General features: G+C 41.7%; 1 protein-coding gene across 4 annotated transcripts; it reads left to right on the forward strand.

The window, feature by feature from the left end:
* The first annotated feature begins 8,121 nt into the window (after positions 1-8,121).
* On the forward strand, positions 8,122-57,775 carry GATB (glutamyl-tRNA amidotransferase subunit B). Of its 4 annotated transcripts, XM_051790598.1 has the most exons (13): positions 8,124-8,295; positions 10,213-10,363; positions 23,570-23,683; positions 26,696-26,894; positions 27,870-27,992; positions 30,950-31,063; positions 32,085-32,169; positions 32,533-32,577; positions 34,512-34,701; positions 48,840-48,973; positions 49,371-49,449; positions 54,890-55,024; positions 57,319-57,775. In XM_051790598.1, the coding sequence occupies exons 1-13, from the start codon at positions 8,147-8,149 to the stop codon at positions 57,469-57,471; spliced, it is 1,671 nt and encodes a 556-aa protein (XP_051646558.1). In that variant the 5' UTR covers positions 8,124-8,146; the 3' UTR covers positions 57,472-57,775. The 4 variants fall into 4 exon arrangements, with proteins under 4 accessions (XP_051646561.1, XP_051646559.1, XP_051646560.1 ...); XM_051790599.1 differs by lacking the exon at positions 32,533-32,577 and having other exon boundaries at positions 8,123-8,295; XM_051790600.1 differs by lacking the exon at positions 30,950-31,063 and having other exon boundaries at positions 8,123-8,295.
* Positions 57,776-66,785: the final 9,010 nt, after the last annotated feature.

Raw genomic sequence — 66,785 nt, forward strand, 5'->3', positions numbered from 1 at the left:
AAAATTAACTTGTCAAAAGTAATTACTCCAAACATGATCCAACTGGAAATGTTTTATATCAACCACAGCTTAAAAGAGTATTTAAGCTATTCCCCGGCCTTTAAAAGATATATTCCCAATATGCTGCCTATTTACTATGCTACTACCATGCATTTGCAAACCTTTCAAGCCTTCTGGTACAAAGAGACAATAAAGCCATTTTGTTCAGTTCTGAAGAGGTTAGCAGATACGCTGAATATATTTTTAATACAAATTTTCTCATTCTTTCCTCTCCTTATGTTAGAGTAAAATCATCCTGGACATGTACGTTTGCTTTTTGTGTGTAACAGTAAAAATGGATTTAGAATGAAAAAACTAGAGATTGGGAGACATTTAGTGATTGGGAAAGACCAAGTAAACATAATCACAAGCAAGACACACAAGTAAGTGTTGTGTTTTTTCCAATTAATGTCTAATTCCAATTTCAAAAATTGTAAGAAAACAACAGACATGCTTTTGGGAAGAGGACTCCAAGAGGAATTTAAAATCTCTCCCTCTCAGGACCGAAAAGAAACAGCAAGCTTTGCATAACTCATCTAGCAGTAATAAAATGCTTCCTGAACTAGACAGTTCCTATCTAGTAGCATGAGAGAGCAGATCATAATTGGAAAAACAGAATATCTTGATACACAGACATATTTCTTTCATCCACACGTAAGGCAGCTGCTTATCTATTCAAAGTAATGTGCCACTGAATTTCCATCTCAGTAATACAGGAAGCAGTAAACCCAAGCATGCTGTTGAGGCCGGGTACATCGCATAACCTTCCAATGCACAGTCACTACTGCACACCTGGCCTAGCAGAAAAGTTCTTCTGAAGAATTGTCCAGTGACTTGACAGAGTATCACTTTTCATCATAAGGGTACTATCCTGATGAGAAAAGCTTCCTATATAATCACTTCTGCATTGCCATAGCCTACACAGTAGCAGAAAAAGACAGAAGAGAAATCAAAAGTATTGTTAGAACAAAAGCCAGCAATGCATTCTCATGCCATTACCACTACTTAGGCCAGTATAGTGAGAAAGAAAATACTAGTAGAGTAGAGAGAAAACTGTGCTACCATACTACAAATGTTAACATTTAGAGAGGAAAGAGAAGAAGGGCATATGGCAAAGCTAGAAGGGCTGGTCTCTCAAGTCCCTTAGGCAAAGCTGTTACTGCAGTTATCTAACATATGCTACCTCCATTGAGTTTGTTTTAGCAATGACTCGGAGAATTAACCCAAACTCTTACTGAAGCCCCACAGAGTTTTGTTTGAACAAGGCCTGTAGAAGCAGACCCCTGACACAGTCTAAGCATACTGTGTTGTGCTGGCTTGTACTGAACTGAATTCCCCGCACATGCTGCTATACTGGACAAGGCAAGGAGGAAATATAAACTTCAAAGTTCATCCAATTTATTAAAACTAATGAGCCATTACCCCAATATGTGCAAAGCACACAACAACTCTTACATTCTGGCTTCAGACTGCAATTTACTAATCACTTACTGGAGCTAAAGTACTTCACTCCCAAAGCAGTTACTGACTGATTGGTTAATAAAAGTTTCTACAGGAAAATTTCACTTCCATAATGGAAGAATTTCATCTAATCTGAGATGATGTAATCAGTTACTGAAGCACTTCAGTCCCAAAGCAGTTACTGATCGACCAGTTAATAAAAGTTTCTATAGAGAGAATTTCTCTTCCACAATGGAAAAATTTAATCTCATCTTATCTAAGATGATGTTAAAAAAAAAAAAAAAAACCAACAACAAACCCAAACAAAAACTACCACACAAAACAAACAAAAAAACCCCCTCCATAAAACCAAAAAAAGCCCATCAAACCCAACTTTCCCTCACCCTGCAAAAGAAAACACCAAAAAACCCCAACAAACAAAACCCCAGCACTTACTTTCCTTACCTTTAAAATAATAGTAAAAGAGGTATTCTACTACCAACGTATTTTATACACTGGCATATAGCTTTAAAATGTCTGTTATCCACAAAACTGGACAATTATTCATACTTTTTCCAAAGAATAAATTGGAAGACAAAACCTCTCTGATATAATTTGTACAAAATACAATTCCAAGACTCTTCAATGGGTCCCTATCCCAGGTCACAGTTTAAAGAAAAATTAAAATACTTTGGTTAGTTATCAGCCTATTTCATATAGGCTGCAATCTCTGCTGGGCAGAAGTTCACACCAGTAAGCATGAACTGGTGGCACCACAAAAAAACCCAAGGACAGAATAAATGACACAAGATGAAATATTTGATTCAACATTGTCAGCAGTCCTTTCCATTAAACACTAGGATACACAAGTAACAAAACAGGAAATACGTTTGTTCTGCTTCTGTGTTTTCTACCCAAAGGCACTCATTTCTCCAGGTTGTCACAGCCTGTCTCCATTTACAAGCTCTCAGTTAAAGGCTCTGACTAACACGCTATCTTCACCAGGTCCATGGAGAAATCATAATCAAGATTCAAAAGCCATGAGTCAGTCTGCGGGATAGAAAAGAAAAAACACACCAAACCAGCCAAACAAACAAAACCCCACAAAAAAGAAAAAACCAACTCAAAACACAAACAAACAGCACTGTGAGATGGATGATTAATTTCAAGGGCACTGCCACTGTCAGGAAGAAGCAATGTTTACATTTTTTATTTTACTATAAGAAAAGTTAATAAACACATAGGTATGGCATAAATACATTACAGAGGGGGAAAAACGCAAACAAACACCACAAACATTCTTGTCACTTCTTATCAAAAAGCAGAACGTAACTCAGATTTTGCTTCAAATGCCACAGGCACTGTGGGAAGATGAGGACAGCAGTGCAGCCATAGAAGTAAAAAAAGAAAAATTTACGCACCGGAGTAAAGACATTGTATCCAGCAGGATAAGGGTTTCAACGTGTGTTCAAGTCCACCTGGCTTACACATAACAGGTGTATATAATTGAAAGCAAGGAATATACAAAAAATTTTGAAAATAACTACCTGCTTATAAATCAATCCTAAACAAGTAAAACAGAAGTCTGTGTTGTTGCATAGGAAGAAGGCAAGACAGGGCTCACTTCAGGATCTGCAGCCTTATTCAAAGCTTTTGAACATTTACCTGTAGTATTTTCCTTCATTTGCATTTCTGCTGTGCTTTTAGTGCAGTAATAAATCACAAAGTTCCATCTGGTCAACAGTTTTAGTTCATATCCTCATTGCTTCAGAGAATTAAAAATAATCCTTAGTGTTAAGAACAATAAAGGCAGCCCCTAGAAGCACTGTGCTAAGCCTGAGGAAGAAAATTTTTTTAAAATAAAACCTCTTCAAATTGGCTTCAACCTACAAGTACTCTCACATTCTAAAGAAATCCCTCTGAAAAGGAGTACCTTGACAGGATTTAATATTTGAGACTATCTTTAGATTGGTTTTGCTTAAAAAATTAATTTTAGACTAAACTAATGTCACTATTATAACCAGCTTACTTCAAGCATTATGTTGCTTGACAACTCTTTCAACCTATTCCTTCACTTTATTCATGACAGAGAAGTCAATAATAATTGAAGGTTTTGTTGATTATTAATACCCTCTCTTAGTCAGGGAAAACACTTTGATGTGTATTCCCAATTTGACTGTTCAGCTAAAATTTTCCTTCTTTAACAAATTTAGCATAGATCTTTGTGTCTGTTTTTTCCTAGGTTGGGCTGTCAGCTGGAATCTTATAAATGAGTATATGAAAGCTCTTGTTCGAGTATAAGTTATGTGAAACTATGCTGCTGAAATGTTAGGTCCAGGACATATTTATATATATAAAGTTATAAGATAGCCTGCAACAAAAGTTATGACTCTTAATTTAGGAAGTAGCAGGCCTCAGGCATAACGCAGCTCTTTGAAAATTTCAGTTGAAAATTGTAAACAGAAGAAACAGAAAACACAAAAATGCAACACAAAAAGTAATGAAACACAGGAATAAATTAGTCTCGCTTCTAGGTGCTTTTTCCTCTGTCCTTCCACATTCTTTACTATACAGAGGAAAACGAAAAACAAAGACTGCAAAGACATTTTAAAGGCTTTTTGCAGATGCCAACACAATTAGAGAGAATGCACTAGTACATTTTAGATCAGCTGAAATATTATCAATCGCTTTCTTATGCATAATCATCACAGACAGTACACGCATGTGATTCATCCAATAAACTTACTGGACTCAAATTTAGATGCTTTAGCCTAGCCTCTGCTGTTTCCAAATGCAGTTTCCACTGCCTGAAAAATATAGTATGAAAAAACCCCACTATAACATATTCCTTATAGACCAAATAATATCCAAACAGAAACCTGATATGATTCCTGAATTACAACTCAAGCACTTAGAAAACACTGTGTATTAAAACAGGCCCAAATCACAAGGAGAGATCACCCTAGAGGTAAATCATGCTGATTTCCAACCCAAAGAAATTAATCCCTAAGCAGCTAGAAACCATACCAAAGGTAGCATAGTCTCGTAACACAGACTTTCTAATAACTCAATCAAGATGCAATAACAATATGGCAGCGATATACCTGGAAGTCCTCTTATGCCTATAATAGTGGAAAAATTAAGAGTTTAATTTATCACACAATAGGATTAGGGTAGTACTCACCATTAGACAAGCTAAGTGGTACAGAACTTCCTCAAGCACTGCCTCTGGAGAATGAATTGTAAGGTACCCCAGCTACAACAAGCCCACTAACCACATTGCTTCCAAGGAGCTACTCTGCACCTAAGTGGTAGTTTTCAAGATGGCTAGCACCTGATTCAAATCACAGGTGTAGTCAATGCTCACTGCACCACTCCCAGGCAAGACAAACTAGGTGAAAAGAAGTACAGAAAGGCTGTAATAAACGAGTTCCTCGTGGCTGAACCAGAGATACAGGTTCTCTTCAACAACACAGCCTCTGAGGAATAGTGAATTCACCTTCTACAGTAGCATCAGTACCAGTATGTAACTTTCATTTTCTTTACTGTTTATAGGAATTGCTTTTGCATACATATTTCTTGTGGTGTTTTTTTTTCTAGCTAAGTCTGGCCCTTATTTTCAACTCATGAGCAATAACACTTTTACTAAATAAAATAAAATAAAATGGCACTACTTCTCAAGTAGGAAATCGATGCCATTTTGTACATTAACACATTTCGATAAAAGACCCCTTGAACCATGAGGCCCTTGACATTACCCAGTCTATCACTGCACATATGCATGCACATATGCATGCACATGTAGTCAGCAGATCATAGAAGGTAGCTCTATTAGCTCCCTAAATACTCTTTCCTGTAGTCAGTAGAAATACCCTTTTCCAATCTGCAAGATCAGGTACATTTTTTTGTACATTTTGTACATCTGCCATCCCCCATTATTAATAGTTAAACAAGTTGAATCAATGCAGGCTGAAAATCATTGCCCTCACTAGTTGAAAGTGGCAGGGAAAAAAAAGAAAATTTCTCTCTTTACACCTGTAGCTAAAAAAAGGCTTTCAAGGCATAGAGGTGATCTTAGGGGCCTAAAAGTTTGAAAACATCCCTTACCATACTTTGCTTCCAAATTTAACAATGCTCCTCATTACTTTTTCCTGTAGGCCAATGTCTGATTATTTGGTACACTATGGATCTACTCTTCCAAAGTCCTACCCTCCACTTCAAAATCTTAACAGAGGTTCCTGCCTGTTCCTTATTTCACATGCTGAAATAAGACACTGCAGGCAGACTGTGAGGTATCTTGCAAACACTCCAATCTGAATATCCCATTCCCTGTTATACTAAAAAGAGATCTCACAGTCCACAAAAGGACCAAGTATGCGTGCTAAGTATGCCTTGCAAGAAAGCAGAGTCTAAAGCTCAGACCCTGTAAACTAAAACTCAGAGGGATCTTCTTTCAAATAAATGGGAGAGACTGCATCTTTATGGATTAAATGACATACTGTTGGGTTTTTGTTCTCTAGAAAATTCCAATTTCCTCTCAGACATTGGTTAAATTCTTACAGCAATAGGAAATTCCAACTCAGAGCAAACTCTCCCCTGGATCTACCCTCTCTAAGACATAAGTCTACATAGTAATGAACTATCATTGCACAAATCTTTATGCAGTGCTATTTTCCTATTCCAAGCCACAGCATGATCTATAAACACACTGCAAAGTCGAAGCTGCTGCCCAGGGTATATAAGGAACAAATATGTAGCCTTTTCTACCTCAAAGTAAACTGCTGGGAAAGGCAATTATGCCCTTCTTGCCTGTGATTGGCCAGCTTCCTGTGTATGGATGTGTGAGCTTTCATTTATTACCTCCTGGGTTACCGGCAGAAGGCTGCAAAGGAAAAGGGTTTTCTAACGGGATCTTTTTTTTTTCTGGAAAAGGAATTAAAATAGTGATGAGACAATTTAAATCACAAACAGTGGCACTTCCCAATCTTCCTCTCTATCTAAGACAAAAACTAATACAGCTAAAAGTTCCAGAGGAATAGTCTGGGGTGGATTTCAACCCCTCTCTGTTGTCTACTCCCTTCTAAATAATATGTGCAAAGGGCAGAAGTCTGTGCAATCAAGGCAGAGTAAGACTTTAAGTAACATGATTTTAATATTCATAAGGTTTTAACTTCTTAGACACCACTTATGAAATCTTCTATTACATCATAATAACAGTCTTAAAAGAAAGTCACATAATCTGAAACCTACCATTTTTACACCAGTAAAAATACTTTAGAGCTATATTCAGAACCTGTTTCCATAGCTGGGTCAAAATGACCTGCCAGTCCCTAAAAAGTATCAAAAACCAATGAAACCCAGAGTTTGTGGAGGACAGTTGCAAAGAGAGTAAATTTGTTGCAGAAATAACAATAATACACTAAAGCTTTAGCCTAAAATGCATTTTTCATCACAATACCTTGCATAGGCCCTCACTAAGTCATATCGGAATTATCAAAAACTCTTACCTATTTCATTGGCCTGAAGACTGCTACACAGGCTTTATATTAAGTTAGCTCATATGTAAAGAAGTTTATAGCAGGAGAGAAGGAAAAGGGTTACTCCAGTTCTTTCAGACACCACCGCATGTCCCAGATGACCTGATCTCTCCCTTTCTTCTTTACTGGAAAGGAATTCTTTCTTGGTCACACTTTGTTGTACAAGGGAGGGATATTCCCCAAGAAAAGGAACGTGACAAACTAATTAAAACAAGGTTATATTGTACAAACAACTATAGATCAGTGTCTGCTGAAGGTATCTCTCAACTGGTTCTTTCTATAAAGAACTTCCAGTTAATTTAACTTGTTTACAATATAAATATATTGGAAAATTGAACATCAATTATAAAACATTTTCTTATTTGGATAAATTAAATTCTACATGATTTTGAACCATTGAGCACGTTGTATTTGAGCTTGGGAAGACAAGAGGGTGTAGGGGTTGCAAAATACTGTCAAGTGCTTCTGTGCACCACTGTCCTCTGCTGGAGGAAATCAGCCTCACTCACGTGTTTGTGACTGACCAGCTCCTGTTGGCAGTAGACGACATAGAGCAAAGATGACATAAGCAACAGCTTATGTTCATTCCCATTTAAGTTCCACAGGCCCGAGTCTTAAGATGGAAGGTCATTAATTTTATTGTCTGTGACACGTAGCTGTGTAAACATTTAAGGTGTTTGCATCTGCCCTGGACAGCGTTCTCTATTGCCGTGGACCTGCAGAGACTGGACCTTGCAGTTCACAAGAAGATCCAAGACTTCAACGGTATGGTACCTTATCATTCGATGCCCAAGGATTGCAAACTACCACCTATAGAACAGCGGCTGGTTTTGTACCAGCGTGAACCCAGAGGAAAACCACACACAGGCATCTGTGAGGACCTGAGCCGCCTAAGACATTTCAAACAACAGTTACAAGAGAGTCACGAACGCACTGCTGCCTCCAGCCTCAGCATTCCCGGGACAGGCGTTCCCAGACGAGGCACACAACCCGCATTCCCAGTTATCTTTGGCGGCGCCAGGGCGAGCGGCCTGATGGGAGTTGTAGTCCGCCCTCTCCGCTCCGCGCCGCCATCCCGGACTGCATTTCCCAGGGGGCGCTGCGGGAGCCTCTGTGCCGTCAGCAGGGCTATGGCGGCGCGGGCTTGCGGCGGGGCCTGGCGCCGGGGCTGGCAGCGCGGCAGGGGGGTGCCCGGGCCCGCTCTGAGTCCTCTTCCCCGCGGGCAGCGGGCTGTCGCCTGTAATGCGAGAGTCGGGGCGGTGCCGGCGGGGAAGAGCGGGTACGGTGCCGGGAGAGGGGCGGGTGGAGGTGGATCCCCCCTAGGGCATCCCGCCGTCCGGGTGGAGCCGCAGGGTGGGGGCACGGGAGCGGCGGTGACAGGGACAGGTCCCGGGCTAGGTCCTCTTCTGAGCGGAGTAGTGCGTGTACAGCTTTCAGGTGGCTGGCAGAACCTTGTGAATGCGTGTTTGTGTCGCACCCCTCCCCAGAGCCCACACGGTGGTTGCCGCGGCAGCGGGGCAGCGATAAGAGCCCGCGGCTCGGCGTGTGCGGAGTGTGAGCAGCGAGGGCTGCACCAGCGCTCCCGAGCGTGGTTTCGGGGGTCGTGCTGGTCCAGAGGAGGCTGTCTCTCCCAGTGGAGGGTTGTGAGACTTTGGGCAGCGTGCGTTTCATTCCTGGTGCAACTGAAAGTTACGGCATGAACAAGTTCTGCTGTTCTTTGGTGAGCCAGAGGTTTTTCTCTGCACAGCTGATCAGCTCATGAAAGTTGCGCAGACACCGGCATAAACGTACTGCTGATTGTTTAGAGACACACAGAAACATAATCCTGGAACAAACATGGCAGGAAGCTCCACGCTTCTTATCAGCGTTGTTAGTAGGACTCGAGGGCTGACTGCGGCACCTGCCTTTTCCTCTGAGTGTAAGCCAAGACACTGAGTAAGCGAAGCCTGGTGTAATTTTTAATGTCAAGATATGATGGAGATGCATTTCTAAAGAATGCTTGAAACAATGAAATGAATTTGTCTCCAAAATTTGAAAAAACCCTACATTTTTCTCTAGACCTTGAAGCATTTCTATAGATACTTGAGAACACCAAAGAAAATACTGTGTTTTGGTGAAAGAAAATATATTAGCTCCTTTAGGCACCTGAACCTTAATCTTTTATGATAATATTATTATACTTAAAGCAGTGATATAAGTGACACCTGCATCACTGGTTTGGTGTTTGTAGGCATGTCCTCTGCTGTTGAAGGGCAGATGGAGAACTAAAATCCTGGCAATGTATTATGTTCACCTTTGGAAGGAACACTGTACTTGATGTATTTGTTTGATGTTTTTTCTTAGCTTGCTTATCTCCTGTAGCTATCTGGGTACTCGTGCTGCTGAAGTATTCTGCCATAGAAATGTGATTTCATCACTGAAATATTATTTGTGCCACTTCATTTGTACAAGGCCAGATAATTACTTAGAAAAACTGTCAAGCAATTCATACTGTAAAGGTGACCTTTTCCTCTTGTCCATATAAAGGTTATGGATGTGAGAATTGCAATTACTTTTTAGATAATATGGAGAAGCTTTATTCTGTGGAATACGCTCAGAGAATAGTAGCTCTCTAGTTGAAATGATGATTTCTCTATTACCAGATTACTAATGTTTATGCTAATATACTGCTAACGCTGCTCTGGAGAGCCACCTTTCCCAGCATGCAAGTGACTAGCTGGCAAAGAATACATAATTTATTATGCCACCTGTCTGTTGGAGATTTATCAAACTACCTGAGAAGTAATTCATATTTATGATGATTTTGTGATTTTCATGAGGCACCAAATTAGGGTTCATCCAGCATGCAAGTGTGCCTCATTAATTTCTCTAAGATTTCTCATGTAAGGAAAAATTAAAAGTTTCAAACCATTACATTTCCTTTTTTTATTACATTCTTTTTTGCATATGATGAAGACACTTTGCCATATAGTCCTCCCCCTGTGTTGTCAAGTAGTCTCATTTCTGCAGTATTGCAGCACAACTTTTTCCATTACACTGTAGATGTATTTGCAACATAATTTACAATATTTTTACAATTACATTTTAATTTTTGTTAATAAATGAGGAGTTTTTAATTCTTGTATTTCTAGGTGTTTGTGGGTTTTAATGTCATCTATATTTAAACTGTTTTTCCCTCCTCTTCTTTCCTTTTCAGTCTTGCTCCATGGGTACCAGTCGTGGGTCTGGAAATTCATGCACAGATCAGTTCCAACTCAAAACTTTTCTCTGGTTCCCAAGTCCAGTTTGCAGCACCTCCTAACTCTTTGGTGTCTTTCTTTGATGCTTCTTTACCAGGAACTTTACCAGTAAGTTAAGCTACAGTTTAATTTATGTCAGGATTAATGTCAGACAACTTTGCGTATGTTTCTAATATTTTATTCTTCCCAAGATTTGACTATGGAGCTGCTCTCACCTAGTTGCCTAATTTCTGGTTGTTTGATAACCTAAGATGCCTAGTACAGTTTCTTTTCAATTTCCTCCCTCCCTGGTTATTGCCACAGATACTTGATATCCTCTGCAAGGGAAAAAAACTTAGGAGTGTCTTCAACATGCTGAATGAATCGCAGTATTTCTCTGAGGCCAGAGGGGGTGTATTTGGTTAGTATGCCACACAGGAAATTCCTTAAATATGAGAGATGCTTAAAGCCCTATGAGAGAAGAATATCTTAGATTTCTGAGTGGCCATTTGATGTTACTTTGCCATATGTTTGTTTATGTAGCTGTCATTCGCCGTTTGGAATGTCTCACTATGGAGGTACTTTGCCTCCTAAGTAGAAAGTCTCTGACTTAGGAAAGTGTAAACCATTGCTATTTCCAGAGCAAAGCAATTATTAAAAAAAAAAGTAATCTCTGTGAGACATTGTGGAATAATAGGTCAGAATAGCTAGCTAGCACTTAGCAATGAGGTTTATTAGTGCAAACATAATAAGTGTTTGAATTCACAGCTTAATTATAACCGTGATGGCTATGACAGTACTGCTCTAGAATTCTCTGAGAATTTAACAAGTTTAATAAAAAATTAATGGTTAAAAAATTATAACATAAGCTCTTGCTATACAGTGAAAATAAATATTGAATAGACTTACTATTGCCACATGCAACAAGCATACAGAGACTATAATGGGGTCTAATTATTTAATGCAGAAGCATTTCACTGAGTATATGCATTAGAGTGGAGGTTTGAATTCCAGTTGCAGATATGTATTTTTTTAATCCAGTGAAAGCTTTTCATCACCATAAAACAGCCTTAAATAATATTCTGAAACTGAGGGTTAACTTATGGCTGAATTTCTAGGGTCTCAGTATATGACATGTGATCCCTAAAAAGGCAAATGATTTGATATTTTCATTCTGTATTTGCAAAGGTATTGAAAACTAAGGAAGTGAAGTTTAGATGTCGATAAAATTTAGGCTTCAGTCTGGTCACAGTGGCAATTCAGGGCTGAGTTTCAGGCCTAACTATATGGAAATTCTGGAAACTTTGCAGAGATAATGTGAATCTTATGCAATCATTTGGTTTTAAAAGAATCTAGTTAGACTTAAAGACAGAAAATGAGTTCCTTTCATTTGGGGCAGAGCTAGGTTAGGTAGTCACAAAATATAAAAGAGTTCAAGATTGTGGTTTTAGACCATCTACTTAACCTTCTGTTAATGCACAGAAATCCTCTTAAATTGTCTAATGCTTATCTTTAGTCGAGTAGAAAAGCTGTTCTTGAGTGAACAAAAATTAGTGTTTATGAAGAGTTTAATTTTTCTGTATGTTACTATTAAGGGTGGTGTGTATGTGTGTGTCTTTTTCCTTTATTAAAGTGCTTTAAAATGAGGCTTGTTATGACCTTTGCAAGAAACCCCCAGTACATGGGGGCTTCGGTAGAGAACATAACTACACCTGAAAAGCAAAAAGCCAGGACAGTTAGGTTAATTTAAAAGTAGTGATACTGCGTTAAGTTCTACCAACTGCTTTTATCTATACAAAGAGAAGAAATATTTTTATTAGTGTAGTATTAGTGAACATAGAGTTGAAAGTGAACGTTACAAAATACACGTTCCTGCATGTTGGAATGTGATGCAAAATCCAGTCACTAGTCATAGCTTTATTTTCCCATTGTACTTGCACTGGTCAGAGACCAGTGTTTGTTCTGGGATCAGTTGGGCTTGTTTTCCATGTGTAAATTTTTATATGGCAGTAGTATCTAAAGAAGAATTGGATTTTGAGAAATTTCGAGAGATGGAATTTTTGAAAATTCGAAGTATTTGTAAAAAAAAAGGCAAACAAACAAAAATTGTTTTAACAAATGTTACTAGGTTACTGCCTAGCAAGACTACTTAGAAGGTAAATATTTGGCCTTTCCTTTGAACTCTGTTTTGTTGAGAAATGGAAAAAATAGGAGGGAAGTTTTTATACAGTAATTGTGCTGTCCCTAGCAGAGAATAATTGCTGTTTTGAACTGAGAACTGTAGGGACAGTTTTCATTGTCACAGGGATTAAATTTACTGTGTGACCGCAAGATGGTTTTGATAGACAGTTGTGCTAGTATTTGCCACTTCTCCATGGGACCAGAAATGATGGTGCTATTAGCACAGGGAGCTTTTCTGGTTGCCATACATTACTGGGTCACTAATGAGTGTAGGTGTGAGCCTTTGCTGTGCTCTACTCAGGAGGGGTGAAATTAGAAGAATGTATTTAGCTCTTCTCCATCTTTCCTCTTCATATCTTCTTCCTGTAATGTTAATACAGCTTATTTTATGCTCCTGTGCAAGTAGGCCTTAGGAGGACCATCGCAGTGTTAGTGTCATGAGCATTTCACTGTGCTGTGCTCATAAAGTGCCTCTGAGATACAACTGTAAGCAAGAAGAGCTATGCAGGTGCACTCCTATTTGGCATGAGACAGAAAATAATTATTATAGAATCACAGAATCATGGAAAGAACCATGACTGAGTGGAAAGAACCTTAAAGATCATCTAATTCCAGCTCCCTTGCCATGGACAGGGATACCTTTCACTAGACCAGGTTGCTCAAAGCCCTATCCAACGTGGCCTTGAACAATTCCAGGGATGGGGCATCCACAGCTGCTCTGGGCAGCCTGTGTCAGTGCCTCAACACCACCCTCACAGTAAAGAATTTCTTCCCAACATCTAATCTAAACCTGCCCTCTATCAGTTTAAAGCCATGCTCTATCATTACAGGCCCTTGTAAAAAGTCCCTCTCCAGCTCTCTTGTAGGCCCCCTTTAGGTACTGGAAGGCTACTGTGAGGTCTCGCTGGAGCCTTCTCTTCTCCAGGCTGAACACCCCCAACTCTCTCAGCCTGTCTTCATAGGAGAGCTGCTCCAGCCCTCTGGTCACCTTGAGTGTGACTACCCAGCCAATTCCTTTTACATTGAGTGGTCCATCTGCTGAATCCATGTTTTTCAAGTTTAGAGACAAGATGTCATGTGAGACAGTGTCAGATGCTTTGCGCAAGTCCAGGTAGATGGTGCCAGTTTCTCTTTCCTTATCCACCAGTGCTGTAACCCTTTTGTAGAAGGCCACCAAATTTATCAGGCACAGTTTGTCCTTAGTGAAGTCTTGTTGTCTGTCACCAATCACCTCATTATTTTCCATGTGCCTTAGCATCATTTCCGTTGGCTCCATGATCTTTGGGCACTAAAGTGAGACTGACCAACTGAAACTGACTGATGTGGCACATCTTTGATTAAAAAAGTAGATTTGGAAGTAGTGAGACTGAATGGCAAATCCCATGCTACTGAGCACACTTTTTGTGCCCTGTGATGATGAAGCCCCTCACCACCAGACCAGACAGCATCTTACTCAAATTACTATAAGGACTACATCAGACTACAAACATTACATTTCATGTAATGAAATGTGCAAAGGCCTAGTTTTTTACCTTGTGAATGGACTCAGCAGTGATCTCAGCTTGGTGTCTTCAGAGGAAGTATTATGCTATATGTGGTAGCAAGTAGTGCATCACACCTGCAGACTGAACTAAAATTCTTCTGTGGATCCATGAAGATGGTTGCACTCCCAGTCTGATTCAGCCTTTTTGAAAATTCTAAGGGTCTTTATAAAGGTTTTTAAAACTAAGATTAGGCTCACAGAAAGGGAATCCATGGTTATCTATTGTCATGATTGAGGTAGCTGACTAAAGGTTAATTGTAGCTCAGGCACAGAAATAAGGTAGTAGATCTAGTAGCTGAAGGCTGAAACCTTTTTGTCTGTGCTTAGTCTTTGTTGCATGTTTTACTTATGTCTCTTGCATGACAGGAGTGAAAGCATGATCCTATTGTAGGCAGTCCTTTGTAGGCAAGTGTACAAAGAAATAATCTAGGATTTACATAACCAAGGTTTAAATTAATAAGATTTGAATGAATATTAGCCCTACAGTCTTAAGTATTTTGAATTTTTTAATACCTTCTCATGCATTTGAATTTCATTTTCTTCACAGTGTGAACAGCATCTGTCTTATCCTTTTTTGCGAGTTTTCAGGAACACCCGGTAATGAACAATCTCTTTTTTTAATGAAGAAAAGATAAATACCCTCTGACCTTGGAAGAAACAGAGTAAGATCTGTGTTAAACACTCCTGTAGAGTATCATGAGATACATGGCTTTATCTGAATATATAACTTTTTCCTGTTCCACTGGACATCAAGGGCTTGACAACTCGCTCATTGCTGCTCTCTTGTACTCAGATTTTCATATCCTCTTGTTTTTAACTCGTTTAATTTCCCCTCTGTAAACAGTATAGAGGGACGCATTTTGGTCCTGCTTTGTCTTCTCTCACTTGTATAATGACAGTCAGGCAACTGGATATGCCTTTTCATGGAAGAGAGTGGTGCTAGAGCAGCTTGATATCAGCCCATGTTCCTTCTGGCAGTGCACCACTGGCAACCTAAACTCCAAACTCGGGCTTCTCCGAAGGTGAGGAATGTCAGCGCAGTAGCTGAGAGCACGCGCGTTTTGCTGTTGCCTTCCACACCTTGCGATGCTGTACTGCTGAGATGGCTGCCCAGGGATGGGACAGGGCTAGTACCCAGTTTGGGATTGTAAAGGGTGTTTCCTATAATGACACGGCATCCATCTGTTCTTGTCAGTGGCAGATACCCAGCATTTTTCCAGATGTTTTGGGTGACAGATTATCAGACTTTAAAAACATGTACAATTCATCACAATATATGGGATTTATCTGATGCATTTGCTTTCAAAAGCACTCAGAGGTTTGTGTGAGATTTTGGTGGATCTGTCAGCTATTCATATGGGAACAGAAACAGCATTTTAGACCAGAATCTATACTTTACAGCTTGAAACTAGATTTTTTGATATCCTGTGCCTGTTAAATCTGGAGGTTGCAGCAACTACTTTACCAACATGTGCTTGCAGTTTTGTTTTGACATTCCTGCTGGCATGCATGTGAATTTACTCCCTTCTTATACTACTTTGTTTTGAAAAAAACTTTGCTTCTTAGTGTGACTTTTGATTACAGTTTAAATTGTATGCCTTTTTGATGGGGAACTGCCCAGTCTTCTGATTGTTGTATGCATGTTGGTTTAGCTTCCGCTATATAAATTTTCTTCTATTCTTTGAAACCACGTGATGTCTGGCTTGTTGCTCTCCTCTAAAAATAAGTTAGTGGCACTGCCTGAAGAGAAAAGTGAATTCATACTTTTTTTAAACCATTTACTTATGTCTAGGTTCATTTAAACTGTTTGTCGTTTATTTCAATAAAACTGCAGTAACTGTATTTAGGGAAAAGGAGATATTTTCTTAGAAATTGATGGTACCTTTCTGTTGCAGTCTTTTCTTTACTGATAATATTTGGGTTTGCGATGCATTGTGACTCTTAATCAGCGTTTTGTTGTTCACACAGTTCCAGCTTGCTGGACTTGCAGTTTCAGAAAGCCTCTGTAAAGGAAATCCCACATAATTTAGAAAAAAAACTAGGGAAGTGAAATAGGCTTTCAAGTCGTTGCTCCCTGAGGATGCCTTTGCACTTCATAGATCCTGAAATTTCTGAGTTCATGATAGATTAAAGCCTACCTACCTGATTTCAAGCTATTAATCAGTTCAAAGCTGTTGTGCTGGTCAGAAGAGGTCTTTGAAAGATGAGGCAGGCTGGCTTCAGGTGCCTTTCAGGACTGCGTTATGGTGTGGGTTGTTCCTCATTCTATTTCTTTGCCTTTCATAGAATCATTCACAACCCTGGGTTTACCTGTGGAACTCACCTCCTTCACTGCCCTTGAGAAGTGGTTTCCTCAGTCACTGCAGTTGCTTAGCTCAACTTTATTTCATGCTTAACTGTAGGCCATTTTTCCTGGAGATGTCTCTGCTCTTGTGCTTTGAAGTATTTGATAACAGTTGTTGCTCTTCTCTCAAGCTTTGAAAGAGTCCCCTGTAATGTTTTCTCTTGCTTTTTGCTGTGTCTCATGTATTTGTGTGTATTTCTGAGACTCATTCTGTGTGTTTTAATCTTTACATCAAGGTTTACAATTCATATAGTCCTTTGTCTCCTTAGCACCTTGGTAACTGTTGAGCTCTCTCTCAGTTTCTTATTCTTGTGGGCTCTCCTGTTCACCCTTAACAGGTCCCTCTGGCTGATGTAAATTTGCCAGTTAAAATGGCATTGAACTGATAAAACATCTTGCTGTCACTTATTTCAGTAGATCCTTCAGTGCTGTTATCTATATATTTTCTCTTACCTTGTTTTGTAGGGGTTTTTTATTGCTTTACCTTTTGCTTCACGTAGGTTTTTTTCTACTTCGTAGTGGGGAGCAGGAGTTTGCAGTATCTTGTTTTCTTCCTTTCACACAGTTCTGTTACTGCAGTTATTGTGCCATCTTTGATACTTTTGGACAGCACAACCGTTACATGACAACTGGACATATTGGTGTCCCCTCCTTCTGAATTCAGTTGGAACTTGCTGCTGAAATGCACACCAGCTTTTTGCAGTAGCTTTTCTCGCTGGGCTGGGAATTTCTCAAAGTTGGACCTGTGAGGGGATTTATTGGTACAAATTTCTGTTGCTTCTGTTATGAGTCACTATACGTGCTCTGGCTTCCTTAAATGTTTGATTTTATTTAATTTTTTCACAGTATGTAGACAGTCTAGTTCCAGGTGACCCCCTTTCAGGAAATCCAAGGTGGTATATTGTGTGTATGTGTACGTAAGCAGTGCTCTCTTAATCAAAAGTTTCATGATTCCACCAATTTCTTAGCGTCTTAACTTTGCAGACTAACATCTTGCTGCTTCATTCTTCTTCTTAACAATTTTTTTTCAAGATTTTTTTCATTGAAAGGTATTTAAGGAAGTGTTGTCCAACAATAATAACAGATAATGGTAGACTGGGTCTTTGTTCTCTTCATGATTAACTGTCTTGAGTATAATGTTGCATAGCTGTCATGTTTATGTATTTTCTTTAAAACTTATCTTGGTGCAACTAGGCTGTAATTGGTTCCTGGGGTAAAATTAACTTCTTCATGTTCTCTCTGATTATCAGTCACCTTGCCACCTTAAACATGACTGTATTTGATTTTGAGAGGATTGTGTAAACTTCTGCAAGTGGTGTTTATTAGTTACATGTGTGGATTTTGCCACTTGGACCATCATTTTCTATACAGAAACACTAATTTTGCAATTTTACTGCCAAGTTCAGCCAAATTTGCCTCCAAAAAGATTTAGGCTTGTAGATGTTTTTTGTGAATGTATTAGCAAGCATATGAAGAGGAAACTATTGATTGAATCTCCCCACTGATGTCAGCTTTATTTGGCCTGCTGCTCTTCAGATATTTATGACACATGATACTCATTTTGGGATGTTTGATGAAATGACAAGAAGATGGGGAAATCATGGAGGAGAGAGTTTTGGGGTCACTGCTTATGTAAAACAAACTAGGGATGTTATTCAGAGGAGATTATTCTCTGTTGATTCTGCTGTTCCAGAACAACTTTTTTAGTTTGCTTTCTTAATAGCTCTTTGCAAGACTTGTCACATATTGTTTTCCTGAATCAGTGAATTCTTGTATCAACGTGTGAAAGACCACTTCTGGTTTACTCCCATTTGTATGTTGTGCTCACTTAAGAGAGCTAAGTCAGCCTGCAGGGAAAGGTGGCTACCTTTCTGAGGAACAAATAAGCATATTTCAGGAGACAGCAGTTGGAGAAAAAAAGGAACGAGGGAGTCGGAGGAAAGGCTGGGAGTTCAGCATGTATCTAGTGTGAGCTCACAGATACACAAAGATTGCAAGAAGGAGCAGTGGGCAGATACCCAAAACTTAGAAATAATAGAAAATGACAGTCAATGTGTATCAAAGGTCAGAATTTGTTACAACTGGAAAACCAGAGAGCTGACTTCCACCAAGACTACAAGCAAAGGCTCTGCAAGGATAAACAGGGCAGGGCAGGGGTTGGTTTATAACCTGTTCGGTCCTAAATGCTCTGAATTGTCTCCATTTAAGAAGTTAAACATTATCTCTGTTATGTTGAAGAGGGCAGATGTTGTTCTTGTTTAAAAACCTTTTTTGGCCTTCTTTTGTGGAGCTCAGTGTAGGAAAAAAAAGGTCTGAGAAGGTTCACTTCAGGGCTCCTGTTGACTTTGTATTTGATCACATTCTGTAACTTAGGGTTTAGCCATTGCTCAGTCCACTTCCTCCAGCAGCAGTGAAATGTTTTCACTGGATCTTCCTGTATTTAACTTGTCCTGGATCAGATAGCATTAGTAAAGGTTTAAATTTCAGCTGGCATAAAAGAAGGAGTATCCTTATGGCAGGTCAAAAAAACCCATGTGGCAGATGCAGAAGACTGCTGTCAAAAGGGAGGGCTTGGATGTTCAAGAGATACTGGACTTCTTTATGGTAACATCATATAAGCACAATTTTTGGTTCTGGATATCATGAACCATTGTATCACCATTGCATTGTCCTGTCTTCCCTGTGGGTTGTCCTGCTTGGAACTGGTCCTGAATGGTAGAACTTTGTTTTTAGCTGCTGCTGCTGGGATCTGACATACAAAGATCAGTGTTTTGGGGCAATGCCACTGGATTGGCTGCTTTCCTATGACCCCAGAGAACAGATTTATTCTATTGAGACCATTGAGCACTTTGCCCACACAGTGGTCTGAATGGATTTTTCCTCTTGTGTTTCTTTTAGCAACTCCCTGTGGGTTAACAAACCCGTAAGTGTGTCATTATTTAAATAGCTTTGTATCTGGTATTACCTTCCTGTTTTTCTTGCTCCCGGGGGTCAACATTTCTTCCTACTGCTGCTGAATTTTTCTGGTCATCACTGACACTAGAAGGTGCTTTCTCCAGTTCTAAGCCTCGTGATGCAAGCTTTCAGGCTAGCTCTTCAGCTTTGAGAAAGTGTGCCCTCTTATTCTTTTGAGTACACATGAAGTAATGTGTTTGGGACCTGGGTACTTCTTAATGTCAGAACTGCCTGGTTTTAAGATATAACTTGAATCAATGCGTGCTGCATCACCACAAACCAACTTTGCCATCAGAGAAGGTCAGCAATAATAATAATAATGTTTGTATAAAAGGTAAAGTTAAAAAATGCATTAAATTCCCCTCCCCCCATCTTCTTTGCTCTTTCAGATTCTCGGTTGCCATTTTGTTCTCTTAAGTTGAAATCTCTTTCTGCTAAGATCTCAATTTGAAGCGTTTGGTGCTTTGTCCTCTACTGTCTTGCCTTTTTCCTTTGGGGTAAGAACATAGTGTTCATATTGGGACAGGAAACATGCTGTAAAGTAGATGATGGACTGACATGCAGAAGACCCTAAACTGAAGTTGGCCTTTTTAAATTCCACCTGCAGTTTGAGATCTCAGGTTTTGGAACGTGAGTTCTTTGCAGACCTTACAATGACAAGATTTAGTTGACTTGGTTTTTTAACTTTTCACTGTATTCTTAGAGGGATGGAGTCTCATTGTAACCTATTGAAATAAATGGCTCATTTGGGAAATGGTCAGGTCTTCATTTATATTATGTACATTCTGTACATGCATACCTACAAGGCAGTCAGTCCCTTCTCTGTGTGTGGGAGGATGCCAAGGCAGAATGCTGCAGTGAAGTACTCATCTACAGTGTCAGACTGAACAGCCACGATTACATTTGGACTAAGTACATATAAGAGTAGCTTATTTTCAAGTTTAACTTATGATTGCACTTCAAAGAACCATGTATTGCAGCAAACTGGTACTTTTAACACAGCAAGAATAGTAAGACTGAATATATCCATTAGTGGAAGCAAATAAAAATCAGAGTGATATGAAATGGGAGTACTGGGAAATACGATTAGATATATCTGATGAGGTTTCTAAAGATTACTGCCTGGTCTACAGAGAGCTGTCTGAGTACAGTGCACTACCTCCTCCTTTCAGCTGTTACTTTGAATGAAAAGGAGCTAAGATTAAGTGTTTTTTTAGGAAAACAGTTCTGTAGTTAATCTGATTAATGCTGATTTTTTTCATGATTGTAAATAGGACTGAAGGTCTTAAGATAGTCAGTTAATATTAAATCTACTTTATTAAAATGTGTGACCTAGAATCAAAACCTTTAAAAATTTCTGGGGAATTACTTTGATTTTACTGGTTTTAGTACAAGCAGTACTTCATTCTGTAATACAGGCTACCTGAGTGCAAACATTATTGCAAAAATAATTTTTTTTGGTAGAAGGTAACAAAAATAAACTTCTTCCAGGAGATACATCTAGATGTTTCTTCTTTTTTTTCTCCCAGTTATATATTCTATATAATACTCATTAGCAAAAGAAGAAGATGCATACTTACCCTCTTTAAAATATAAAAATGGTAATTTACTAAATATAGAAATGTATATCTTCACCTAAAAGGGTGCCATCTTTCTTTAATGTATTAATATAAGGAGTAAACCTGTTGTTAAAGAATGAGCTGTTTAGCCCTCAGTTACCATGGTGCTCTAGCAGAATAGGGTAGCTACAAGGGAAACGGTGCTGTTGTTGTGATGCCATTGGTAAGGTTTTTCATGAGTTTCCAATACAATTTACATTGCTTTTTGTGATAGCTCTCTAGGATTTTTTTAAATATTAGGAGGCATGCTTCCATTTTAGAGGACCAGAAATACTGAAGAAGCCTTTATAGACTCTTGTGTTTTGTCCATAGCTGTGGCAGGAAGTACACAGCCTGCTTTCAAGGCCAACACTTTGCTAACATACCAGCCATGCAGCTTGTCAGTTCAAGCCAGTAATTTAAATCTTTGGTGCTAGTCAAAGCTGTCAACTTAATAACAGCCTACTGCATAAACAAGCTGGGGGACTTATTCTAGGTCATTAGTATGGGAAATTTCACATACTGAATTGATGTTTATCACTGCAGATTATTTGAAAAGCCAGGCTTGTTTGAAGGAAAAGTAGTAGTTTGCTTAAACAATTCTGCTTTGTTCTCACAGCCTTGATCACTGGGATGGGTAGTAGTAGTCACTTCAGAAATGAAGCAGTATTAAACAGATAAGTTTTCATTTTTGAGGAAGTAGATAGTCATCTCATTGGGGTTTTTTCCCTTTTAAAGTGACACAGGACAGAGGAAAAAGATTGGCATGGTAGACATTTCAGTATGCCATAGTGGGAAAGATCTGCTTTGCAATGCCTTCTATCACCACAGAGGTTGATAAAGGAGTAGCATAGAAGTTGAATGAGTAGTGGTGCATATACAGTGATTTGGCTATTATGGAACCTTAATGGGTTTCCAGTGACCAGTTTTTAAGGGACTGACTGGCATGGTCCTCACTAATTTGTAAAGCTGAGCAGGACTGTGCCATAGGCTTTAGTAGGAGGAAATTTGCCTGTGTATTTAGAACTATGGTGATATTTTAAACGATGATCACTTTGACTAGCACGATTACAGAATTCCTTAAACAATAAAAAAAAATATCTTTACTGTCTGGAAGCATTTAATTGTTGACAAGAGGAGTGCTTACTATATAATGAGCTGCAGCTATGCTACTAAAATAAATTAATGTTTCGTAGTCACCAGTTTTGCTTTAGATTACAAGTCAGGACTAATTGTGTTCATTTTTTCATGGATCAGTATTTCAAAGGAGATTGTTCTTTTTTTCTCGTTTAGAATTTGCTTTATGTATCTTTTAAATTTTTTAATAAATAAAATATGCCTGAACAGATGATGTATTCTGGTTAGCCATATATAGCTACACTAAAGATCTGAAAGTTCCCTTGTTAAATGTCTTAAATATTTAATTTCTTTTCTGTATAAGCAATTTTTTAAGTTTCTGTTACAGTAGCAGTTTCCCATATTCTCTCTTATTATTTCGATTTTTTAAATACTAAATGAGTAAAGCAAAGAGAGTAATTTTCCAGCTGAAGATGTGGGATCATGGGAAATGTACAGCTGCTTAATATGTTTTCAGAATTCAGGTTGAAGAATTTAAAAAAGTAAATACTGTCAGAAACGTGGAATAAAACATTATTTATTTTATGTTCTGGTCAATGCAGATGAAGTCATGTACATTCTTTTGCATAATGTACCCCTTTAATGGTCCTGCTGGAAGTAGACTTCTTGGCAGCTGTACAGTGCAGTACAGGATGGATAAAGTTCTGTTCCTGTTTCAAAATGCTGGAAGTGTGAGCATGTCAGAGTTGTACTAAAACAAATTCAGTCTTTTTTTCCTTTTCAGTTTCATCTATTTGATGTTAGTTAAACAAGCTGTTAAATTAATGTGAGCACATCTGAAAACAATGTAACTTGTCAGTACTTTTTGGAGTGAAATTTTCTTTCTCATCTGGATCCTGACCCTGCTGAGGAGGTACAAGGATGTAGTGCTGACAGTGATGGGTCCCTGGTGAGAAACCACATTTAACTCCTTTATTTCTTCATGAAGGCCTTTGTGGGTCTTCAGATCACGTGGCATTCTGCAAGAACCTTAATCCCATGGATTACCTGGGTACTGGAAACATGTATATTTGCCATGGAATCAATTGATGTCTTTTGGATTCTGTTTAGCAAAGCATGTAAGTGTGCTTCATTTCATCCTAGTCAAGCAAAGTATTAAAATCTATGGTATATGTAGATACTCATGAATTCACTGTAGTTCTGTGGTTACGGTTTTTCTGAAGTGTTTTACTGAAATGGCACTGCAGTCCCTAGTGCAAATCCCTTGTGTTTCCAATTCCCAGTATGAGCTGACAGCTAGTTACAAGTCAGTTATCATTGACTGTGATTTGTCTCTTGTACCCTCAAAGATTCAAAAGCACTGGAACATTTGCAAAAGTAGCAAGCCAGAACAGTGTACATCTCCTTATGTAGTATGACAAAATGACTGAACAGCTTGTTTTTTCATCTTAAAGCTTTGCAGATTTATAGCTACCACAACTTTAATGATGAGTAAGAACTACCCACACAAGGAAAGAGATCTAATGGTGACTGAAGGCAAGCAAAATTGAATATGTGCTCCTTATAAGGCAGTGTGTGGGAGACACATTTGTTACATACTGAATATCTGAGCAAATCCATGTGTCATCTTTCCTTAGGTTCTCAACAGGAGATGTGTAGAAGCAGCAGTGATGACAGGCCTGGCACTCAAGTGCAGCATAAACAAGAAGTCCTTGTTTGACAGAAAACACTACTTCTATGCAGATCTGCCTGTAAGTATGCATATAGCTGGTCCCTCTGCAGCTGTAGGAAAGGACAAGTCTGGAGCATGGATGGCAGTGGGGCATGAGTGAAGAGATGCTTTTTCTGTTTTCAGTCAGTGCTCTGCTCACTCCAGATGCTGTGCCCTGATGAAATAGGCAGCTGTACCCTGCTGCTCACTGATTGAATATGATTGCTCTGATTGCTGACTCCTTGCTTAGCTGCACAATTCCAGTAGCTTAATGTAATTGAATTGGGAGCTGGAGCTGCTTTGTCCCTTAAGTTGTCCGTTCCTGGTGGTTAGTACTAATTGTCTGTTAGGGTAAAAGCACTCTGATAATAGTCCTTCATTTAAAGTGAATGTATAACAAACACAGGTTCAGTGGGATAAACATAGTAGTCCCTTTTTTGCCCAGGCTTAGGGACCTAAAAATATTTAATTTCCCTTCAAAACTTCCTCAGCCATGGTTCCAATAAATGAAAAAAACCAAACCAAAACAAAAACAACTGAGAAATTAAGTCTTTGCAATATGTTTTATTGGTAGCTTTCGTATTGGGTAGAAGATGTCACTGGAAGTCAAATGTGTTTTGCTGCACTTATATGGATGTATTGAAATATTGATATCATTTAAGAACCTGACTTTGGTCATTGCAACAGGATCCAGCAGTGTTTGAGCCTTTTTTTCTATTTTAATGAAATTAAACCTTTCCAATTTTAAACTTTTTTTATCTGTCAGCTTATTTGTACTGAATGTTCAGTTTATCACTCTGTCAAAGGGAGGACACTAGTTTTGCTTTCTCTGTTTTTGGGGTGAAGATCTGATGATTGCAGTAAAAAAAACAAAACTGGTTTTATTTTATCTGAGAAAAACCAGGCATGTTAGCTGATTCTCTCTTTAGGTGAGGTGTCTTAGACATCCAAAGAAGCAGAGTGGGAGATTTCTCAGGTCCCAAATTAATGTGTAGGGATGCTGTATTATTAACCAAATTACGTTCTTTCCCACTCTTGTTCAGACATTTGAAATATTTTGAAGTTACACAAAACGTTTCCAAATACAATTTCTCCCCACCTTTGAAGGACAATTACATTATAGTTGTCCAGTGGAGACCTGGATCTAAGATGAGATTTCTGTTCTGTTCTCTTCTACATTGGAAACTTGTGGCTTGTAGTTCTGATTTGGTTTCTTGAGATAAGTTTGCTAATATTTGTGAGCTCTTTGTTGGGGGCTCTGTAGTGATCTCCTCGGACTGTGAAATGCAAACTTAGCAGTTTGAATTGCTAGTACTTTTTTTTTAGCTTGTAGAACTATCTTAATGCCCATTTCAAGACCTGAAGGAGAAAAAAGTGAATAGCAGGAAATAAACATGACTTTCAAAATTCCTCTACACATCATAAGGAAACACCAAAACCATAACAGATTTGTTTGCAGGCTACCTTTAGTGCCTGTGCTGTTAAACTGAAAACAATCTCTTTTATTCTTGTGATGTCTTCTATCAGTCTGCTGCATAGAAACTATAAGGGATGAATGCTCTCACAGGTAAGAATCCGCATCCATGTGCTTAAGAGGAGAACACTGAGGTGGAAGAAGGTGTGAGCACCAAGTGGGCTGCCATTGTCTGCAGACATGAGTTACAGGATCCTCTGGTCATATAAGCATGGAAATTTGGTCGGGGAGATGCTGACACATTTTATTGTCTTGAAACATATAATTCTGGCTTTCTGCTGGCTGACTTCTGTAGTTTAAGAACTGACAATAAACTGCCAGACCTGTGTTTCATAGTGAACAGTCTAGTCAGGAACCTTTTAATAAGATGCAGAGTTTAAGCTAACGAGCTGTATAGAACAAATAAATCCAGCTCTTAGGGTCATTTGACAATGGGATTATTGTTACTCCTGAAAATGAGGCTTTTGATGGGAAATGGGATTCATGTTATTTGTTGTCACTCACTATTTCAAGCTTTAAAAAATCATTTTAATGAGAAGAGCTGTGTGATTAGCACAGGCTGCATAGAGTCAGTTATTTTATCTTTCTTATAGTCATTATGACCAGAAGGTCATGCACTTTGTTGCATATATAAATTCAGCTGTTCACAGGGCCAGACAATTGTTCTCCATTCCAATGCCCTGTCACTATCTCTGCATTTCAGACTAAGTTTGTCATCCCTGCAAAATATGCAGATGCTCCTCCCGGTTCATTTGCGTCTGGCAGACGTTTTTTTAATTCTCACCACTAGTGCCATGAGCAGGTGAGGAGAAGTGATGGGGACCCCACCTCAGCTGTCAGTGATTCACTCCTGTATTTTTACATTGTTGCAGTTATACCAATACCTTGTCACTGGCAGCCCCTTTTCTGGCCAGCAGCTTCCCCTTGGAGTGGAGTCCCAGGCATGAGCGGGCATTTGTCAGCTGTGTGCCCTATGTGGGGTCGCAGTACCTGTCTTTTAAATTGCTACATTAATGACATTGAGTTTTCTCATTTTCTTGATTTCCATGGCCCCACCCCTTCCCTCTAATGATGCAGTTCAGAACAAACAGAGACGGATATTCAGCCTGTTGGGAGGATGAGTGATAGTCCCAGCTTGGGGGTGGAAGTAGAGTAACTGGCTTCAAACAAGATTTAACATGGTCACGGAACCACAGGCATGGAAGAACCTCTCCAGTCCATTTCCTGCCCCAGGGCAGTATCTGAGAAGTTTGTAATCCTTGGCAAGAGATTGTGCAGTTGATTATTTATTATTTCATCGTTAGTATGGTGTGTATGCTTACCTGAATTGAGGAGTGCTCTTATTTTTTCAGACTTACAGCTTTTTACAGTTATGTTGAATTCTAGACCCATCTTCTAGCTTGCTTCCTTTCCATCTAAGGAAAATAACTTCTGAATTTATGTGTGCATGTGTTCTGTCCTATGGAAGATGTTGCATTTTCAGCTTTGTTCTTAGTCAATAATATTTGCACTTGGCCATGACACTGCTTTGTGAAAACTGAATGTTTCATTTGAATATAAAGCTAATATTGTTGACAGGCTGGCTATCAAATCACTCAGCAAAGAGTTCCTATTGCGGTGAATGGAAGTCTGTCGTACAGTCTCTGCATAGACAGCAAGATGAGCCAGATGGTGACAAAAACTGTGAGGATTAAACAAATTCAGTTGGAGCAAGACAGTGGAAAAAGTCTCCATGATGACACAAGGAGCCAGACTCTTGTGGACTTGAACAGGGCTGGTAGGCTTGGATTATTTTCCTTTTTTTTCCTCCTTTTGTTGTAAGATGAGTCTTTAAAGGTAAATGGGTGACAGGAAACAGGCAAAAAATAAAAACAGCCTTATGTCTCTCTCTTTTCAAGTAAAAATTCACCAAAATGGCTGTTACATTAGAAGCAGATGAATACTTGATTTTTTTAATGGCCAGTGGACCTTTCCCATTGCTGTTGGTTGATGGCAACTGGCAATAGCAAGTTGGAAATCTCTTGGCTCCAGTTTGCTCAAAACTATATGTGTCGCTCACACAGAGCCACTCAGCTATTTAAGCTCTTGCACTGTATGTCTTGTTTAAAAAAAAGAGTAAAATATCACAGACCTAGGGAATCAAGTTTGTATATAGAAGGAGCAGCTGTGGGAATTTGTCATTGAATGAGTCAGACATTTCTTTTAATTATTAGCTTTGAAAAAAATGTAAATTTTCTCTTTTAACTCGGAAATTGTAAATGAAGAGATCCAAATTAGCACACAACATGGGCAGCAGCCTGACTAGCCTGGCTAACTGAGACACAGTGCTCGGTGTCCACTGAAGTTAAGGGCTGTGCCTGCTCGTATTCTTTAAAGCTAGGTTCTGAAGCTAAAATTTAGACTACATCTGTTTACAGTTCTGTCATTTCCAAAATTAGTTTAAGATAAATAAATCTGAATCTGGAATTCGATTGGCTTTAAATGTTCTTCTAGAGAAAGAAGAGGAATGGGTCCTTCTGATCTGCATGTGATCAAAGGATGGAGGATTGTCTATGGTTTGTTACTTTAAAAAAAAGGAGGAAAAGTTTTTATAGTAGTCTGCAGCTATGCCCATAGTGACAGTTACTAAATAATACATGGGGGTATATGGTTGTTTGGTTGTTTTGAAAAAAGCCCAAGTTCTCTCCCGTGTTTATCCAGTTGCCAAGATCAAAAGCTGTTGTTGAAAATCTCCTGTCTCTTTCCCCGATAGGAGTTGGTCTCATGGAAGTTGTCATGGAGCCTGATATGTGCTGTGGGGAGGAAGCAGCTGCAGCAGTCAGAGAGCTTCAGCTCATTCTTCAAACACTTGGGAGCAGCCAGGCAGTCATGGCAGGTACTGAAGGGGGAAGGGCATGTTTCTTTGTCACCAGTAATTCTCTGCATTTGCAGGAGTTTTGCAGGTTCTGGTTATTTTGCTCTGTGGTTGTTTATAGTGCATAGCCTTTTGTAGCTGTTGTTTTTACAGTCCTCAGAGTCTGTCCTAGTGTCTGCCATGCTTCAGGTCTCCTTATAGGCCTGCCTTTGTCTGCAGAGCTTTGCCGTGCTAGATGTTATATTTCCTCACACAGTAATTTTACAGAATAAACCTAGGCAGGAAGAAATGTCCCCAGGGTTCTTGTGGTGCTCCTCCCTGTCTGTCTCCATCTTGATTGCCACAGCACTGCAGCATAGAAGATCCATAGTAGGGATTAATTGTAGAGTATGGAAGTTAAGGGACAAAGTAGTGGGACCATGGATCATCTTCTAAGTTGTCTTTTAGATCTCAGCTAGTCATAAAATCAGCGTAGAAAATAAACTTGGGCTGCTATTGTGGATGGGATGGAGTAAATGACAGCATGACACAGACATGGTGCTGGGGTTAATTTTAGACAAGATTACCTATCTTTCTGAGACCTGCTTCCTCTTGTAGGAACCCCTGTTTCTGGCACCGGCTCTTTCTGAAACTTTAAGACCCCAATTCTGCTTTTGCAGAAGCATAGCCTGTGTTCAGCCTCCTAACTGGTGATTCTGCCTCATGTGTTTCTATTAATTGGAAAATTCAGGTCATGCCATTTTTCCTCAGTCCTAATGTTACCAAAATTTACAACCAGCCCATGGTTACAGCTGGCATACAGCAGGCTTCTGCTCGAGAGTCCAAAAGTATGGTTTTAGGCATTCATCCCCTCCACACATACACATAATTATCAGCCGCTTATTAGTGTTCACAGTGTAAGCTATATTTTTGCCTGTGACAGTTGGCCTCACTGTCTGGCAACAAATTCAGTCCATTATACAAGTGGATGTCTCCTAGAGAACTGAGTCAGAGTGGCCCATGTATCACCCAATAAATGGGATCCAGTAAATGTTGGCTAGTGATGCAAATTTAATTTAGTGTAGGCGGAAATAATAATTGCTAGACATTATCTATTTCTCTGAATCTTTTCTCACAGTAGTGTCTCTCATATCAAATGAGGCATGGTTGTCAATATTAAGCAGACAGTTTGCAATGCTTCTTCAAGGGCCTTTGTGGGCATAAATATGTACCATGATTTATAACTATTGAATTTGGCCCTGAGATTGCCATTGGAAATTGCATGATGATACCTTTTATCACAGAGAGATTTCTGACTTTATAGGAGTATTGGAAATATTTTTCTTCCAGGATAGATGGCTTTAAAAGTATTTGGATTTTTTTTCAAGGTGAAGGTTTTAGGGTCTTTCTGCTGTGGTTTTCCCTCATTGTAATTACTTTTTTTTCAAATAAAGGCTTTACATCCTCATAATTTACCTTCATTCTACTTGCATGTACAGGGAAGACAAGTGCCCAGTTTTATCAGGTTTTATTTCATTAAAAACAAGCAGATGAAAAGATTATTTCATTGCAAAGTGAAAGGAAAATAAGCTGGGCTTAAAGGAAAAAAAAGATTTTTTTTTTAAGGACATTTGCAGCTTTTCTCTCCTTTTGCTTATGCCTGATTAACGTTATTGTCTACAATACATCCGATATACAATCAGATATATTGTCTGCGTACATCCAAGTAGAAACAGGTTGTGTCTCAAAATAAAACAAGGGCAGGACAAGACTGTTCCTCTTTTGGAACAAGTACCTGTTTCACCCCAAAAAGGGAGCACATGCACAACACTTCTCTTGAGAGAGATGTTGGGTCATTCCAACACCTTTGTTCTTCATTTGCATGTCTGGCAAGACTCTATGAAGACAGAGGAAATTAGTGTGCCATCCTCCAGCCTGCTCTTACAAATTGTACCCAGGCCTCTCTAGTCAATTTAAATCTATTGACTGGAATGGATTCTGAAGCCGTAGCTGTCTTCACAGGTTTAACTGAGCTATTTTGCACTCTCATTAATAATGCTACATAGTAGGTGTTTGTTTCTTTTCATCTGTATTTGAAATAAAAAAATAAATTAAAAAAAAACACAGGAAAAGGCTACAGGTGTGTAATGTGGGAAAAATAATGTTTCTTAACATTCCAGAATGTAATACAACCTCCAGTGTTTGTTTATTCACAGCAGTTGATAACTGTGGCAAGCCTTTTCTTCTCAGAAGGGATGTTGTTAGAGGGGCAATACTTAGAAAGATAAAATTACAAGTTAGTTGTGGTTGAGTTACTAAAGATCTCTAAGGACATTAGTCCATTTTGGACTAAAACTGCAGGATGCTTTTATATAAAACTTTTTATTCAGTTTCAGCTTTTGGCAGCCAGGGGCATTCTGGGGGGTAAGATTGCAGTTTCTTGAAGGAGAAGGAGAAAATTACCAAAAAATCCACTGCTTCTCACATTTTGTCCTTGAGCTGTAAATTTCCAAGAACACCTTAGTAAATCTGTTCAACATAACCTTAAGTTCTTGTGTACCATGCCAGGATAGTATATATCCATCAAATTGTAATTCTAAAAGGTATTTTTGTGCTGCTTTGAGAGGAATGGAAGCTCACAATCCGCCACTTTGCTTGTTTAATTCTGCCCTTTATTTAAGAGCTGTGATTCAGAAGCTCTTTTCACTGTATGGCTTAGAGGATCTGTGCTGCACTGCACCATGCAGTTTTCTGAGAGGATTTGTGAACCGTGATTTTTAAAAAAAATTTAAAAAAGCACAAGCATTATTCTCAGAAATATTTTGAATTATTCAAGGCAATGCCTTGAAGTAGAATCAGAAGCAGAAAGCTATGATGAAATGGTTGTTGATCCTTTCTGAACATAGAGAAGTCTGCTATTAATACTTTGCACATAACATGCAGTTTTTAACGCCAGTGTACCGGGCAGACGGTTCTGTTGATAAAATTTCCTTTTACAGAGGGTCAGCTGAGAGTGGATGCCAATGTTTCTGTGCATCACCCTGGAGAGCCTTATGGAGTGAGGACTGAAGTGAAGAATATCAATAGCATACGATTTCTGGCAAAAGCAGTAGGTAAATGGTGGTTGCTTAATTACAAGAGCATTGTAGATGTTTTATGAGGTCTGAGATGAAATATGTCAGCTCTTGAATGCAGGAATTTACTTTAAATGCCCTGACTGGCTTCACCTGTGAGTCTGTTCCATGCACCTTGCCCGTGGGTACAGGAGTCCCATTTAAGCTTAGGCTGTGCCTGAGCTGCCACATCATAGGTGTGCCAGTTTTCAGTCCTGTCTTCTAAAGAACCTTGGACCTATTTTGTAGTCCCGTTCCCAGTCCTGTATCAGGACTTAACTCCTGCTGCTTTTGACTGAACTCCCTGAATGGACCCTGGACTCGGCTCACCCCCTCACCTTGACTGAGACTGTCAGTGGCCCTGTGTTAGTAGGACACACCCCTGCCCACACTGTTCAGACTGGGACTGGGACTGTATCAGAGCGTGAGGGCACTACCTGGGCTCTGGTCACTCTTGACTCCTGGTTTATCCCTCTTGCTGCTCCCTGATAGAACAGATCTTACTACAGGGTACTCTGGAAATAACAACCATGTTAGTGTGCAGGTTTTGTGGAGGTAAACTCTCTTCCTAGCATGTTTAGTACCGATATATGGTAACAGTGGTTTCGTGTCCTCCAATGGAGAGAATTACTTTCCACTGGGGATGGTACATGATGTGTGTGAAGTTCAGATGCAGCTTGGGTATGAGCAAGAAAACATGATTGTTACATCTCCAAAAGAAAACTGAACTGAGTGACTACAAGGTCACTAGGAATGTATGGCTTTGCTGCAAAGCCTGGGAGAAAATGGTTTCCATTTAAAGGAAATGAAAGAAGATGAGGAAAACACACAAAGAAAGAAACAGTGCTGGAGAGAGACAGTGACTGATAATTCTGCCTATAACTACTGCTGTTGATTTCATTGAGGTTAAAACAACAAACTATTTCATTATTGTGTAGCAGTGAAAAATGAATTAGTGGAGTGCATGAAAGCTATTAGTGTAGTCTAACAAGCTTACTCTTTTTTCTTTTTTTACTGTCAGACTATGAAATACAGAGGCAAATTGAAGAACTTGAAAATGGGGGAACAATTCTGAATGAAACAAGAGCCTTTGATTCCAAGCTTGGGTGAGTTTTTATTTTGGAGGAACATGGGAATAGCCACTTTAGAGTGCCCCAGATACTTAGTGACGTGATCAGGAGATGTAATACAGAATTGCTCAGCTTTTGTTTTCTCAAGGTAATGTTCACAAGCATAGTCTCCTCACAGGTAGTAATTTAAAGCTGAGGCTTTTTCACAGCAGATTGTGTGCTGCATTACAGCAGTGTCTGTGTGACAGTGACTGCCCTCTTCAATGACTTGCACACATTCTTTGAAGTGGTTTTAAGAGGCTCTCCTGATCTTCATGAGGCAGAGTTTTTGTTCTGTGTTTTTGCCATAAAACTAATTCTGTGATACCTCTTACCACACTTGTTTTCTTTTTATTTTAGGTGCACGGTACCAATGAGAGACAAAGAAGGAAAACAGGATTATCGGTATTTTTTTTAAATAAAGTTAACATTTCATGAACTGAGAATTCATTAAATTTCTTAAGTGTAGTCATTGTAATAAGGATATGTAAAGTTAGTCAGTATAGTAAGCATGTATTGGAAGTTTACATTCCACTGGAAGGGGCAGAGACCTATCAAAGTAAGTGGTAGTCTGAGCAGTCCAGATCTAGAACTGTGTCTCATCTCTGCTAAAACCCCTAGACCTTTCCCAAAGACTAAGTTGGAGTACTTGAGCTCAAAGTAGGTAAATTGAAGGTTTACTTTGTGGGCAGTACAAGTATTCTTAAGAATGCCTGACATAAAACATAATATTCTGAGTTCAACATTGCTCCCGCTTTAAGTAAATACTGAGAGAAATGGTTTTCAGATGGCAGGCCCTGTCTCTCCATACTTACATTCTGTGATCATAGATCACAATCGCTGCTTGAAAGTCCTAACTGCTACTGAAAGGTGTCAGCATTCATAAGCAGATTTCTACCTTGAAGATCTTTGTAGATATAATGACGATGTTACCTTGCTAGTACTTTGCCTTCCACGAGTGTGAGATGGCAGCTGTCAAGCCATAAACAGTCACCTAAGAGGGATTTAGCTGTAGGGCGAGGGGGCAAGGCATGAGTCCTGTTGGAAAGCAGTGCTGCTGGGAACAAGTGCTGAGGCAACACTGCAAGGCAGCAGCACACCTGCTTAGGGTCATCTTGGTGTTCATCCTCCTAGTAGTTCCCTTGCTTTGCATCACAGAGATGGTCTTCCTGTTACTCCCAGAGTTCAATTCCCACATAGGGAGTTGTAGTTCTGCAGGAGAACTTTCAAAGCCTCTTAGCTTTGGCATCTCTGTGTTCCTTTTAGATCCGTATATATTCTACCACTGGTCTTGCTACAGCAGAGCAATGACTTTGAAGACATCCCACAAACTTTGATTTTAAATCTGCTTTTTAAATGGTGTTTTTGTAGAAATGCAGCAGTGATGATTTTGTGAATTCCTTGTTATGGTAGGGGCTGGCATGAGGCTTATTTAAAAAGACTAATTTGAATAAATGCAAAAGAAAATTCATTAAAACCTAGGCAAAACTGATGAGCCTAAGATATTTCAAATAAAGACCATAAAACTTATTACTAGTGCTAATGTTATGATCAGTATTAAACTGTAAACTGTGTTTTTCAGGGGTTTTAATGTAACTTACTGCTGCACATTATACATTAAACTTAAAATCTATGTTTAGGCAGATTTAAAATAGAAAATATTATAGTAAATGTAGAGGGTGCCCAATGCCCTTTATTCCGATGGTTTTGAACCTCTCATTTGATCATGTAAGTGTGAAGTTTCTGCTTCAATCGCAGTTATCTGAGTAGTTTGAATTGGCCTTCTCTTTAAGGGAGCCTTTTGTTCTGTGATGGCACTCTGCTGAGCACAGTGACTTTGCTTTTAGCACAGCATGAGGTTTCATCAAGAGTTTCGAAGTTTGTCTGGAAAAGGTTACAACCTGCCCAGATCACTCCTGGCAGTTGGCTGTCAATCTGAGTTCTTCCTGCCAGTCCACTCCCATTTTTGTCCAGGTCCACAATTAATACTGGATGCCAAAAGGAGTGTCTTATTTCTATATCTATTATTAGTGGTGTTATTGGTGTTTTATATTATTTTGGGTGCAGAAGAGTTTTAATTACCCCTTTTCTATTATGAACTCTTTGACAAGTGATGGCAAATACTCAAAGAAAGAAAACAGACACTTTGCAGCAGTTCAGGGCCTATTCCCTTTCTACTTACCAGTGATATACCAAGTCATGAATTTTTAATATTTTGTTTAGTTGAAAGAGTGATACAACTTTCAGGAAAGTATAAACTTGTGATGTAAATTTTATTCCTTGTTGTTTAGCTTCTGAGTGAAAATAATTATAAGGGAGTTTTTCTTCATTTTTACTAGGTTCATGCCAGAGCCAAACCTTCCTCCATTGATTCTGTACGATGCAAAATCTTTGCCAGCTAATATGAACCACCAGCAAGTGATAAATATTGATTGGATTCATGAGAGACTTCCTGACCTTCCCAGTGTGAAGAGGGAAAAGCTTGTTGAACAGTATGGGATTCTTCCTGAACACAGCTTTGCCTTATTGGTAGGTCTATTGATCAAGTGCTGAAAGAAGCTTAGAAACTTCAAAGTTGCACAGTTCTTGAAAAGATTTACAAATGTCGTATTAACCAACTGTCAGCCCTCGTGGATGTTTTTGTTTGGAAGTGTGTCTGATGCATACTTTGTACCAAGGAGCCATATACATAGAATGGTGGAGAAATTAAAGCAGACACCACAAGCCTAGAAGTGTTTCTCACGCAGAGTGCAGTCAAATAACTATTATTTAATATTGATCTTGACTGTCTACACATCGACGCGCCCGTGACTGACTGCAACAAATGTACAACTTCTGGTTACAGACCCTTGGCTGCAAGTGCCTTCTCCTTGTCTTTGGGCCTGGTACAAGGCTGGGCACATTGACCATATGTAACGAATACAAACCAAAATCCAAAATCTAAATCTTCCAGCTTCACAGGCCCACTGATCTACCGTTCAGCTTTATTTATTCTTTCTTTATTTATTCTTTGGGAAGTACACCAGAGGGTTGCACAGCATCAACTTTGACCTCACAGTGCAGTTTACCAAGGGTAGGTTCAGAAGAGGGGATGGGAAGGAAAAGATTGTGGCAAATACAGTTATAAAGACAGAAGTGACAGCAAAATCTCATAACCTCCAAAATTATTCTAAAGGACTTCGAGGTTCTTAAATACAAACTGTGACATCTCTCTTTGCCAGTGATAACTCTGGGGAGGGGGCTAGTATACTCACCAAAGATTAGACACTGCTCATAGCCGGCTAAACTAGGAGAGTGTCCTGCTTTGGTTACCTCTATGATTAGTGGAGACAGAAGGAAAAGGACTTTTTCAGAGTGAGATTCAGAGCAGAACCGTAAGTACTTTAAATTGTCCTCTGGAGGAGTTCCTTTCCTTTGACTGTAAATGGAGGGAGAGCAGTGCACATAACTCCCTCATATCCCTTCTTTGTGTGTCTGTAATTTAACACACTTGTACAGAAGCTGATTCTACAGAAAGAAAATGGTCCTTTATTCTGAAGGAAGCTGTTAAGAAAACTGCCTTTGTGGTGCTGTGCCATTTTAGTGAGTTGCAGATGTTTCACTGTTTGGTGGGCAGGTGAGTCATAAGTCTTATCAGAGTCATGAGACTGCAGTGATAGAATCGAGAGGTGTTAGTAGTTCTTACCTTTCTATTTCATTGTATAAGCTGTAAAATGTGATTTTGCAGCCAGTATTCCTGTTCATGTATGCATTTTTTCATGTCAACATATTTCTCACATATTAAAATAGAAATAGGGGTAGACAGGATAGATAGGTCCTGCACCTTTTTTTTCTGATTTCTTCTTCTTCCCCTCTGTGGTGAGTTGACCTGTGCCAGCTGCTAAGCACCACAACTGCTTGCTCATTTTCCCTGCCAGTTGGACAGGGAAGAGAGTAGGAAAAGCAAAAGTGAGAAGACTCATTATTTGAGATAAAGACACTTCAGTGAGGGAACGGGTAAGGGAAAAACCAAAAAGTGATGCAAATGCAATCACTTACCACATCCCACAAATGTACTGATGCACAGCCAGTCTGCAGCCAATAACACTGATTACCTCCCCCAGTATCCCCTTCCCTCAGTTTTCCTTGTTGAGCAGGGCATTACATGGCGTGGAATATAACCTTGGTCATTTTGGGTTAGCAGGCTGGACTGTGTCCCTGCCTAACTTTGTGCCCATCCTTGGTCTGCTCACTGTGGGGAACAGAATGGAAAAAGAAAGTACTGCTCAGCAGTAGCCAAAACACCAGTGTGTTGTCAGCACTGCATTAGTCACAAATCCAAAACGCAGCACTCTCTGTAGAAAATAAACCCCATCCCAGCTGGGCCCAGTACACCCACTCCTTTCACTTGGCATCAACCCACTTTTTGTGGGTTTCAGTTTGCTAGTATGGATGGCTTCTGCTGTGTGGCTTCTGTCATCTCTCTCAACTAGCCCTATATATTTGCCTCATCCTGCCCTTTCTTTCAGCTGTTCTCTGAAATCCATTATTGCCTTTGCTTTTTCCCTTTTATCTTTTTTTCCTTTCTGCAACGCGTAAGACAATTAATGAGCTCCAAGCTGAAATTTGGGATTCAGCTTGTAATAAGATAATGCATCCATTTGAATGCATGAAGTGAACGCGTTCTTCATTGCGGGTCTCCTTTTATTGTGCATTAGAGTGTCAGCACGTATCCTCTCCATAAAAGTTGCTTGCCTGTTCACTGGGAGACTAGTTAACCTTATTCATGGGAAAGCGGAGTGTGCGTTGCTGCGTTCAGCTTGCATCAGAAGTTGCAGGAGATTGCTGATAGGGCCAGATGCACAAATCTAATGAGCATCCGTTCAGGTTAGAGCGCCCAGGAGTGCTCATTAAATAAATGGCTGTTGTGGAGGGATGGCTCTAAAATGCAAAGTCTATTCTGCACCAACTTGTTAGAGAAAGCGTTATGTGCCAAAGTTACAGTAAAACAACACCCTCCAACAAACTCCAGCCTGCAGGTTGGCTTCTGAGCTTGCTTCCTGAGCTTTGTTCTCAGACACAGTGGCTGCCTGTACCTACTGCGGTGTTGAGAAACTGAGACTCCTCCTTTGCCTGATTACACAGTGGAAGGAGTAGTCTTTATATCTGAAATGTCTTAATTGTAAACTGCTAAATTTTTGACAGTTTTGTATAAATTGCAAAAATATGTTTCTGGTTTTTCTTCATGCAGAGCTATTCTTATTCATAAGGATACAATTCTTTGAGCCATGTACACTCCATAGTATTTGGGTACTCAATTTCTGCATGCAAGTTCTGCTTTGCTGTGTAAACTGGTAAGCTGGCAAATAAATCAGTCAAGAAGGATCTTTGACAACTTTGCCAGTTATGGTATTATAACATTTTTGTCTTGCTTCGTATTGAGTAAAAAATAAGATATATTTGCATAGACATTACTGTATTAATGTGACATTTTGTTTTCTAAATGCATGCTGAGGTCCAAACAGAAAATAGATCAGTTGTCACAGTACAGCATGAGAAAAAAGCAGTATGATCACTTTCTTTCTCATGTGAATTCCAAGTCTTCCTGTGCATTTACCACTCCTCTGCTCACTCAGATAGAATTAACTGTTCTGCTTGGGCTAGTTGCTTTGGTGGAACAATTACATTGGGACTCCTTCAAACAGTCAGAAGTGGGCTGCTGTAGCAGTTGGTTTTGACCATTTTGTTTTATGACATGCCATTCTCATAGATGCTGGCATGCAGGTGAACTTATGCTTATTTTTAGAATTTAAATCATTTTATAAGAAGCTTTAGGAAAAAGTTTGAACTTTCTTTAACTGCTCTGCTTATCTGCTACATGTTCTGGTTTGGTTTTTTTTCCCCTGACAATCTTGCACATTTTTGCAGCAGTTATTACCTCACAGTTGTTTATTGTTGGAACTGTGATGGTGAAAATGGGAATAACAAAGCAACAAATGACATTTTATTTGTGAACGTTGAGGTAGTTTTCTGTTTCAGTTCTTTGGGAAACACCACTGATCTTTAAAAGCATAAGTTTGCATTACAGTCCCAGTGTCCCCAAAGATTGTACCCATGGTATTTGGTAAAATAAAGTATTATTTCAGGCTGTTTAAAAGGTGTCTGAAATCACTCCACCCACTAGGGTTTTTGACATCTCAGTGCTATGAAATGATCATTTTAAACCATGTTTAAAAAGAAATTTGCATCTGGTTGAAATACTGGTATGTCAGATTTCATGCCAGTGAGACTGTAATGAATAAGTTACAGCATATTTGGTGTGTAATGGGAGCACTGAGGGGGCCTGGATCACATACATGGTGCTGCTTTTCCAGATTTCTGTTTTTTTTCTATGGAGATTAAAATAGAGTATTCAGAATTAAGAGAGATCAGGCAGTTAGCGCTCCTGTAATCCAGCATGTTAGAGTGTGCTGCAGTGGCTTTCAGAGCAGATCTACTGCAAGGGACAGAGGTGTGTATGTGTTGGTACTTGGAGTGAATTTGGCATAAAGAAAGTTAAGTTCACATAGTACAGTATCTAGAAATGGAAGCTAATCAAGTTATGCCTACATTTTTTCTAATATGACAAGAAAATAAGGAAAATGTTTCATTTCTGTCAGTCATTCTGATGTTTTGACATTCTGCCTTATTCATTTCAGTCTAACACTGCTGGGTTTTCCTACTCCTTGGCTATAGAAAATGACAAGTCACTTTAAAAAACCTAAAACAAAATGCAAGGGAATTTTGGGAAATGTGTCTGGTTTTGTGTATGCAGGTAGTGAGTATGGGGTTCCTAGACCTGGTAGCATATGTAAGTCTGCCTCTCTTGAGTTTTTCTGGGCTTTTCTATGCTTGCTGCCTGGAAAACATCTGATTAAAATGCGAAGACTGGGTATGTTTGTCCTCAGTTTTCAAAGGTCTGGCAGCAGGGTCAGAGCTGTAACTCCAGCCAGGCTGTAGGTATCCAGAAATCTGAATGTGCCCACTTGTAGGGATCCACTCTCTAGCCTGTACATGATGGAAGTGTTGGACATGCTGCATCTGAGCTCTGTAGCTGCATTCAGACATGTGGCAGCCGCAGTCATTGTTTGCCTGTGCATAATGTAGCTAGAGTTGCTCTGCCTGGAGTGTTTGTAAAGCCTTCTGCAGCATGTGTAAAGAAACCAGCATTTATACTAGCTAACTTTTTCCTATCTAAATTGGACAGGTGTTTCTGTGTAAGGGAACCCACTGTTTAAATAATCAGTGTTTGTTTGTGCTATTGAATCCTGAGGTGAATTAGAAAGAGTACAGTACTTGGCAATGCATCATTCTAGTAATTCCACTTAACACACTCACAGTTTTTAATCAAGTTTACTGTACTTTGGTAATTCCTTTACTTTTTTTTTTAAAGCCAAATTTGTTCCTCTAGTCTGTTTAGCCTTAGTTTTGCATAATTTGATTACAGAGTAACTGCTAGTTAAATTAGTAAGAGCACTGGAGAAGTGTGGTGGTTTCACTCTAGGCCTTCCTGGAGACCAACTTGTAACCAGGAAGGAACTAGAAAAGTGATCACGGAAGTATTCCATGCTATTCCTTTACGTAACTTGAGGTATAAATAAGGCCAGCGGGAGGCATCTCGCCCTCTTCCTCTCCGGCGAGGTTCGAGAACGGCGGGTCCCTGTTTTGGTCTGGTTTATCTGGAGCTGAGGCCTACAGTGACTACCGTTATCTGCCACGCGTGAGGGGAGAGCCTTGGGCCGTGTCTAGCCATCCTGCCTGTTCGAAGGGAAGTGGTGAGATTTTTGCTAGTTTGCCTTCGGTCAGCTGGTTGGCTTGTTCGGTCCTTGCCCCTTTTTGTCCTTCTCCCTTCCCCTTTCCCCCCCCCCCCCCCCCTTCTGTGTGTGGTATTCTCCTTTTGTGTATCTGTCTCATATGTAATATATATATATATATATATTTGCTATAGCTTTGGCTGCTTGGTTTTTTTTTTTCTTTTCCCTCTCTGGGAGGCAGGTCCTTGTTGTCGAGTTTCGGGGACTTGGCAGGAAGCCAGCTCGAAACTTGCACAACATTTTTGGTGTCAGAAGTGGGATATTTTGGTTAAGTTTGGCTTGTTTTGATAAACGTTTTTCCAGGAAGACAGCCAAGCTCGGTGTTGTTTTGCAAAACCAATCTATTGTTTTGGGAACAGGTCTGGGAACACTGCCAGAGTCTGGGAAAGCAGCCAAGGAAACTTTGTTTATATAAACAAAGGTTTGTTTTGGGATCAAGAAGAAATAATAACAAAAAACAATGGCTATTTCATTAATTTGTCTTATAATTCTAGCCACCTTTACACCTGTGTTAGGCTACCGTATAGGGAGACGTCCAGACCTTGAGGATGGATGGAACAAATTGCTTCCATCCTTTAATTTTGACATCGAAGGTTTGGTAAAGGAAATCCCCATGGTTAAAATCGGCTCTAATTACTATATAAATCTTATTGCAACAGTACTGTCATTGATAAAGGTACTGGAAGTGCTACTTAAACTTGGAAGAATGGGGTTCCATTGCCTTCCCTCTTGTAGGAAAGATCACACCTCAAAGGGACTCGCTGGAACTTTGGAAAGGGCTGCAGACAGGCCAGTCCCCGGGTGGCATGGAGCTTGGGAAGATTTCGGTAGATTAGTAGGACATGTGTCACCCCCCATTAATTGGGAGTTCACACCAGAACAAATGTTTGATTCTGGTGAGATGGCCCACTGTTTGGCAGAAGGGTGTTTTTCCTACAAAGATCCGAATATGCAATTCTCCGCTTTGTGCTGGGGCCTGGCTAATGCTTATCGAGCTGCCATAGACCACCTTCAAAGGGTTAAGGTCGACACAGAAACCCAAACCACGCCACTTGAAACCAGTGATGTCCCTATTAGGTCCACAGAAGTTGGAGTCCAAACACAACTTGAAGTCAATGCCATTTCTACTAAGCCCACTAGAACCGGGACTCAAGCTAAGAACCGGAAGGTCATCATTGCCCCTGTGAAGAAGAAGAAGACGTGGGTAAGAGAGATCAAGGAACTTACAGACTCATCTCCCCAACCAGAACGCACAGAAGAAAGAGAAGAAGAAGAAGAAGAAGAAGGAACAGAAGAACCTATCCAATTCACTCAAGATGTAGTGGACGAAGGAGCGGCAGCAATGGGAGAAGGAGCAACAGCAAGTGATGAAGGCGCGACTGCGAGAGAGGAAGTAGTGGTTGTGACTGAGGAAGGAGCGATTGGAAGAGAAGAAGCAGGTACCAGAGAGGAAGAAACGGTTACACGGGAAGGAGCACGTCCAAGAGAACTAGGGGCACGCCCAAAGGAATACAGAACAGCATCAAGAGAAAAGAAAGCAACAGTACAAACGGCCGGTGGTATCTTGTCGCTTGATGATTTATATCCTGACTACACATTCAGTGTTACAAAAGACGCAAAGAAGGAGCCAAAGCATCCCCCTCAATTGGAGGGGGAATTATCCCTACCCCTCCAGACCCAACCTTCTCTTGGAGGTGTGAATGATTGGAGGAAGAGGCCCTTATCTCACCACGTGAAAGATTACTCACTACCTCCACCCGCTGGGTATCGCGAACGACGCAGGAGTCCATCCCCACGGCGTGAATGGCATAGAAGTCCATCTCCACGGCGTGAACGACGCAGAAGTCCATCTCCGCGGCGCGAACAGCGTAGGAGTCCATCCCCACGGTATGAACGACGTAGAAGTCCATCTCCGCGGCGTGAACGGCATAGGAGTCCATCCCCACGGTATGAACGGCATAGGAAACCATCTCCGTGGCGTGAACAATATAGAAGCTTATCTCCACGGCATGCTCAGTCTCCACCTCCACATGAGAGATATAGGGAGGAAGTGGGAGCAGTCCCACGTAGGAGTGGAAGAGTAAAGAGAGAGGTGGAAAAGATTCTACGTGGGAGAGATGGACAAGAAATTATGCGAGAAAGCGAAATTACACAATCACTGACCACAAGAGAGCTTCGAGATTTACGGAGAGATTATATGCGCTTGCCTGGTGAAGAAGTCCTCACCTGGCTGGTGCGATGCTGGGACAAGGGAGCTGATAGTCATGTAATTGAAGGTGATGAAGCACGACAGTTGGGATCCATTGCTCGAGACCCTGTGATAGAGCAAGAAATGGGGAGGGAGAAAATGGCGTCCAGTCTTTGGCTCCGAATACTCCACGCGGTAAGAGTGAAATACCCATTTAAGGAGTCCCTGAAGAGTTCTTCAAGAAGGTGGAGGACTGCGGAAGAAGGCATCCAATACCTACGGGAATTGGCCATGCTGGAGATCATCTATTCTGATCCAGATTATTATGATATCCAAGTTCCTGAGAATGTTCCCTGCACGCAACCAATGTGGAAAAAGGTAATTCAAGGTGCCCCTAAACCATATATTTCCTGCTTGATACCCGTATATAATCCAAAGATGGATGAACCAAGCGTGGACACTATGTGTGCTTGGATAAGAACCATCGAGGAAAATATGGAAGACTCCTTCAATCCCCTGTACCGACGCACCTACGATAGGGAAAGAACGGAGAGAGATTATGAATATTCCAGATATGAGGACGACCTTAGAGACAGAGAGGACAGAAGGTATAGAGATTACCAAGAAAGGCCAATGGGAAGATCACGGCGGGACCGACAAAGACGACCTCGGCCTAGACCTCGATCCTGGTCTCGATCTTGCTCACGATCCCTGTCATTCACACGTCGAAGGAAAGAGAACTCTAAGCGTGGGTCACGTAACCAACTATGGGCATACCTTCGTAGTAAAGGAGAAAACATGAAGAAGTGGGATGGTGAACCCACTTCTAAGCTTGAAGCTAGAGTGAGGGAGCTGAAGCGAAAGAAGACTGACAAAAAAGTTGTCTATGTAGTAGATGGAGATTTCTTAGAAGAGAAACTGCGATCGCCGAAACACGAGAAGATGGAGGTCCACTTCGACAATGGCAAAAAGTCTAAGAAGTCAAAGTCAAACTCTGACGACGAATGCTCTGATCAAGACCAGTAGAGGGGCCCTGCCTTCTGCCAGGAGAAGGAGAGGGACCAAGAAGATAACCGGGTTTACTGGGCTGTGTGGGTCCGATGGCCTGGCACATCGGATCCTCAGAGATACCAGGCCTTGATAGATACTGGAGCCCAGTGTACTGTAATGCCTTCGGAGTATAAGAGTACCGAGACTGTTACTATTTCTGGAGTGACAGGAGGGTCTCAAGAATTGTCAGTAGTAGAGGCGGACATGAGCTTGACAGGAGACCAATGGGAAAAGCGTCCCATTGTGACGGGGCCAGAAGCCCCTTGCATCCTTGGTATGGACTACCTAAGAAGAGGATACTTCAAGGACCCGAAAGGGTACCGGTGGGCTTTTGGTGTAGCCACGGTGATTGAAGAGGGGTCCAAGCAATTGTCTGCCCTTCCTGGCCTTTCAGAAGACCCTTCCATTGTAGGATTACTACGAGTTAAAGATCAAGAAGTGCCAATAGCCACAACAACTGTACACAGACGACAGTATCGGACAAACCGAGATGCTGTGATCCCTATCCACAAAATGATCCGAAAATTGGAGAGCCAAGGGGTGGTCAGCAGAACCCATTCACCCTTCAACAGCCCCATCTGGCCTGTGCGTAAATCCGATGGAGAGTGGAGACTGACTGTGGACTATCGTGGCTTAAATGAAGTTACGCCACCGTTGAGTGCTGCCGTGCCAGATATGTTGGAGCTCCAATATGAGTTGGAGTCCAAGACAGCAAAGTGGTACGCCACCATCGACATAGCCAACGCGTTTTTCTCCATTCCTTTAGCGGCAGAGTGCAGGCCACAGTTTGCTTTCACCTGGAGGGGCGTTCAATACACCTGGAATCGACTGCCCCAGGGGTGGAAACACAGTCCAACCATCTGTCATGGACTGATCCAGGTCACACTAGAGAAGGGTAAGGCTCCCGAACACATCCAGTACATCGATGACATCATTGTATGGGGGGATACAGCAGAAGAAGTTTTCAAAAAAGGACAGACGATCATCCAGATTCTCCTCGAGGCCGGTTTCGCTATCAAGAAGAGCAAAGTCAAGGGACCTGCCCGAGAGATCCAATTCCTAGGGGTGAAATGGCAAGATGGACGACGCCAGATACCAACAGACATCATCAACAAGATTGTAGCAATGGCTCCCCCCACAAACAAGAAAGAAACCCAAGCTTTTCTGGGAGCCATAGGCTTCTGGAGGATGCATATCCCAGAATACAGTCAGATTGTGAGCCCTCTTTACTTTGTGACCCGTAAAAAGAACAATTTCCAGTGGGGTCCGGAGCAACAACAAGCTTTCAGGCAGATCAAGCAAGAAATTGCACATGCCGTGGCTCTTGGACCAGTTAGAATGGGACCAGATGTAAAGAATGTGCTCTACTCTGCAGCTGGAGATAAAGGTCCCTCCTGGAGCCTCTGGCAAAAGGTGCCTGGCGAGACGCGAGGGCGACCACTGGGTTTCTGGAGCCGAAGCTACAGAGGTTCTGAGGCCAATTACACCCCTGTGGAAAAGGAAATCTTAGCGGCGTATGAAGGTATACGAGCAGCTTCAGAGGTAATTGGTACCGAAGCACAGCTCTTCCTGGCACCCCGATTACCCGTCTTGAGCTGGATGTTCAAAGGGAAGGTGCCCCCTGCGCATCATGCCACCGATGCCACGTGGAGCAAGTGGATGGCTTTGATTACACAACGTGTCCGAATCGGGAACTCGAATCGCCCCGGCATCTTGGAAATCATAACCAATTGGCCTGAAGGTGGGAACTTCAGTCTGGCAGAAGAAGAAGAGCCAGTGAGCCGAGCCGAGGAAGCTCCACCATTTGATCAGCTGCCAGATGAAGAAAGGCGTTATGCCCTTTTCACTGATGGTTCTTGCCGAATTGTAGGAAGGAACCGGAAGTGGAAAGCGGCCGTTTGGAATCCCACCCGACGAGTGGCAGAAGCCGCTGAGGGTCAAGGCGAGTCGAGTCAATTTGCGGAACTCAAAGCCGTCCAATTGGCCCTGGACATTGCTGAACGAGAAGGTTGGCCGAGACTCTACCTCTACACAGACTCGTGGATGATAGCCAATGCTCTATGGGGATGGTTAGAGCGATGGAAGAAGATGAACTGGAGGCGTGGAGGAAAACCCATCTGGGCTGCTGACTTGTGGCAGGACATCGCTGCCAGAGTGAAGAGTCTGAATGTGAGAGTCCACCATGTAGACGCCCATGTGTCCAAAAAGCGAGCTAATGAAGAACATAATAACAACAGAGAAGCGGACCGAGCTGCACAGATAGGGGTGTCACAAGTAGACCTAGACTGGCAGCAGAAGGGAGAGCTGTTTCTGGCTCGATGGGCCCATGATGCTTGCGGTCATCAAGGCCGAGATGCCACCCACAGATGGGCACGAGACCGAGGGGTGGATTTAACCACGGATATCATTTCTGAAGTTATCCATGATTGTGAGACTTGTGCCGCTATTAAGCAGGCGAAAAGACTGAAACCCCTGTGGTATGGTGGACGATGGGATAAGTATAAGTATGGAGAGGCATGGCAGGTTGATTATATCAAACTGCCACAGACCCGCCAAGGTAAGTGCTATGTACTTACCATGGTGGAAGCAACAACGGGATGGTTAGAGACTTTTTCAGTGCCCCACGCAACGGCCCGGAATACCATTCTGGGCCTTGAAAAGCAAGTCCTGTGGCGACACGGGACCCCAGAACGTATTGAGTCGGACAACGGGACTCATTTCAAAAATGGATTAGTCACCACTTGGGCGAGGGAACATGGTATCGAATGGGTATACCACATTCCATATCATGCACCAGCTGCTGGGAAGGTTGAGAGATATAACGGATTATTGAAGACCACTCTAAAGTTATTAGGTGAGGGGACTTATAAAAACTGGGACAAGAACTTAGCCAAGGCTACCTGGCTAGTTAACACCAGGGGTTCTGTCAATCGAGCTGGCCCTGCACAGGCAGAATCCCTTCACATTGTTGATGGAGATAAAGTTCCAGCAATCCATTTGAGGGGAATGCTAGGGAAAGCTGTTTGGGTTACCCCTGCCTCAGGCCAAGACAAACCCATTCGTGGGATTGTCTTTGCTCAAGGGCCAGGACATACGTGGTGGGTAATGAGGAAGGATGGAGTCATCCAGTGTGTGCCTCAAGGAAACTTAGCCTTGGGGAAAAACTAATTGTATGTCCTAAGTTGTGTTTTTACAGGAAGCCAGTCACCAGATGAGAGAGAGAGACCTGAACTAAGCTGTTGCTGGTATCCGGTGATGAGACAGTCCAGTGATGAAACAGCCATAAATCAGAACTGTAATGGTGACTGAGGAGACCAAAGATCTGGACTGAACTGACATCGGTATTGATTTTCCAACGACGAGACAACTGTGCCGAGAGACCAACAAGAACTATATATATATATATATATGCAAATGTGTATATATATGCGCGGGATGTAGACGAACGTGAGACATAGGTGTTACGTAAAGAAATAGTATGGAATAAGGGGTGGAGAATGTGGTGGTTTCACTCTAGGCCTTCCTGGAGACCAACTTGTAACCAGGAAGGAACTAGAAAAGTGATCACGGAAGTATTCCATGCTATTCCTTTACGTAACTTGAGGTATAAATAAGGCCAGCGGGAGGCATCTCGCCCTCTTCCTCTCCGGCGAGGTTCGAGAACGGCGGGTCCCTGTTTTGGTCTGGTTTATCTGGAGCTGAGGCCTACAGTGACTACCGTTATCTGCCACGCGTGAGGGGAGAGCCTTGGGCCGTGTCTAGCCATCCTGCCTGTTCGAAGGGAAGTGGTGAGATTTTTGCTAGTTTGCCTTCGGTCAGCTGGTTGGCTTGTTCGGTCCTTGCCCCTTTTTGTCCTTCTCCCTTCCCCTTTCCCCCCCCCCCCCCCCCTTCTGTGTGTGGTATTCTCCTTTTGTGTATCTGTCTCATATGTAATATATATATATATATATATTTGCTATAGCTTTGGCTGCTTGGTTTTTTTTTTTCTTTTCCCTCTCTGGGAGGCAGGTCCTTGTTGTCGAGTTTCGGGGACTTGGCAGGAAGCCAGCTCGAAACTTGCACAAGAAGAGAATTACATCTGCATGTCTTATATAGATATAGGTTTACCTTGGTTCACAAAAGACCTCAGTGGTTTCCTAAGCTGAGAACTTAGTTTCTTTCCTCATGGTCTCAAGGTAAAGGGAGTGGGTCTGATTTTTGTCACACCAGTTTTACAGCATATCAGACATTAATCTAAGTACATTTTGTTCTGTTTCAGAGAACAGAGAGCAGTAGTTTGGAGTCTTCTCAAAAGCCATACATCATTACCAATGAAAAATGTGGTATCCAGAGCTGTTGGAAGTTTGTGTTGTGAAAGTTTGGAGAGGGAAAGTCTAAAATTCTGTATTGCTGTGGCAATAAATGGCCTTTAAAAGCAAGGGCATATGAGACTGATGGGATGTGTGTGGATGGAGAACTCAGGCTTTGGTTTAGTGTGTACCCTGCATTCTTTTTGCTCATAACCATTCCAAGATCTGGCTGCAGTCAGTATGTGCTTGGGAAATGTTTTTGCTGTGATGACTATACTTAGAATAGCTCCTTGGCTGTCTCTAAACTGTTACCTCTCAACTTCTGAGAGCTGGCTTGTCCTCCTGTGTGTTTATGCCACACACTGCAGAAGGCCAATGGCATGCTGGATTTGGATTTCTCCTTGAAAAGGTAGGAGCTGCCACTTCATACTTCTTCAGCCTTCAGTAAACCTAATGAGTTCTGTGCTGCAGTTAAAGATCCATCAATAGCTTGATGACAAACACCACAGCATTCAACAGACTGTGCAGTATCTGCTCTTCTAAAAACAATCTCGGATTTCACTTAGGCTATAAATTGAATCCCCTACTGTCATATCTTCTGAGCATTTAAGGGTGCTGTGGAAAAGCTTACATAGCTTCTCTGAAAAAAAATGGTAGAATAAAACCCTGCTTCTTACAGGATGACCTTTCCATATCATTGAAGGGTAAATGCAAGCGACACTTACTCCTTCCATCCAAAACAAATAGAAGTGATTGCAACATCAAGAGTGAAGTATCTGTAGACAGTTTCAGGAAAAATCTGTTTGTGGTAAAAGGTAGCATGACAGCATGTGAGAAGGCAGCATTGTATTTTCTAGCATTATACATACTTAAAACACAGGAGAAGATGAGAAAGGTTCTCCCCAAATGCTGATTTTAGGGAGGTGTTAAGAGAAAAGTGATCACTCATTTGTTGGAAGTTCCACTGAAGCAGACAGGCTGACAGATAAGCTCTATGTATCTGTTCTAGGCATAAGATAGTTCGTTTGCTGTTATGTTAATAAAATTTCTGCAAAGTTTTGTGCCTCTGCAGTGAATTCACAACTGAAGTTTACTTTAGGATTGAGCATTTATACGCCAAGTGTAATTGTTTAATTAGTTGTAACTTGTAACCTGTGTCACCTGCTCTAGGTGACCTTGCCCTGGCAGAGGGGTTGGACTGGATGATCTCCAGAGGTCCCTTCCAACCCTAACGATTCTGTGATTCTCTGATTCTGTAATCATGTTTGCACTCTGGTATCTCTGATGCATTTAACTTTTCTTAAACAGAATGAAGATGGATTAGCAGAATTCTATGAAAATGTGGTGAAACAGACTCAAATGAAGCCAAAGAGAGTGATCGGCTGGGTTCTGAATAACCTTCTCAGTTACTTGAAACAACATTCCCTTACAGTAAAGGAAAGGTCAGTCTTTGTGATTCATACACCGGTGAAACAAAAGTGATCCTTTTCTCAAGTGCCATGAATAATACCACGTCACTCCTTTGCCACTGCTGCTTTAGTTGTTCCCTGTGAAGTTTGTTACACCAGGCAATGCTGCGCAGGCCTTGGCACTGCCATCCTGAATGGAGTCAAACAAGTATGTTGCAGAGAAGAGGACCATGTAGTTAAGAGTTGTAATCAGTCTTCAGTCTTTAGAATATGATGATGGTAAGGCATAGTAGGCTATCTCAAATACCAAACTTGAACATAGAGTAACATGAGGAAAAATACCAGCTTGTATGATTTTTAGGCAAGCAACAGTAGCATAGATATATTACATCACCTTATTCTCTGAGGTAACTTCTCCCTTTCTCCCTAGCCCAGTCAGCTCTTTTCTCCTGGCCGACCTTTTGAACCTTCTAGAAAAAAAAGAAATTTCTTCTACAGCAGCAAAGCAAGTAAGTACCTTTTTGATTTTACTGTACTCTGAATCTGTGGCTGCTTACTCCAGTAGTGTAGCAATTTTATAATTAATGTGTACCAGTACAGTGGTTGCTTCAGAAGGAAATTGTTTAGTGGTGATGAAGGATAAATTTTGTATCTATAATATAATAGATGCAAATGCCTTGTGTGTGTTTATAATCTTACAGATACGTTGCATATTCAGTGTTAAAAGGGGATAGAAGCCAAATAGTAGACTTAAACAGTGTGAACTGAAGTCAATTAAATAAATCCTCCTTCTGAACAGAGCAGACATTAGATCTCAGTTTCACAGTTCGAGTCAGACCTGAGTGAAAGGTCAGTGGGAGCTAATCCGTGGCTTCCAGCTAAGCTGAGAGTACCACTTACTACGTACTAAGGGACAGTAAGGTTCCCAAGCATTAGCAGGTGGAAAAGGATATCATTCACCTGAGTGTAGTCACAAAAAGAGTTCTTCTTTGGTGTACCCCTGGGTCAGAAGTGGGAAAGGTCTGACCTTTCTTTTATCCTTGCCTCTTTGAGCAAGTGCTGTTACGAACCTCTCACACAAGTAAAGATGGTACAGCTCGTTTTTTTAAAAATATCGTGTTGCTTAGGACAGTCTGAAAAATCAGCTCTTGATGATTTATGTCTAAAATTGTGAACTGGTTTTGATGGATACAGTGATTGCTGTGTCTGTAGTAAAACTTTATGGGTTTTTATGATGAGGAATAATTAATCATTCAACTTAAATTATTGCCAGCTCATTCATGTGGAATACATTGTCTTTTCAGAATAATTATTATACTCTAGATAAGTGCAATAAGGACCTGTTTGTGTGTTTATCAGTGAAACTATTAATTAAGACATTTAACTTGCCTTAACTGCTTTCAAACTTTTGACGCCCTGAAAGATATGGAGCAGTTTTCCATCTATCTAACACATATCCATTAAATCCAAGTACAACTTTGGAATAGTACTGAAGTCAGTTCACGGTTTTTCTGCATTGTTATAAACCAAGTGTAACTGTTGCAAACGTGGCTCTTTACCCTACTTGGAGACTTTTAAAATTTCTGGTTTGTTTTCTTTTTTTGGAGATGCTTGTAGTTCTTAATTAAGTTGGTCTCTTTGTTGGTCTGTTTTTTGTGGATAGCCAGCTGCATAAGACAGGTGTCATAAATAGGGATATAAGTGCCTGGCTTTAGGCATGTGCGTTTAGAAATTTTGTATTGGAAAAGTAAAAGCTTGAAAAAGGAGATAAAGTATTAATAGGAAAAGCATTGGAATGCAGAGCAGTTCTGTGCCTGAGGGGTTGTGGCACACCCATCAGTTTGGTGTCTGCATTTGAAAGGGAAGCTTCAGAACTCCAGTCCTAAGTCTTTTCCTTGTGGAGGTAGGGATAGGGTACTAATGCTCTTCTGTGGAAGTTTTCTGCCTTGTGATATATTTGTGTGCCAGCACTTCTGACAGGTTATGAAATGTCAAGAATTTCAGAGATGCATTTCTTGTTTAATTACCAACCCCTTGTAATGTGTGTGTTGTCCTCGGTGCTCTGAAATTGGACACAGAGAAATCACAGCACTGTTTGCCATCACCCAGTGATGATGCTATCAGACTGCAGAAACCTTGCCACATTTAGAAAAGTATTTTGGTTGCCTGGATGTCAGAAGAGTAACAAATGTTTATAACAATTCTCAGCAGTAGGCAGAGATGCTGGTTGGCCCGAGGGCAGAAAAGGCTATATATACACACCAGCAGATGAATTGCAGTACTTGGGGAGGGGGAGCATGATGTGCAGTGGCAGACACAGATCCAACAGGAGAGGATGGAAGGGTTGGACGGGGTGAGTGCACAGACATGTGTACACATACGTACTCGCTGCAGGAAGCTGTTAAAGGCTTAAATTTTTTAAAAGGTTTTGTGTTCGGTCTCTGCTGTGTAAGGCAGTTAAACACAGGCAGATAAAAGCTGTGAGCACTGACTGTAGACACAGAGCACTGTATGGTGGGATGCATGTGCCAAGCAAAGGGCACTGTGTGCTCACATAATTACCATGTTGGTAATTACACAGCTCACGCCCAACTTGCCATCAAATACAGTGTCCTACTCCAGAGGTCTCTGAAGCAGTTCCAGGCTAGTGTGCCTGTGGAAAGGCAGGAGCAGCTTCCAGGGTGGGTGTGCAGGTATGTGGGGGGAGCGTGTCCTGGATCGGGGCAGCTGTGGCCCACCACAGAGGCACCATTTTGAAGCCCACAGTGGGAGGTGTTAGGACTGCTCACCCAGGGCTGAAACCAGTCCAATGGGGAGTGTCTCTGAGATGGGGCCTCACTCCTTATTTGCCTGGATGGCAGCAAGTGCATCTCTGGCATGACAGATCTGCCTTTGAGTTATGGCATTGTGGGAAGAGGCTGGTTCCAGGGCCAGGGAAGCAGAAACTTTCCTCTGCTGCCAAGAGCCATGCTGGAGCAACTCCGTGTGGACACCCTTGTCATGAGTTCACTGGGGATCAGTGCCCCAGTAGGCCATGGAACAGAGCAGAGCCCAGGTTTTGCTGGCTTCTGCAGTTGCTTAGGTCACCCACATAGGAATAACTTCAAAAGACCCACTGGGCGCTCCTGCTTTAAAGTAGATGGCAAGGAAATGAGTAGAGTACACAAACCTAAACTGAACCATCTGCTTTGACAATTACGGCTATACCATCTGGAGGACTGGACCCAGCCTGCCCCTCGCTTCTGTGAGAGGCTGAGGGACAACTGCCAGACATCAAGGCTTCCGTCACTGGAAATGAGAGATGCCCACAGGACTGACTCAAGTGGTGCTGCCTGCTGCTTCCTCCCACCCTTGGCAGCAAATCACTGCAGATAGGGTTTCCAGTTGGAACGTTCCTAGGCACAGCAGTCAGCTGGCACGTTCACCAGTTGCAAAATGTTTGATATGATGCCCATGGCAGCCAGACATGTAAGTCCTGATTAATTCATCTTGACCAATGCTGCTGTGCCTGCATGGGTAGAAACTGCAGAACATTATTAAAATCTAATAATGCTCAGGCAAGAATCAATAGTAGAAACTGTTGAGATTTCAGTAATGGAAATGAGACCTGAAATTCACATTTTAGCTCTGGAGACTTCATAATTTGATCCTCCTGTGCTGGTGCAGGCAGTTTGTGTAAATGAGTTGAAATCATTTTTTTAAACTGCTTTCTTTAGCTTCATGCTCCTTGCCAAGTGGAGAGACACATTTTTAAAAAGTGCATCTTTGACAGGTCTTGGCCACATATCTTTCTGCTTTCCTACGTACCTGTAAACAAGCAAGGGCCTTGATAACATTGTTGCTCTACTAGCTAAGTGGAGATGCTTTTTACCAAATGGAGTAGTACACATGATGCAGCTGTCACACAGGGAAAATCTGGTGCCTTCAAGGTCTTTAATGGCCAAGCTTTTCTCAGTGCCAGGAAATACTAGCATAGGCATAACAGGGAATCAGAGCTGGATCTCTGACTGTCAAGCTGTCCTGCCCCTGCTCTAAGTCAGCCTGATGTATGAGTTGCTCCTGGATAACTCTGCCATGGTCGGCTGTGTAGATTTTGTTTGTTGCAGATTTCCCCCTCCTGCAGCCCATGGCATCCTAAAAATCCCATCTGCCTTTTTCCAGGAGACTGAAAGGGTTTATTCACTGTCCACTCCTGATTTGTGCAGCACTTACACTCTCCAGGGTGTTTGCTATGGGCTGTGCTGTGCAATGAGGACAGGGCTCACTCTGAGGATGATGTACAGTATGGGTGCATTGGGAGGCCTAGAGGACAGAAAGCTTCCTGCCTAGTCCCTCGAGGAAGAAGCAGAAGGGCTGCCTGGGGTAGCAATGGAGAGCCACAAAAAAAAAATAAAAGCAAGAGGCTCAGACAGGCTGAATCTCTGTTGGATGTAGTGTATTTCTTTCTAGGAGTATTGCAGGTAGCACTGGCATGATGACTTCCAAGTACTGCACTACAAGAAAGATCTTGTAGAAGACATCATATACAGCACTGATTTATTCAGTATAAACATCTGAAAGCTTCACTTACAGCAGTTGTAACTCTGGCTGCTTATCAGTAACTTCAGTATCGTGATCTGCCTTTAACCCTCTTAACAGGGAAAAATTAAGATGGAGCTTCCACAGTGCAGCAGCATATCATTACCCTGTCACAAGGTCTCCAGAAGAGTGATAAGATCCCATACAAGCTTCGGGGTACTGCTGGCAAACAAATCACCTCTTGCAGGAATTGTATCAATGCGTGGTTCTTAAATACATGTTGTGGCTACAGAATTCTTTAACTGAAAGTCTTTTGTACCAGAAAATTTGTCAAGCTGAAGAAAATTGCTGGGGTAGTTAAGATACCAACCCACATGCTTCTTTTTTCCCAAGTTCTCTTGCTGCCCTGTGAATTATTTAACATTCAATTTGAATGCTCCTCCCAGACTCCTCTTCATCCTACAGTGAATATTTAATGCTGAAATTTTGACATGGCATCCATTTCCGTATTGGGACACAGCAATGGCACTTCAGCTCAGGATGGAGCTCAAGGAGCTGTTTTAATAAAGGAGATTTTCTTACTCTCCTCCCACAGCCCTGAAATAAGAGCAAAGGGAATACAGAAAATGACTACCCAAGGAAATTGGTTTTTTATAAATGTTCTCTCCTCTCAAGTGTATTCCAGGGCAATAGCCCTGCTGCAGTGTAGGAAAACACGCTAGCATTAACAAGTGATTATTCCACAGGCCTGGGTTTGCCCAGCAGTCCGGTACTTGGAGATGATGCATAGGTGGGCTGGAACTGCTGCATTCATTCTGCTTGGCACCATTTTTCTTCTACTTTGTCATATGTATCCTCATTACAGCTTCTGGTGAGGCCTGGTAATGGGATGCGTTACCTGCGATTGGACTTGGTACAGTAGTCAGCTAATCGTCATTCTCGGGTAGAGCCATTGCTCATGGAGGTGCATTTCCTGACTGCTCTCAGGCAGTTCATGTGAATAATGTGAGATGAGCACGAGTGCTGCTGGAGGAGCAGCCTTACCAGTCTCTGCTGGGGTGGCCCCTCTCCGTGCAGCGAGGCACACGGGGCTGTGCTCAGCAAACATCTTTGGAGAGGTACTGGCACTGGCAGCAGCAGGCAGGTCCCAGGACTGTGGGAGGCTGCAGAGCACCAGGGGTGAACCATTAACCTGTACTCGTGCAGTAAGTGATGATTCTTTGTCTTATTACAGGATGCAGAAAAGGAGGGGGAGAGTACAAGGGCTCTTTCAGAGAGGCACAGGATTAAATCTTGGGTTTGTTCTCGTTTAGACAATCTGCTCTTGCTTTAACTAATATCTAGCTTCTTGGATCAGTAACTGAAATACTGCATGTAAACAATGTTGGTAAGTCAAGGCACTGACCTTTGCTGCTTTATTGTGATTTTCAGGTGCTTGCAGAATTGTGGAAGGGAGAAGGGAAGACTCCTCTTGAAATTGTTAAAGAACAGAAACTTCAACTGTTACAGGATCAAAAAGAGCTCGAACAGATCTGCCAGGCAGTGATTGATAGACAAGAAAATGAGGTGATTATGATGGTGCTAGGAACCTTCTGCACTGTGGCAGTCTGTGGCACTGAAAGGGCGTTAAAATGGCCTCTCTCTTTTTTCTCTTTTGATGGCATTTGAGCTCTAGAGCCAGAGCTGTAAAGCTGCTGCCAAGATATTATCAGGCTTTTCTTCTCCTTTCTTATTTTACTAAGTGGATTTTTTGAAATTGAAGCTTGCACAAAATGATCAGCAGAAGAAATTATCAGTCTGGCTAATGTGCTAAGTCATTCTGAAAGACCTTAAAACTTTAATGTAGGAAAGCAAAACTACAGGGCCCTGTCCCTCTCCGGCTGTACTGCCATTAACCTGACCCTGCCACCTGACAAAAAACTCTGATTTTTGTGTCATCTGTTGTGATATTGGGGCAACACTGCTAAACTGTTCTGAAGCTGGAGACTGAAGTTACCTGCCAGCAAGGCATATATTAGTTACGGAATTAGAGAATGCATCAGAAACTGGCAATGCAAAAATTTTACTTGCATCTGACTCTTCGCCATGTCCCTGTCCCCATGCACTGCCAAAGAGACAAGTCTAGCTCGCTGTCCTGCCTGACAGTGGCTGTGGGGTGGGGAGGAGCCAGACCCCATGGCAGCAGCAGTGGTGGCTCCAGAGCTGCTGCCCACTCTGCTGTTCTGCTGGGCTATGGAAGCAACGTAAATGCTGCAGTAGGAAAGATGGGGGGAGGGGGAGGTTGGCTCTTCCCCATCTCCTTGGAAAGACACAGCAGCCAGTGTGGCTCATCGGTCTAACAAGGTCTGAGCTGGAAAAAAGGGAAAAAAGCCCTTGTTGCTCATGAAGGGGAGGAGTTGGAATGGATCTTGACAGAGTCTATATAATCTGCTTTATAAAAAGCAAAATGAAAACAAGTGCTTATATGTTCTCTGGAGCAAAAATGTAAAAGCAGAAGTGAATAGCTTACTTCTAATATAAACAATGTCTAGCTACATTTGCCATTTGGAAAAAACCATTAACATCTTTTGAGAACAATACCACCCACTCCAGATCTCATTGGGGGATGCTAACAGCTCTGCAAGAGCTTTTGATAAAGAAAATGAGCTTGCAGTAGGTCGAAGTGACCTCCATCAGACTGACTCATTTGCAGAGCCTGATAAAAGTGCTGCTGTATTTTCAGGCTGGTAGGAAAGCACAGGCGTGGACAGAAGGGACGTTAGAACCAACTGGGAAGTGCAGGAGCAGCAGATCCATAACCACACTCCTGTTTCAATGCGTTTTGAGAGTAACTTTTTTCAGAATTAACTAATTTAAAAACAGCTGCTCAAGCCAACACTGGGCACTTTATGACAGTGCAGTATCTGGATTGCACTGCGCTCTGCCCCACATAGGTAATTACTTGCAGATCCAGAGTAATGAGTCCTTTCCATAGTGTGACATTACAAAGGAGATTTTAGACTGACAATAATTCAGATACTGTAATGAGTAGCAATATTTGCATTTCAGTTTGGTATTGGCACAGTTGGTGGTTCCTATGTTCACAACCCTTCCCTTAATATCTGCAAATATGACATCCTGTTTAGTTGGCAGCTATTGTGTTCTACTCAGTAACTCCAGCAATGTAGAGATTGCCTTCCCTGCCACACAAGCAGTATGAAGGCCAGATGCTTGTCTTTCAGCAGTAGGCTCTCCTTTAGGAATGCCCAGAGGTGACATTTCTGATCCTTTTAGCTTTTAAATATGGCCCTTGCAATTTTGCCAAGTGATTGTGCATCAGTCACTTGCTGTCTGATAGGCAGTTGTATTTCTGACCAGTTAATTAATTGTCATGTTGCAAAGAATTCTGTGCTTAAAGGAAGTAACACATTGTTACAAAAACACCTACATCTGTTCTTTAAGGACCTCACAAATATTATCAAATAGGCTATGATTTGATGCAAATTACTTGTTAGAATATTCAGTAAGAAGGTAGATCCTATTAGCAAGAAAAGTCCATCTTTCTTCTCTGGCTCTTTTCCAGAAAGTTGCTGTTCAAGTTGCAGACACTGTTAAAATCCAAAAGTGTTTTCTGACTCTTTCTATAAGAGGAGCTATTTTTATTAATTGTAAGGCCCTGCTTCTCTGGGGACTTGTGTTCTCTCATGGGAGCAGAGCAGGAGCTTATTGCAAAGCTGAAGGCAGTTTTTATAAATAACACCTTAGCCCAAAATGTAATGTTCTCTCACAACAGTCCAAAAGACAAAAATATTCATACCCTGTCTGGGGATGAGTGAAGATGTTCAGTATTCCTGTAACATTGTTGCTTTTTTTTCTTTAAGGTTATGGTGATAAAGGCAGGAAATTTAAAAGTTTTAAATAAGTTAATTGGCCTGGTACAAAGAGAAACACAAGGACGGTCGAATCCTGTTCTGGTGAAGCAATTATTAGAGAAGAAGCTAGAAGTAGCCACAAGAGAAAAACCACACAAGTGACTACAGAAACATGTGCTTCGTTCTGTCTGCAAATGCACTTTGGTGTCTCCTCATGTAGCATCGGGCTTGTTGGTTTTACTTCAAGCAGCTCGAAGTCCCAGCCTTCCCTGGATGCATCAGCCAAAGGCAGATGGGCCAAAGAAAAGCAGATGATACAGCCATTTGCATCTCTTTCACTTTGATGTGGCATTTGGAAATGTGATTTCCACACAGCCCTGGGAAGCAGGCTCCCTGGAGTGTCTGTGAGTATGCAGAAAGCTGAAGCTGTATGGGTTAGTTTTCTAATAAAGCGGATGCAAACTCAGCTTTTTTGGCTGCCTGTTTGTGAGAAGGGAAATTCACAGATCTCAAATACTCAGTGCGGTGGTGCACACTAGTAACTCACTGTGAATTAGTGTGAGCACACTCAACAATGATTAAAACGCCTAGAAGACCACGTCTGCCTCGATGCCTAACAGAATGGAAAAAAATTTCCCTCCTATCATTCTTCCTGGTTTCTGAGGGATGGGGAAGGGATGAAATCACTAGCTGCCTAAGTGTGTGCCTGAGGCTAGTGCCACAGATAGAAGTGCCTGCATCCCTGTGTGTCAGATTGTTTGCTCTCCTCCTCCCAGCTATGTACCCAAACATCTGCTTTGCCTGCTCACAGCTCTCAGTTCTCAGGAGTGCCTGAGGGATGTGCCTGAGCCCTTCTGAGGGTCGCAATCCAGTTTGGCATCAGCAGATGTGCTTCTGCCAGCCCTGCACAACTTAGGGAGGAACAAGTAGAATCACAGACCCACAAGGATCGTGAGAATTCAGCTCCTGGCCCTGTACAGGACAGCCCCAAGAATCACACCATCTGCCTGAGAAAGCGGTGCCTTCCTCTGATGCAGTAGCTCAGTAAAAGGACCACTTGTTCCAGTGCAGTTTTTTTCTCTGCGGGCGAGAACGTGACCCTGTGTTACAAAGGCCCAGTGCCAAGGGCTGCTGTTTCCCTGGCACATGGTTTTCTGCCATCACCTGGAACTGCACTGCTTTGGGGAAGGAATGGAAGATGCAGTTGGCTTACCAAAACTGAGCAGGCTTCAGCTGGGGTCCAGGGCCTGCTCCACTACTTAATCCTAAGGGGTGTGGTATGCTGGTGGGTTTTGTTAGATTTTTTAATACCTTCTGTTTTTCAGTTCCTAGCTTTAACTACCCACTGAAATGGACCTAGAATTAACTTCCCCATCCCAACCCACTTTAGCTGATCAAACCATTAACAGGAAATGCAACTAGAGGAAGGCTGTCTAATTTATATCTAGTAGGGAGAGAAATCCCATTTCGTACCCGGGGTTTGAAGTTCTTAAATCCCTCCTGGAGACTGCTGAGCTGTACTTTTTAAAGATCACATTTACCTCAGGCCTCAGAGCTACTTCTTCAGAATTGTTCTTTAGGATCTGCCTGCAGGGCAGACATTGTCACAGGAGAGCAGCAGGTGTGGCCCTGGGACTTCAGTCACCTTTTGCAAATGTGGTACTTGCAACACTAGTTCAAAGTAGGTTGATTGCAGTTCATTCTCCTGAGTCACAGCACTAATGTATATCTGGAGGAGGACATTGCTGTACAAATTGGCTCGAGCTTCAAGTGTGAACTCTTTAATTAGAAGGTTTTGATATATTTAATGAATAAAATGTATATGCATTATTCACAAAAAATACCTTTACAATTCAGAAGTCATACCGCTGACAAAAAGCAGTAACATGGTTGCCGTCAAAAACTGTGACCCTTCAAAAACCAATCAGCCAAACAGAAAAACTAAACCCATGAAAACTCCCCAAATCACACCATTCCCATTATTTTCATGTAATTGACCTTCCCAATAAGGCTTTTACTATCACTTTTCACATCATGAGCAAAAAGTACCATTTTTAGTTACAGTGGTGTGAGTTTTCAGGTGGGTGTTCAGGCAATAAAGATTTAGATTATACAACAAACTTTAAATATCGGAATTCTGTTCAACTCTTGACATGACAGCAAGAAACAAGAAGGCACAAGGGTGTCTGCGTGAAATCTTGAATCTTAATTTAAGGGTACTCCCTCGGTTTAGAAAGACACAATTGTTTCCCACAGATGGTCCTCCAGGGTTAATGCTTGTTGTTGCACAGCTGTATGCTGCTGTGCTGAGTTTCCCACTGCTGTAGTGGGTGCCTCTTAAAAAAGAGAAAATAACAGTGTATTTAGAAGAGTAATAATTAAGATGATTTAAAATAAGGAAGGATCTCAACTAATGTAGCAAGGCTACTGCTGATAATTCTCTCTACTGGCTACTTCTTAGCAAAGTATAATTCTACAGTAAAAGAGTGGCTAATATGGTACAAAACCTCTTAAAAATCATGAACCAGGTTCTCTGTGAATAGAGTCTATATGAGTACATCATCCACCCAGGCTTGGGCAAAGCACTTGACACTGTCCTGCATGACATGCTCGTCTAAACTGGAGACATGGATTTGATGGATGGACCACTTGGTGGACAAGGAGTTGTGTGACTGGATGGTCACACACAAAGAGTTGCAGTCAATGGCTGGATGTCCAAATGGAGATCAGTGATGAGTGTGGTGCTTCGGGGTTGGTATCGGGAGTGGTTCTGTTTAACATTGTTGTTGCTGACATGGACAGTGGGATCGAGTGCTCCCTCATCAGCAAGTTCACTGCTGACACTGAGCTGTGTGGTGTGGTCAACAGGCTGGAGGGAAGGGATGGGATGATATCCAGAGGGACCTGGACAGGCCTGAGAGGTGGTCCTGTGCAAAGAAGTGGGACTTGGGGGTACTGGTGGATGATAAACTTGACATGACCTGTCAGTGTGCGCTCGCGGCCCAGAAAGCCAACCGTGTCCTGGGCTGCATCAAAAGAGGAAAGGTCAAGAGAGATGATTTTACCCCTCTGCTCTGGTGACACCCCGCCTGGAGTACTGCATCCAGGTCTGGGTTCCCCAACATAGGAAGGACATGGACCTGTTGGAGCCAGTCCAGAGGAGGACCACAAAGGTGATCAGAGGGCTGGAGCAGCTCTCCTGTGAGAACAGGCTGAGAGAGCTGGGGCTGTTCAGCCTGCAGAAGAGAAGGCTCTGGAGAGACCTTACAGCACCTTCCAGTACCTAAAGGGGACTGACAAGAAAGCTGGAGAGGGACATTTTACAAAGGCATGTAGGGATAGGACAAGAGGGAATGGCTTTAAGCTGACAGAGGGCAGGTTTAGGTTAGATATTAGGAAAAAAGTCCCTACTGTGAAGCACTGGAACAGGCTGCCCATAGAAGCTGTAGATGCCCCATCCCTGAAAGTGCTCAAGGCCAGGCTGGATGGGGCTTTGAGCAACCTGGTCTAGTGGAATGTGCCCTTGCCCATGGCAGGGGAGTTAGAACTAGATTAAGGTCCCTTCCAACCCAAACCATTCTGTGATTTACTGTAAGTCTCAATTTATTTTCACCCCACCTGCGAGACACAGGGAAGGGAAAGAGCAGCCATAATCTATACATTTTGCACTATATTATGAAACAGTCACTTCTGAAATTTTTAAAGAACTCTTTTGCAGACACACACAAAATGTAAATTTCTTTCTGATAGAAAAAAAAAAGTGGTTTGAGTCAGTTGAGATCAAGATGATGAAGCTTTTAACATTTGTGGAGATATCAGCTACCAACTTCAAAGCAGCAGTAGCTGGCAGTGCTTGGACTTAGCGACAGGAAGGCTCAGCAAGGGCAGCTAACACTGCTCCCAGTATGCCAGCCTGCATTAAGAGGCTCATCAGTCACCTCACACCCTTTTGATTGAATTAATACAACCAAAACATGGGATCCTTTTTGCTGCCAAGGGCCTGACAGAGCAGCCTAAATACAACCACCACCTTCCCATTCCCCTAAATGGAGCTAAAGGCAAGTTCTAAATACTCATCAAGTGAACTCTGTACAAAGCAAACCAGCTTTGGTTTATATCTGCCTAGCAGTTGTTGATGGAGCACATAAGTCAGAAGCAGCAGCCTCAAGGTATTTAGTATCTGCTAAAGACAAAACAACTCCACAGGACAGGAGGGTCTGCAGGATAGAAGGCAGAGCCTGACAGTGAAGTGTTGATGTCAGAACACTTTGCAGACCAGGAGGCTGTTCTAAGTGTGGTTGTATCAAGGCTAGGAACTCAAGAATTAGGATTGAGGCTTTGACCCCAACCTGCAAGTCTCATTTAGCTACTCCAGTGCTCTCTGATCTAATGATTGCAGATGCCATCTGTGCAACAGCATTAGGCAGGGTGAATTAAGGACAGTTTCATGCAGATTTTCAGCAGTAACCTTCAACAAAGAGAGGGCCAAGGAAAATGCTCACAAATTAAAAGCTGACACCAGACACTGTTGCGACAATCTCATCTACTCATTGCTGGAAGTCTTTCAGGAGGTCAGTCCTGAGGGTGGAGAGCTGATACTTACTATCGCATATAGCTGAAGTATCCTGTATCTGAGGTTGCAGAAGAGGAGAAGAAAGTTGTCTAAAAAGATGCTGGCAATGCTGTAAGTAGTGAAGAAAGAATTTCTAGCGCTCAGCCTTGGCTGCAGAATTTAATTTTAACTGTGTTAAAAATAGAAGCATATGATAGGAACCTTAACTAAAAAATTTACAGCTAGAGTATTCATGCTGTGATTTCACTGTGGCCCCTTCCCACTGCACTTGTGTGGTGCGGTGTCAGTGTTCTGTGATGTTCTCATTTCAGTTCTGAGCACCCTTCTACCTACACGCTTTCACAACCACTGACCTCAGCAGCACCTTGCCAGTGATTTATGGCCTTGTGTGCATGCTCAACATGGAGAGTGTTTGTTTTTTTACACATAAAGAAAAAGCAATTGAGTTTTCAATCAGCTCTCTTTTCTCAGACTGTGTGAGGGAGAAGAGGGAATAGCACGCTGCTGGTCTTTTTGCCCTTGTTGCCTGCATCGTCCTTGCAATGCTGTTTACAAATACTCCAAAGTTCATTGGATTCTGCTTCAGGCAATGGCCACATAAAACCAAGTTACAGCAGACAGGAGGTCAAGATTTATCAACCCAAATGCTTAGAAGCTTACCTGCACTGGGTTGGCTGTTGAGTGCAAGTCATCCCTGTCCCCTCAGAAGCCACAAACTTTCAGGTAGTGTATATACAGAGAGAATTCTGCTAAACAGTGTGAGGAATGCAATAAAATACAAATTCCTAAGTTGTCATGACTTGTAATTTGCTGTGCCTTTTTCTGCCCATTCTAATGGCAAATTTAAACTCAGTCTTGAAGAGCCCCATGGCCAAGCCAGATCAGTGATTAGGGATGACTGCAGTGGGAACAGAAAACCACCAGGAATGCTGCTTCTCTTCTGACTGTACTCCAACACACATCCCACATCAGACCATACGGTCTGAATTTCAGCTGCAATAAAGCAAACTGCAGGAGCACTCAGGTGCTGCCGTGAGGCAACACAGCTGCAAAAAGAAGACAGAGTTTACTGAGCAACACAGCTGTGCATGGTCCCAGTGAGAACTAAGCCTTCCTTCTAGGACCATCCTAGTCCCAGACCAAAACTGTGAGATCTTCCATAGGGTGTACGTGCATTTCTCAACTGTCTGCAGCATGTACTGTGAAGGACCCTGACCTTCCCTTTATCTGTGTCAGTGGGGTCCAGCTCATGACCCTGCAAATGATTCCATCTCACCTGCTGGCTTTGACCCAGAAAAAGATTGGTGACAGCTGTGCCAGACCCCACGCTAACCCAGCACATACACAGGCAGCAAATTACTCCATGCAACATCCACTGCCTTGTCATGGCAGCCGTTGGAGAAAGGCCTGCATCTGAGCTCAGTACCACCATGATGCTCACAAGAGCGCTTGAAGGCCAACAGCTTCACTGTTCCCTCCATGCACAGCCATTTTGTGTAAGCAAAGCAAAAGTTCTCCTGCCATATGGTTGCATCAGCCACAGCTTTAATTATCTAAAGAATTTACACCCACTAAGCAGGCATTGCCATCAATAAGTTATATTTTACCTTCTCACTTCTGAAGCTTAAGAGGCCACATATTCAGGCTGGTCTGAGAGGCTGCTAGATTTTTTTCTCACCGGAGCTCAAACCCCAGTGTTACAACCCTGGAGTTTTACGACAGACATTGGTTAGAGTTTCCTACACCAAGCTGCACTTGGACACCAAGAGACACCAGTTGTTGGCTCAGGCTGCAGCAAGGGATACCGAGACCCAGAGCCACTCCCTCTCCTTTGAGGTGGAGATGGCATTTTGTCTGAGCTCTGGCCAAACTGACACAGCAGCACTGAACTGGAGAGAGTTTAGTTGTCTTGGACTTGACTCGTCCACAGTATTTTTTTGTCTAAATCTAAGCTAGTTATTTTTAAACTAGACTGCAATAAAACACAGCTGCTGTGGAACTGGCTTCATCAGAAATGTAAGTTTGCAGGTATTTAGTCCACAATATGTAATTGTATGCAGGCAGTCTGCCGAAGTGCCAAAGTTATTTGGTTGAGAAATGCAGCCTTTGCACAAAAGTTCCATCAGGGCTTCTAGCCCAGAGACTTCAGTCTTAATTTAATCCAGCTGCCACACAAGAACCATTATAATCAATGAACAAAAAGAAGATTTGCACAGTCAGCAACAAAACGCCACTTTAAGTACCTGCATATTTGAGAGTCCAAGTAATGCTCCTATTCATAAATAAGAGGCTTCCAACTGAGCATATAACAAATGAAGTACATTGATGCTGGGCCACAACATGTTTAGAAAAGCTGGAGGCCCCTAAAAAATAAAGTGCATTTAGTCAGAGTTGGACTTTCACCGCCAACAAAGTCACTGAAATAGCACTGCACTCTGTGGCTGTCTGTGGTCAGACAGCTGGCACCACTGTCATATTACCCAAATACTATTTATGCAAGTCTGACACCGCCTTCACAAGGAGCAATTTTTACCCTCCTTTGCACAGTTCTCGCTCAAACCATCACACGGCAGTGGTCTCCACTTGGACAGGTACCATAGGACATGGTGATATTAATTTTTCAAGTTTACTATGAGCTTTTTCTTTCTGGTCTCTGGTAAATCAGAGAAACACAAATGTAAATTCTTACTGCATTTCACATAGAGGCAGGTGCCCCCTGCTAATCTGCAGTGTTTTACCTTTGGTTTGCTCATTAACGAGAGTGGCCCAAGTGTCATGTACAATCTGTGCTGATAATGCTAAAAAGGTGCAAGGAAGAATATACTGTAATTATCTAAATCAGATCTGGACACAGCAGCATCATTACTGTACAGGGCCAGAGCTATCTGAGTTGAAAGAAAAGAAAGGAAAATCCCAGTATTCTACTCCTAACCACAGATGCAATTTAAACGTTACAAATGTAATAGGAGCCGTCATAAAAACTGCAGGCATGACATAGCAATTTCAGTAAACACAGCACAGTAAATTGCTTATTAAATCAAGCTGCCCTCAAACAGGAGCTGTGGCTACAAATTCAGATGATACAATGACATAATTTAAGTGCAACAAATCACACCACTCCCATCCTTTTCTTTCCAACCCTGAGACTTTTGTGTGTCTTAGGGGACCTCGAAAACCCTTCCTGAAGTACAAAACCTTCTGCTTAAGCAGAGTTCACAAAAGGGTAGGAAGTGCATACACTCTGTGCTGAGTGGTGAACTTCTCTTAGTAAACAGAACTTAACCTCTTGAACTTAAACCCTTGGACTCTGCGGGATGCCGCAACGTTGTTTGCAAATGTTTTTCTCTGCAGGACTGAACAGACCACTTGGGCATTGTGTGCACAGGCCAAAGAGCAATTGGAATGGCGTTGGTGGCAGAAATGCTATTCAGGCTTAATGTCTATCCAGTCCTGCTCCCGTTCCAAAGCACAGCGCCCCTGCCAATGCCCAAGGTCCACCCCAATCCCGCTGTGTTTTCTCCCATTCTAGGAAGTTTACCCATCTTACTAAAAGGCAAATGCACTAAGTGGGTACTGCAGCAGGACACTGCTGAATTCATCAGACCTTTTACAAAGTGACAAATCCCTTTGAAACCCCAATGAAAGAGAAAACAAGTAATTTATGAACTGGATGCTTGGAAGGATGTATCTGGATGTGCTGGTGTGAGGGACAGCCCATGCCTGCTACTGGGAATTTTCTCATCCCCACAGAATACAGCTGAAAACAGTAGTTCTCATTTCTGTTCTTCCAAACTAAAGTCAGAAGTTACTAGGACAAAGGTACCAGGACAAAAAAGACAGTGCATCTTTCACACCCAGAACTGCAATGCTAACAACTTGATCTCATTCGAAATACTGTAATATTCTTTAGGGCACAAATGGAAAAAATCAAATTTAAGAAAAATACCTAATAATAAAGATAATAAGTACAGCACATGAATTGCAGCTGTCCAAAGATCAGCACATGCAAAGGGGATGCTGTTCTGAATGAAAGTTGCTGAGTGCTTTAGTCCAATTAATACAAACCAGGTGTACATGTGCTGAGACTAACCCATGTGGCATCCAAAAATGGCCAAAGGTAAAAGAGAATGACCACAACTGTTTTAAGACAGTGTTCACTTTTTAGGTAGGGTGCCAGTAAGATTCCTTGCTATAGCAGAGCAGCTTAAAAACACATTCCAAGGCTACATGATTAGAAATGTGGCATTCACAGTATGAAACATCTAGCAGGAGACTGGAAATTAACTTTGGTATCACTGAGCCACCACCTGCAGTCTTTGGAATAGATCTGCCAAGGCCAAGACACTTCATTCGTGACTGATGCTGAGCCAATGTGCCAAAGAGGGACCGCTCTAGTCACACACCCCCTGAGTGTGGGGAAAACCAGACCACAGAGCACTTCCCGACTCTTCCAGCATAATGATGTTGCCCTCCAGGGGCCTACAGGCTGGACCACAGGCACAGGGTTTTTTGGGAAAAGAATGTATGGTTGGTGAGAGATGGGATCACACATTATCCAACTGGAGGGAAGGAGCTTATTAAACAAGCATTTGGCTGAAGAACTTACACATGCAGATGTGATTAATCTCAAAAGATCAACGTTTTCAAGCTAAATCACAGGTTCTGCATTTTGAAGACAGGAAGAGGCAATTCCTGCCAATAGTTTTTGTGCTGGGTGCCAGACATTATGCTGCTATCACAGCTAAGACATAGCTGCAAGTCTGACCCCACTGAGGAACCAAGTGGTAGGGTTATATGCAAAGGTACACGCATGATCTCCACTTTTACAGCCCTGAGCCAAGGTCACTGCACTCATCCACCTCTCCCTTTTGGGGAGCTGACAGACAGATTTTCCATTTGCAAG

This window comes from Manacus candei, unplaced genomic scaffold (assembly GCF_025592945.1).
Source record: "Manacus candei isolate 608988 ecotype Guabito, Panama unplaced genomic scaffold, ASM2559294v1 h1tg000028l, whole genome shotgun sequence".
Taxonomy (NCBI): Eukaryota; Metazoa; Chordata; class Aves; order Passeriformes; family Pipridae; genus Manacus; species Manacus candei.

Bases quoted from the DNA above. Each gene is read 5' to 3' on its own strand.
- GATB (XM_051790598.1), top strand. From the start codon at position 8,147: ATGGCGGCGCGGGCTTGCGGCGGGGCCTGGCGCCGGGGCTGGCAGCGC. The intron at 23,684-26,695 runs GTAAGTATGCAT...TATTGTTGACAG, and splicing joins ACTTCTATGCAGATCTGCCT to GCTGGCTATCAAATCACTCA. The intron at 34,702-48,839 runs GTAGGTCTATTG...TTTCTTAAACAG, and splicing joins AACACAGCTTTGCCTTATTG to AATGAAGATGGATTAGCAGA.